The following is a 72,089-nucleotide window of genomic DNA, read 5'->3' as shown; positions in this document are numbered from 1 at the left end:
ATAACAAGAGAGTTATCATCAATTTTTTAAAGAATTTCCAAAATTCTCATAAACTATTATATGCGTAATATTTCTCATGATAATGAATTTCAAATAAAATATTAGAAATGCTACATTTTATTTTTTAAAAAACAATACCCAAAAATATTTTTAAAAATTATATACTAGACATAAAAGTCTCATATTGTCAAATTCACTTTCTCACATATAACTTTGCAAAATCTTAAAATAATCACATCCTTAATAAAAATAGTTGTTTATCGCATATAAGTTTATATAATTTTAGAAGGTCGAAAAAGTATATTTAAAAGGACTAATTTGGTATATATTTAGTGCAATTAATTTTATTAAAAAATATTTTCTTCACAAAAATAATCTATTTCTAAATAAATACTAAAATAATGTCAATTTTTAATAAAATAAAAATACATTTAAGACTCGATTGGTAAATATAATAAAAAATAAATAAAATATATATTTTATCCTATCCAATAAAAAGCCTTAAGTTAATAAAATAATATGGGAGGTGTAGAATCTACATTATTTTTTCTATGCCTGTTTGTTTTAAATTTGAGTATAATTAATTTTAATAAAATCAATTTAATGTTTTTAAATATAATTAAAATATGTGTTTAAATTAATTTTAATTATAAATTATATGCTAAAACATATGTCAGAATAAGAAAAATTAATCATGGCCCCTTTTGTCTTATTGTCATAGAATCAATTGTTATATTTTGATGCTTTTTTTTTTCAACATTTTCATAATTAATTCAATTTAACTCTATTCTAATACCAGACCAAATGAGTGCATTGATTGTTTGTAAATAGTAATTATATTTATATATCAAATTTATACCTTTTATTTTTCGTCTTTTTATTCAATTATATTATTTATCACATCTTCTTTATTATTATTATTATTATTATTTATATTAGGCTTTTTTTTTGGAGTAGATGACTGACATTGTTGTTACTAGAACATAGTTGTCATTTTTAATATATATTTAATAAATTTTATTCAATAATATTAAAAATATTGAAAATAATATATTAAAAAATGTGTTCGGAACGTTTGTGTTATTTCTATCTAACTTACCAACCAAAAGAAAGAGTAATCCTAAACTTCTCCCCCTCCGTTTTCTTCCAAATCGCCCATCCAAACAAGCCCTTGTCCAAAAAGGCTGTTTGCCGACCCAATTTATAAATCCCAGAAAACCACCTGAAAGACAACCACCTCATCAGTGCTTTCTCTAACCATCAATTATTTATTTTTATATTATACAAGGATACCTTAAAAGTAATTTTTTATTATTTAATTTTATAATATAATATAATTTCAATCCATCATATATATGTTTTTTTAAATAAAGGATATTTTTATAATTTTATTCCCCCTATTTAAAACTCTCACTGTATTTGGATTTTTTCCCTGTTACAGTAACGCACAGCAACGTCCCTTCTTCCCTCTACGTTTCCCTTCTTCTCTTGCATTCTCTTCTCTTCTCTCTTCAGTTCCTACTCCTACAACACAACACAACAACTACACCAAACACAAACACACTTTCTCGTTTTTCTCCATATCTTAAGCTTCGCCACCATGAACCAATAGCTACCTCGTATATTGTTCTCTCTGACACACACATACACACTTTCTCTGTCTTTGTTCTCTGTGTTTGTTACATGGCTTACCACAACCAACACCTCTCCCAACAAGACAACCCACTTCACTATTTCCCACACCACTCCCTCCGTTCCGTATTACCAGACCAACAACAGCTACCCTCCTCACCCGACCCTACCTCCAAACCTCCCTCCGATCCACACCCTCTCCAAACCGCACCCAATTGGCTCAACGACGCGCTCCTTCGCCCTCACTACACTGACAACACCACCAACAACAACGACAACGACAACAACAACAACGTTAACAACAACGGCTCCAATTTCCTAAACCTCCACTCCACCTCCTCGGCCCAATGGCTGGCCCGCCCAATCCTCCCCCGCAACCGTAGCGAGGTCATCGACGACGTCGCTGCCACCGCCGGCGACTCCCTTATCGCCGGCGGCGAATCCTCGGATTTGAAGGAAGGGAAAGGAGAGGGTGACGGGGTGAACTTGCAGATAGGGAGGTGGAAGGCGGAGATTCTGGCGCATCCGATGTACGAACAGTTGCTGTCGGCACACGTGGCGTGCTTGCGGATCGCCACGCCAGTGGACCAGTTGCCGAGGATCGATGCTCAGTTAGCACAGTCTCAGAATGTGGTCGCTAAGTATTCCGCGTTCGGACACGCTGCTCAGAACATGCTCGGAGATGACAAAGACCTTGACCATTTCATGGTATCTTCACTTTCCCCCAATTTTCTTCGTCATTTCTCTATTTGTTTCTTAATTCGCATTATAAATAAATAAATTTCCCAATATTTATTTTTTTAATTAATTATAATACCAATAAAATGTTATCTCGTTAAGAGAGGTCGGCGCTATTAAAAACCGGTTTTGGATTAATTAATTAATTATATTTTTGTTCTATATTTTATTTTTATTTTCAATTTCTGCGTGTCTAGTATGGAAATGGCGTGGATTTTATATTGCAGCTGATGAAAGACAAAATTCGCTTTATATTGCAAATAGAAATCTTAACTGACTTGTTTTATGGCCTTCGATACCAATGCTTTTTTGGGTGATTAACGAGAAATGAAACTGAAGGAGAACGAAAATTGTCTTATAAGAAGTAAAATAGTGATAATGAAATAAATGAAAGATGGTTTTTGAGCTTGATTCTGTGCTGAATTAGGTATTTTGATTCTAATCTGTAATTAGGATATTTTATATTTTGCATTGCGTTTATGAGGGGGTATTTGTCAGTTATTGAGTTTTCTCTACATTTTCTTCTTCCAATTGCATCCTTATTTACGTTATGGTTATATATTTTTTCAGTCATCACTTATTGGGCAAAAGCAGTGGTTAATTTTTCTTCTGCAAGCTTTTAACACTTTCTCTTTCGATCTTCTGTCAAGACATCTTGGTGACTGTAGTGTGATTAAACATGTTTTGAGTAATATTGTGAAGAAATTTCTTTCGATATGTTGGATCAGCATAATTCGTGGAGCTTGATTGTAATATGATTTTTGTCCCCTATATTTTATATGGGAGACTAAGCTGGCTGGCGGTAGATAAGTTTATTAGCTATTATTGTGTTATCATCTTTGATATTTTCCTGCTTGATGATGCAGTCGCACTATGTTTTGTTGCTTTGTTCCTTCAAAGAACAATTGCAGCAACATGTACGGGTCCATGCAATGGAAGCAGTAATGGCTTGTTGGGAGATAGAGCAATCCTTACAAAGTCTAACAGGTACACAAAAAATCTCTTCTTTTAGTCCCTTTTACATCTTAGAATAATATAAATTAAGGTTTGTTGCCTGATAGAATGGAAATAACTTCACATTATTTTCTAACCAGCTTTTTGTCTATTGTATGTTCCATTGATTATGTTGCTGCTGGCAATTGAAAATTGTCGAAAATTGGTAGCTACTAGTGGTGTGGTCTCTTGTAAGACTATGTACTTCTTTATCAGTCCAAAATTCCTGTTATCAAGGAACCGGCAAGTGATTCCCTCACCTAAGAATATACAGTGACAAGTTTTTATTATTTATGAGGAACGTTTCAGAAAAGTAAGAACCTGATGGATTTAAAGATAAGACTTTCTATTTTCATTTCATTATATAAAGATTTATAAAAATGTCACTTTTTTTTGTTTTTAAAAATTTAAATGAAGACTTGTGAAATCAACCAAAAAAACCCTGTTTTCAGTGTTTCTTCCAAATCTTTGAAAGTAAAAAGGTGTTCTTTTTAATATTTATGCAAACAGGATTGCCAGTGAGTTGTGCTCGCATGTTTTAATTACCTGACTAGGCTAAAATTCAGTTGATGGTATTCTGAATTTTAGAGATGGCTGCTGCATTCTAAGAGGAAACAGGAAGTACATGGCTGCATGAATTAAGTTTCTTTTTCTCTACTCATAAATGGTATATGAATTTGGAAAAACCTTAATCTTACTAACCCTTATTAACACTGAAATATATGTAAACAAATAGTGAAGATTTACCAAACCACATGCATTGGAGCTTTGCAAAAGGTAGAATGATGATAAGTTCCACTGTTTGAAGAAAATATTGAAGAATTCATACTGCTTTGGCTTGTTATCCATATACTTACTGTGTTCTTTGATTCCTAACTATTGTGTTCTCTGAACAAAGTCTTCAACCTTTGGGTTCAGTTAGCCAACATCTCAAGCACAAATTAAACATTGAAAGCCAAATCTTTTTTTAGATGACGAGTACTAAACCGGTAAATGCTCTCACGTGCTGCGTGATGAACAGGAGTTTCACCTGGAGAAGGTACTGGAGCAACTATGTCTGAAGATGAAGATGACCAAGTAGATAGTGATGCCAATCTCTTTGATAATAGTTTGGACGGGCCAGATAGCATGGGATTTGGCCCTCTTGTTCCTACAGAGAACGAAAGGTCCCTTATGGAGCGTGTAAGACTAGAATTAAAGCATGAATTAAAACAGGTAAAGAATGTTGAATTGTTGATGGATTTTCATTTTCCCATCTTTTTAAATCTCTTACCGTATGACTTACCTCTTCATTTTTACAATTTTATCTTACAGGGTTATAAGGAGAAAATTGTGGACATCCGAGAGGAAATTTTACGCAAGAGACGGGCTGGGAAACTTCCTGGTGACACAACCTCTGTTCTTAAAGCTTGGTGGCAATCACATTCCAAGTGGCCTTACCCTACGGTATCTTTGATCAACAATAACTCATATTGGCATTGCATAATTTTTTAGTTGACACAAGTATTGGATTCCTAACTAACAACAAAGTCATTATAAGTTTATATGGAGAAGTTATATGAGGGATATTTTGACAAAAGTTGAGAAACAAGTTGATTTTAACTTATGAGAGAAATTTGATTCTTTTTATACAAACTTCATAGTATTTTCTACAAGTTTATCCAAATGCTCACGTTCCAAAATGTTATTTTTCATACATTAAATTCTGCAATGTTATTGCTAAACTTCTCAGAATGACGCTTTAATTGAATGAATTTATAGAACAAGCGAAGGTTCCAAATTTATCCTAGAATTCAAAGAACATGAGGAAGGATTTTCCATATTTGTTTAGTATTAGCACAACATTAAGCTTAGTATTTGCTGTCTAAACTCTACATTGAAGTTACTCCATAAGATTTATCAGGCGGCTTTGTTTTGAAATTATCTGCTATATCCTCACAGATCGCATATTTTACTCAACCTAATTATGTGTTTTTTAGGAGGAAGATAAGGCAAGGTTGGTTCAGGAAACTGGATTGCAATTGAAGCAGATTAATAATTGGTTTATCAATCAACGGAAGAGGAATTGGCACAGCAATCCTTCAACTTCTACTGTCTTGAAGAGCAAGCGCAAAAGGTATTCCTATCAAAACTAATCTTTATATTGCCTCAAGGTTATTGCTTATTATACTCACATCCTTTAGTTTAGGGAAGTACACTCCTTTGCTCTGTTATTTTTGAAGGGACTTTGTGTAAGGTTCATAGACAAACTAAGGAGGAATGTGTGATTCTTTGAACAAAGAAAGATGTTGGGTGTTGGAGCAATGCATAAAGAATGATAATAAGATCTAACTTAAAATGGAAGTTAGTGTAATTTCTTTTTGGTCTTTTTGTTAAAGTATCTTTTATTGAATTATACAAATTAGTAATAATAGTCAAAACTAATTTTTTTTTTTAAATCCTATAACACGTCATTTTTATCCTCATTTAGTCTCACTGCTTAAACATTTACTCATATTAGTGTTAATTTAAGTTCGCAACAATTCTATTAAGAAAAATAAATAAATTCTTCTTAAAAATTATAACATATCTTATAATAAGAACCACTAAAATCTTTTGGATGATGATTTGTAAAAGGAATGAAAAAAATATCTTTTATTGTATTATTTGGTAGGAGATGAAATGTAGGAATCTTCATGGCACTTACCGGGAAAAAAAACAAAAATCAAGCGGCGAGAGAAAAGGGGGGAAGAATTGAAATCACAAATTTTCATCTTACCCCTTAGCAATATTGTTTATTAATTGATTCATAATTGATTGAACTTTGCACCAATCATGATTTGAAAAGAAGTAATGCAGGTGATAACATGTGATGATGGGTACATGTAAATGGAGCAAAAGTCAAAAAACCAATTCCTGAAGGTACTCTGTCAGCTCTTTCTCGTTGTTCAATCATGTTGCGGGAGAAGGGACTCATGGAGAGACAACGAGAAAGAACCACATTTTGTTTCTGTTTGATGGGCCATGGTTGAAACAGATAAGGAGCAAATATTGGTGAACCATTTTACTTGTGCTTAGAAGGCCTGCAGATATAGTTTTAGTGCTTGTGATGCTACATAATTAGAAGTTAAATTAGGAATTATATACCGAAACCAAATTGGGTCACTCAATAGAATTATGATTTTGTTTATGCTATATTGCTTTGTGAAATATATAAATATATAGTAGCGAGGTGTTATGGGTGTAAAGTAATAATTTGTGCATTTTTCCTTACAATTATACTAATCTTGTTCTTGTTCTTTCATTTGGTGTTTGGGATGCGGAGATCAATTTGTTGTAGAATTATCAATTATGGTATAATGTAATCTTTTACTACTTACAATTTAAATATTCGTTGTCACATGCTCCTTGTCATAAACTCTATCTTAGACGAGGTTGGAAGATAAATAATATCAATGTGGTGGGTTCTTGTGATTTGACTTGTAGATGGATTTTCAGTGTGAATTTTTGAGTGGAATAGACACCAAATGGAAATAAAGTGGATATTTTCTATTTAACAGGATTTGTGATAATATCTGTCTTTTAGTGATCTTTGTCTGATTCAGAAATTTGATGAGTGTAGGTAATAAACACTAATATAATATACACATTGCACACGAGAAGGGAACTAGTTCGAAGCACACAATCATTGGACATTGAATTTGTGTTTATAAACATTTTCTTACACTTCAATACTATGTCGCTAATTATTGCTTTCAACAAAATGATAACGCCGGCACAAGATTGTTGACATTTCAAATGATGTAATCATAATTTATACATTGCATTGAATTTAACTACTGTTTGTGCTGGTCTCGTTTTGACACCATGCAAGCACTTTATGAATGGATTCTTCGCTATTATAATTGGATTGGACTAAATAAATAATTTTAAAGAATGTAAAATTCTGAAGTGAATCTTGGTTAAATCAACACACCAAAAAAATGCCGTAGGATTTCCAATCCCCTCCATTCTTCTTCGTTGCATGCAGTGTGCTTGTGTTTTTCTCCCACCTTCACGTAACTTCAGCTAATGTCCCCTGCATTCATCTGTGCATGGTAGCTTGAGAGAAAATTTGTACTATTGATAATGTAAATTTTTTGTATCTTCATTTAATCATGTGTTGCTATATCAATAAAGATTATTAACTTTTATAATAATTAATTCATAAGTTATTTATGGTGTATTTTTATTAGTTGGCAGTAAAAAAATATTTAGACAGATAATTTACCAAAAGTAATCTCTATTTATAAATACACTGTACTTCGAAAAATTATTTTCTTGAGAAATAAAATAGGTGATTTATTGGAGAATATAGTTTTGACTTTTTTTCTACAAAAAACTTAAATAAAGATAAATTTGAAAAATTAAATTAAATTAAAAGTGGTAAACAACCATAGACATATTAAATGTTAATAAACAATAACTTCACTCATATTTGAAGGACAAAAATTAAATGATTTTAATTCTTGTTCAAAAGTAGATATATCCAAGCATTAATAACTCCAATCTTGAAATTAAACTTAGTATCTTTGTCACCAAGTCACCCTTATTCACTTATAAAAAGAAATGAAAATAATATAATATTTGATTAGAGAGCATTCTTTAATCAATTTTAGAGTAATGCACCGTTTACTTTAAAGAAAGAAATTTTGGTAAAAAAAAAAAGTATACCTTGTTTAATTTGAAAAAGGATTAAAATAAATAAATCTATTAAATCAAGAATAATCTTATTTAAATAATCTAAAAAGTTCTGCTTTCTCCAAATCTTTTTCCATCACTTTTATTTTTCTTGAAAATTTCATTATAAAAATAAAACACATAACTAATTGGTTGATATTGAAACTATATATATATATATATATATCATTCTAATTCAATTTAGATTTGACTCAGATCGCGTATCTGTATGTGGTGTAAGTAAGTTTATTATTAAAGATCTTTTATATATATAGAACTCAAAACTTTCCTTAAGTAATATCGAATTGCTTGTTACGTAGACTAATCTCTATTCAACATTGTTGTCCTTTTGTTGTTGGTGCCAAATGTCAATGCATGTTCACAACCTAGGTATGAATGGCTTCCACATTGGTGACACTGCATTTTTCTTGTTTGGTTGTCTTTGATGTAATGGTGGGTGTGGCATTCTAATTTACACGTTCTTTTATCGTTTATGGTTTTTGAGTAGCCACCAGATATCAGTGAAGTACCAAACCAAACTCAAAGCTAGGATTCTGAATTCTAAAATATTTCTCGCGCAAACTCTGTGCACAAATTTAAATATAATCTATAAATTTAAATTTTTGACTTTGCTAGCATTATCTCGATATAGTCAATCAAAATATGATAAAACAAATTCAAATCCAAAACAAAAATTTTACGGACAAAAAAAATTTTTAGACTTGATAAAATTCAAATTTTTTAGTATTGTATTATATGGATTTTATTATATTTAGATTAATTTTTGAATAAAAAATTAAAAGTATATTACATTACTATTTTTAAAATTAATAAATTTATGAAATAAAAATATTAAATATTTTATTATATTAAATATGATAAAAATAAAGACAAATTTTAAAATTAAGAAATAAATAATGAAAATATACTAATTTAAATTAAATTAAAAATATTTAATTTAAAAAATTGTGTGATATAAAAATAAATATTTTATTATATTAAATATGCTTAAAATAAAAAATAAATTATAGAAATTTATAAATATAAATTAAATTAAAAATATTTATCATGGAAAAATCATAATATAAATTTATATTAAAAATATTAATATAAAAAATATAATTTTAAAATACTCCTATTTAAGAATATTCTTAAAAATTTTATCGTGTAAAAATTAATACTCATATTTATATAAAAAATTATTATCTTAATAATTAAGATTGTATTTTGATGAAATATTTTAAATAATTTATTTTTTGAAATAATTTAAAATTGTGTAAGTTAAATTTTTTTGTTTTGATACAAAATTTAGAAATTTATGTATGTACTTTTAATAAACTAAAATTAAATGATTTGAAATTATAATAAAAGAGTAAAAATTTAAAATTACTTTTTAAATTTTTTAAGTGTTTTATTTTTTTGCTCTTTTATGTTTAAGTTTCTCTCTAATTTTCTCGTTTGCTCTCGCTTGTTTTTTATATTTTGTGTATTTTTTAGTCATTAAAATTTCATTACTTTATTTAAATAAAATATTTGAAATAAAAAAGATTCAATTATTCTGTCCAAATAGTGTATTTTAAAATAATAATAAATAAATAGTATAACTTTTCTATCCAAATACACTTAAAAGTAATCATTTCAATAATTAATTAAAAATTATTATATCTTAAAAACTTAAATAATTGTGTTCCAGTTTTATAGAAATATGAACTAACTAACTTAAATCAATATATAAATTTTGAATACTAACCTACGAATAGAGTGTTTCAATGAAAATTTTTAAATGGAAGGTTTGTAGGAATATTTTCAAAGAAAATGTTGTTAGAAATTAGTTCCTTTCTATCCTATCAAACGCTTCTTTTATATTATATATTTATTTTTAATTTAATATTAAATTTAAACTTTTATATTTATTTTATATAATAAAAAATTTATTAATATTTATTAAATTAAAAAATTATATAAAATATTTTTAATTAATTATTTAAATAATTTAATAATACTTGTAAAGTGTCAAATTATTTTATTAACTTAAATATTAAAGTGATTTTGCAGATATCCCATGATTCCTTGATCAATATTCAAGAAGAGCAACATAGTCACTCAAAAACTAAATGCTCAATTAAGTCTAATATAAATGCTTATCCCTAATTTGCTTGAAATTTTGAGGAACTTGAGTTCATTTGTACGGCGTGTCATATCATGTTTGGTCAGAAGCATTCTTTTGGAAGATGGTGTCATCGTTGGGAGATCTTGTTGTACATGGATGATGATACGACTTTCCAAAGATGTATGAATTTTGCAAGAGTTTGCCTACGGACACAAACACATGTGCTGATTAATGAAGATCTAAGGATTCATGTTAATGATCTTGTATTCTCAGTCTGAATGGTCGAAGAACATGGGAGAGAATTCTTTCAAGGAGGGTGGTGGAATCATGATTCAAATATTTCATTGTCAGAGAGTTATGACAATACTTCATTGAATTTGGATGCTTTGGAGGATGAAAGTTCAGATGATAGTAAGAAGGACCATGATCTAATGGCAGGAAGCGCAGTAAAAAAAAATAGTAAAAAAAACTTGTGTGGAGAACAAGGAGGAGGAGGAATAGGGGGTGGATTATCGGAGACAAAATTTACGTGATTCCATACCAGAAATGCACAATATTAGGAGGAGTTTGAAAGTACAAAATCAAATTTCATGGAGAATGTAGTAGATGTTGTGTGATTGGGTGAGAATGCATTTAAAAAGGAGGTTGATTAAGGTGAGCCTTTGTTGGTCAAAATCTATGAGGAAGAGAATTGGTGGGACATGGGAGTTCATGATGGATTATAGTAACTGAATTTTATTGATAAGAGACCAATAAGAGGCAAGGATGCAGTACAAAAAATTTTATTGGCGAATTTAATGGCCTAATTATTGGGCCTTCTCATGGTTTAGACAAGGCTAATCAAATATTAAGCCAAGGACTAGATTTCCTTCAATCCAATGTTACTGTTAAGGCGGTAATGCAAGAAAGAATTAATGTTAGGAGTGCATTTTGTAAGGCAAGGAGGAAGAAGCACGGGTCAAATGTTTGGGATATGTTGCAACATCAGCGTCAAAATGAGTTTATTTCTATTTCTCAGTTGTGGTCTGTTTCTAGTAAGGAGGATAGAGAATTGGCAAAAATAAATATTACAAATTGGAGAATATGTGAGTTTGGTGGTCAATGAGAATTCTACGGAGGTGCTCAATAAATTAGTTGAGATAGAGGCAAGGGATAGGCAAGAGGTGGGTGTCATTGGTCATCAATGAAAGTTCTAACATTTAATATTTGGGTTTGGCGAGTCGTTTGAAGGAGAAAATTAGAGAAATTATTAGAAAATAAGGTATTGATATCTTAACACTTCAAGAAACTAACCTTAAGGCTTGTTCAAGAGAGCTATGTGGACAAGTATGGAATGATAATGACTTTGAGTGGTGTGACTGGCTGACGGTTGGAAGTAATGACAATTTACTTACTATTTAGAATTCAACAAAAGGTAAGCTAATTTTCACCTTTTGTGGATTGGGTTTTGTCGGTGTGTGCCCAAAGTGGAGACTAAACAAGAAGCAAGTGAGAATCATAAATGTTTATTCTCCATGTCGATTGAGCAACAAAAGAAGGTTGTGGGGGAACTTGTGTATGTCTAGATGTGGATTAGGAAAGGAGTTATGGCATATTTTGGGTGATTTTAATGCAATACGAGGTTATGAGAAAAGAAAAAGAGGGAGAGGTTTAGTGGATGTTAATGATATGATGAAATTTAATCAATTTATTGTCGATATGCAATTGGTTGACCTGCCGCTTGTGGGAAGGAAATTACTTGGATGCGTTGGAAACAACGAGGTAATGAGCAGAATAGATAGAGTGATGGTTTCGGAGGATTGGTGTGACGTGTAGAGAAATGCAGTAGTTTAAGTTTTACCGAGAGACTTATCTAATCATTGTCCTTTGTTGTCAATACACAGGGTAGATGACTAGGAACCAAAGCCTTTTAAGTTCAACAATTACTGGACGGAGCATGTCAGTGTGCGCAAGGTGGTTAATAAGGCATGAAATGACAATGTTAGTAAGTCATGGGCAGCAAAAAGCATTAAGAGAAGGATGACTAATGGCAAAATTGCTCTTAAGTGATAAAATCAAAAAGTGTTTGGAGATGTGGATAAGAAAATTGGTGACATGACATTAGAGCTTGCAGAGTTGGATGCAAAAAATGAAACTCAAGACTTGGTAGGTGAGGAGACAATTCGACAAAAAGACTTGGTTGAGGGTATTTGACGAGTCAAAAGACATAGGGATATTCTTTTAGCATAAAAGGCAAGGAAGAAGTGTCTGTTGAAGGTGATATGAATTCCAAATACTTCTATGTTTATATTAAAGGAAGACGGCGATGTAATCAGGTATTAGCACTAGAAGTGGGGGTTAGGTGGCTTAAGGATGTAAATGATGTAAAACCTTATATTCTAATTTTTCTTTTTTGTGATCACTTTGCCGCTCGTGAATGGAATAGACCAATAATCGACAACATTAATATGTCATGCATATATGGAAAACATAGGGAGGAATTAGAGAAGGCCTTTACTATAGAAGAAGTGTTAAGTATGATTAGGGAGTATGAGAGAGATAAGAGCCTGGGTCCTAACGGATTCAATTTCATGTTTGTAAAATTGTTTTGGGACTTAATGAGGGGTGAGGCAATGTAGATGCTTATGGAATTTCATATGAATGCCACAATTCCCAAAGGATTGCTTTCTTATTTTGTAGCACTCATTCCAAAGATAAAGAATCCCCAAGAAGTAAGCGAGTATACACCTATTTCTTTATTGGGTGTCTTTATAAAATTATTTCAAAAGTGCTTGCAAATATAATATGGGGTGTGCTAATACGCATAATAAATGAGCAACAATCGACATTCATACCAAGAAGAAATACGTTAGATAGTGTGATAGATTATGTTAAGAAAAGGAAAAAAAATATTTTGTGTTAAAAGTAGATTATGAGAAAGTATACGATTTAGCGGATTGAAAATATATACTATATATGTTACGAAAGTTTGGCTTTGGGAAAAAAGTGGGTAAGGTGGATGGAGGCTTGTGTTTGTGGTAGCCATTTATCGTTCCTTATTAATAGGAGCCCAACAGAAGAAGTAACAATTGGTAAAGGTCCCAAACAAGACGATCCTTTATCTCTTTTCTTATTTTTACTAGCAGCGAAAGGTCTGGGGGATTGATGAGAAGTGTTGTCTCATAGAGTCTTTTTTTCGGGGTAAAAGTTAGTGATGGATCCAAAATTTCATTGTTATGATTTGCAAATGATACTTTGATTATAGGCGAAACTACTAAGCAGAATTTGTGAACGGTAAAGACTATTTTAAGAAGCTTTGAGCTTATATCTGGGCTTAAAATTAATTTTCACAAGAGTTGTATTGTGGGGATAATTGTGACAGGTGATATTCTAGACACAACATCTTGATTTCTAAATTGTAAGGTGGGATCATTGCCTTTTCAATATTTAGGCATCTATATTAGAGATAAACCAAGAAGAAAAAGTGATTGGCAAAAGTTTATTAAGGTGCTTAATCGCAAACTAGCATCTTGGAAGCACAAATACATTTCTATTGGGGGTAGAGTAACATTTTTTAATGTTGTTTTAAATAGTTTTTGTCGCAACCAAGGTCACGACGGGATGACGACCAGGTAAAGAAAAGGAAATATATAGAAACAGTTGTAATCAGTTTAAAAAAACTGATGATAGGGAGTCGCCACCAAAGTTTATTAAAGAAAACGTGGGAGAATGGATAATTTATAAAATATTTTTTTGTTGTATTTTTTGTATAAAAGAGATGTATTTTAAAAAATTTTATCTTGAAATTTTATTTATTTACTTTTTTTTAAATAAACATTACAATCTCATTTTTTTAAAAAAATAATTTAGAACTGAAAAAAATTTTAAAAAATTTTGGACTTAATAAGTCAGGTTCTCACTCCTATGTATCCTCCGTGTGCAACGGAGGAAGCAAAGCCACGTAGTTCTCTTTTTTTTAAAATCAAGTTTAGATAAGTTTTGAAGATTTTTATTTTTATTTTTATTGGAAAACTTGATTTTTGCTTTTTATTATTTTTTAAAATAAATTCACTCCTGCAACGTTGAAGGTGGATCCACCACTTTATCAAAATCGCTTGGCCGTTGCATGGATTTAAAAGATCTATTTTTTTTAGATAACAAAAAATTAATGTGCCTATTAATATGAGATTTTTGCATGCAAAAAAGGAACAAATGAGAAACATATAGAATAAATAAATAAACAAATAGAAGAGCAAACAAAAATGATAAGGAAATAACTCTTATTTGATTTAGGAATTAAGTTTTTTAAATATAATTTGTAAAATTGTTAAGGTTAAAAAATTTGTTTTTTTAGAGCTTGCAAAAAATCGAATGATTTTGAGGTTAGAAGGAAAAAAAATTATTTTTAGGGCTTGCAAAAAACATTTAGAGTTGGAAAAAATTAATTTATTTTTAGAGTTTGTAAAAAAAGGAATACTTAGGATTAGAAAAAAAAAAATTATGTTTGAGGGTTTGCAAAAAAAGGGGAATATTTAGGGTTAGAAGAAAAGAAAATTTCATGGATTTGGATTTTATTTTTAGGGTTTGACAAAGGGAGAAGAAATTTAGGGTTAGAAAAATTATTAGAATTTATGAAATAAAAAGTAAAAAAAAAATTATTGAATTTTCCTTATTTATATATTTATTACAGTTGCAAAAAGTGTTAGATCATGAAGAAGAAGATAAAAATGTACAAAATAAATAAACAAAGAATATAATGCAAACAAATAAGTAAGAACAAGAACTCTTACTAGATAAAGGAAGGATGAGAGACCAATAAAGAAAGAGAATCTTGATGAAAGTTTTTTTGGTTACCCTCTCACGGTTGGATCTCTCTTTCAATTTATTCTTTATAATCGACATCGAGATATGATTTAGGATTCTTGGTGTTGTCAGATAGCTTTCTCTGATTCCCTCTCTCCTTTTACCCCCAGACTCTCTCTGAAATTCTCTCTCAAAGAGGTTTCAATTCTCTATTTTTTTCCTCTTTTAAAGAAGTCTCGATTCTCTCTTTTTTGTTTTTGTATTCAAAAGTCTCTTTCTTTGAGAACCTAAGCTTCATATTTATAGGCATTTTCTGAAATCTTAGATCCCATTTAATATACAATTATTTATTTATTTATTTTTATTTTTATAAAGGCTCTAACATCCCATAACCACTTCTTATTTCTTGATGACCAATAATCTACTCTCCTAAAAATCTACAAACTATTTTGACCATTTCTAAATATGATTTTAAATTTAAAAATTGAATATTTGAATTTTGACTTTTAAATTAGTTTTTATCTATTTTCTTAACCTTCTACAAAATTAAATCATTATATTTAATTTTTAATTTTGAAAGTTATTTTTAAGAAGGACTAGATAAAATTGGGTATTCATAATTTTTCAGTACATTATTTATCTTTTTGGAAAATGCCACTGGGTGTAATTAAGGAGGTGCTGAAGATTCAACGTTGGTTTCTTTGGAATGACGTAAAGGAATTATTAAAAATATCTTGGGTTAAATGGGAAAGGGTATGCATGCCAAAGAATGAGGGCGATCTAGGAGTTAGAAATGTGGAATGATTTAATTGCAGCTTGTTAGGTAAATGGGTTTGAAGATGTTTAAGGTCTCCAAACTCATTATGTTTTGATGTGTTATAGGTGTGATATGGCTCATGTGCTGATATATTAATTCTTTGGAGGTAGTTCATTATGGTATGGGTCTATAAGCAAGCTAATGGATGAATAGATTCTAATGTCACACTAATGTCACATGAGTACTTGACAATAGTTGTTCCTTTAGTTTTTGGAAGGATAAGTGGGCGAGAAATATTGTATTGGCAAATTTATACCCAAGACTATTTTTAGCAACAACTAATAAAAAGGCGCGAGTGATGTATAACAAATAATTTGAGATGGATCAATGGGTGTAAAAAATTCCTTGGAGAATGCAATTGTTTTCATAGGAGAAGAATTTACAATAGCAGTTGTGGAAAACTGTGAAGGGTAAGAGGCTGAAAGAAAATGTGAATGACATGTTATGGAAGTGTGATGGTGACAAAAAATATAGTGTGCAATCCGCTTATCACTACATTCATCATTTCTTTACTACAAGTAGTGGTTTGGAGCTAGTGGTATTCGTTTGGCATCTACTGCTTAATGTAATCCCGGTGTAGAAGAACTTGACTAAACGTGAATTGACAATTCCCTCAGAAGCTTGTGAGTTGTGCGATACTGAAGATGAGGACATATTGCATCTTTTTTTGCATTGCGGTGTCTCCTTGAAACTGTGTTACATGATGTTTGAATGGTTTGGTGTCAGTTTATACTTACCTAAAAATTTGCACAAGACGTTACTAAGTGTTCCTGATATGGATACAATTGTTCACTTTTCTACTTCCAAGGTCTCTAGCTCTACCTTTTCCTGTCTTCACGTCCAGCTAGGGTATTCTTGATAAAGTTCTAAGTCTTCTTCTATCCAGGATAAGAGCGGGTACCTGCAATGACACTCTGACGATCAAGTAAGTATTCGGTATAGAACAATAAATGTTATTTAATACTCTTTTTTATCCTCCTTTTACCTATCCCCCTTATTTTTCTTTTATAGATAATATATTGGGCTGATGAGTCTGGTGGACTTGATAGGTCAACCCTAGATTAACTATATGATAATTCAAATAATTAATTCTTTCATTATTGCTTACTTAATTTAATCATAATAATTTATTTTAAATTGACCGAAGGGGTGGTTGATACCTTTTGTCCTAGGATGAGGCTGCAAGGGTTGTTGGCACCCTTCATCCCAGGGTGAGACAGAAGGGGTAGTTGATACCCTTCGTTCTAGAATGAGGCAGAAGGGATGGTTGGCACCCTTCGTCCAAGGATGAGGTCAAAAGGGTTGTTGGCACCCTTCGTCTTAGGGTGAGGCCGAAGGGGTGATTGATACCCTTCGTCCTAGAATGAGGCAGAAGGAATGGTTGGCACCCTTCGTCCAAGGGTCAGGGGGTATTCAGCTCTTTTCAACTTTAGGAGTGACTAAATATGGCTTTATCTGCTACACTAAGCATATGTAGAATCCAATGTGGAAAAAAAAAATAGAGGGGAGTTGTAATGGCATGATTTGTAATAGTATAGACAATTTGGCTTTAGCAAAATAATATTCTGTGTTAAATGTTAGTGAAATGTTTGATTCTATTAAGTATCGTTCTTGGAAGTAACTTGTACTAGAACCTTTAGAAAGATTGATTGTATATGTGAATTGGATTAATAATTTCTTAACATGTATTGTTAATTTTCTTTAGAGTTGTAACGAGTTAGAATACCCCTTCTATTCTAAATTTATTCTTAATAAAATAATGTTTAAAAAAAATTAAATGCTCAAAATTAATTTTAAATAAGAACATATTTTATTAATATTATGTTATAAAAGAAAAATATAATAATAATATATGAATTTCTATTGATTTAATGAAATAATATTATGCTATAAAAAAATGTAATAATAATATATGAATTTTATTGATTTAAATTTAATTAAGATATTTAAAATGAAATTTGTTTTTATTATCTTATTTCTATAAAACAGAACACCACCCATGTTGTACCGATACATATTTATTATTTTTTAAGCTTACATTTCTTATACATCTTTATTGTTAGATTTAATTTATGAATAATAAATTTTAAACAATAACATTTTAAAAATTTGTAAAACAAATTATTTTTAGTGATTTTTTATTAGAGAAATAATTTTATCTTTCATCATTTCAATTGATTTTACAAGCATTAAACATTCTTTATTTAATATTAATTAAATTTTGAGTTTTTTTATGATTGCTTTAACTTAAAAAATAATTTCTTGATTTAATATTATAATTAATAATTAAAATATTTACCTATTTTTAATTTATAAAATTTATTGTTTTTATATATAATTTATAAATGTTAATTCTTAAACAATAATATTTTTTTAGAGTTTTTTCAAATATGGTTATGTTTAGTGGTTAGTTATCTTTTTCATCATTTGTGACTTTTGTACTTTAATATTTATTTTTAATTTAGGAATAATTTAAATTTATGTTTTTATACTTTATTTTTTCATTTAAAAATGTATCCCTTTATTTTATTTAATGTAAGTTAATATAATAAAATATTTATTATTAATAATTATAATATTTAATATTTTTAATTTTATAAAATTTATTAACATTTTATATATAATTTGAAGAATAATATTTTTAGAAATTTGTTTCAACTTTTATGGGTTACATCTCTCTTTCATTGTTAGGTAAGTGATTTTTTCTACATTGACATTTATTTTTAATTTAATGTTACTTTAACTTTATATATATTTCTTTTTAAATCAATTTCTTTATTTATAGTTTTAAAAATTAAAAATTTAATTTAAATTTTTATCTCTTTATTTAATTCCACTTAATAATTAAAATATTTATCATTTATAATTATAATAATATTTAGAATTTTCAAAAAATTAAAAAAAATATTAAATTTAAAATTAATTGTATGATATATTTTTATTTAACTATTTTAATTTTAATTTAATGATATTCACACATTTTTATAATTTAATTATTATAACCAATGTGTTGTCCTTTTTTATTGTTTCATCTTAAGTTAGATTATCTTATTTGGTATTAGATTTTTTAGATTTTATAATAATTCATTGCATTGTTTTTGGGTGTTGGTTAATCAATAAAAAATTAAAATATATTAATATTAATTTGATTTAATTTGGTCTTATCTTCTAATTTGTTATTATAACACAAAGATATGTCGTAGACCAATTATTATATTTAGTGTCTAAACTCTTAGATACTTTACTTTATCAAACACTGTGTAAGAGTTGTGCAAATTAGAAAAAAAAAATTGTCTTGTGATGTTTGTCAAATATTTTATAAAAATATTTTAGCTATAATTTTTATGCCTTAATTAAGAGTATTATAATAGCTTAATTTTGTTGTTCTTTCATTATCTTTATAAATTAAACAAAGTAAACATAAATTAATTAAATTTCTCTCCTCTACTAGTTATATAAGAATTATAAACTATTTTTTATAAACACATTATAAATTTATTTTCATCATTTCTTACTTTTATAATAACCTTGCAACATTTATAATATAGACTCATAAACCATATCACTATTTTAATAAAAATTAAAAGAAAAATAACAAATAAAAAAATACTAATAATTCCTAAAGTATAAGATTTCTAATAATTAACAATTTCACTATTATTGAATAGGAGTTCACCTTACACTCTAACCTGTAATATATTTTATTTCTTTGTTGACTCATTTTCCACTCTTATGTTCACAAGGATTTGCAAATTGATTAGAGAAACTAGAAAAATTTGTATCATTATTCTTATTTACTCCATCTTCAAAATTAAGAGCATAACTAGTAGAGTCATAATGAAATTGTGCTTTGTTGTTATTGTTGGAGCCATGACATGTCTTTAACCTTTCACTCATATGAGTGTTGGATTTTGGAGGAAAGCTACACAAAGTTTTTACAACACTTTGTGCATTTTGTTCCTTTGAATTTGATGACTTTTTAGCATTTTGATTCTTTGGCTTTGATGACTTTCCACCGTGACCAGAGAGAGTTTTCCCAAATTGTTATATTTTTGTACATTTGACGAATATTTTAAATTTAAATAAAAATTATAATAAAAAATTAAAAAGAGTATTTTTATTAATTTTAATTAATATTTATTATATTTAATTGTAATTAATTATTTTTGTTAGTGTGATATATTAATAATGAATATTTATTATATTCAATTGTAATATTTAATAAAAAATTACTGAAATAACTACTAAATAACTGAATTAACTGACTGACGTTTAAAAAATTATTGCATTAATTTTATTTATATAATATTTATAAAATTTAATTTTTTATTAAATTTAAATTACTCAAATTCTAAAAAAAACAGATGATTTAAAATCAATAAAAGCAATGCAACACATGAATTTGTATTTTAATTATTTATTTTAATTTAATAATAATTTAAATTTATGTTTTTTAAATTTTATTTTTTTAATTTAAAAATTTATCCCTTAATTTAATTTGATATAATATTTACTATTAATAATTATAATATTTATTATTTTAATTTATAAAATTTATTAACCTTTTATATATAATTTGTGATTACTAGTTTTTGAATGAGAATATTCTTAAATTTTTTTTTTAACTTGTATGGTTAGATCTCTCTTTCATTAGATAAGTAATTTTTCCAGGTTAACATTTATTTTAAGTTAATATTAATTTAAATTTTATATTTTCGTATTAAAATTTATATTTTTTATAGTTTTAAAATTTAAAATTTTAATTTTTCATAATATTTAATTAAAATTTTTATATCTTTATTTGATTCTATTAATAATTTTTTTAAAAATTAGAAATTATATTAAATTTAAAAGTAATTATATAGTAGTATATTTTTATTTAATTATTTTTATTTTAATTTAATAATATTCATACAATTTTGTAATCATATACTATTTATAATTAATTTAATAATTTCAACACTCTGTATTTTGTTTCTTTGAGTTTGACGACTTTTTATCATTTTGATTTTTTGGCTTTGATGACTTCCCACCCATGACAATAAGAGATTTTTTTTTCTCAATAATGTTTTTGTGCATTTGATGAATGTTTTAAATTTAAATAAATTTATAGTAAAAAAAAAAAAAAGTGATAATATTTTTGTTAATTTTAATGAATATTTATTCTATTTAACGTAATAAATTATTTTTTATGTGCCATATTAATAATGAATATTTATTATATTCAATTATAATATTTAATAAAAAATTATTGAAATAACTGAATCAAGATACGTTTAAAAAAGTTATTAAGATAAAAACACATTATTTTTTATTTATATAATATATAAGAAATTAATTTTTAATTAAATTTAAATTACTCAAACTCTACCCTATGCAAACAAATTTTACTAACTGTTAGTTCTCTTTTTATTCCTTAATTTAATTTAATATAATATAATAGTTATTATTAATTTAAACTTTTATAGTTTTATTTTAAAATATATCTTTTCATTTATAGTTTTAAAATTTAAATTTTGAATATTTCATAATATTTATTTAAAATTTTATCTCTTTATTTAATTTACTTAATAATTAAAATATTTAAAAAATTATAAAATATATTAAATTTAAAATTAATTATATAATGATATTTTTATTTAATTATTTTAATTTTAATTTAATAATATCCATACAGTTTTGTAATAATATATTATTTATAATCAGGTATTTTTTAAAGTATAAATTATGTTTATTGTAATTATATCTTAAAATATTGTGTAAATATATTATTTCATATAAAGTTTGAAGATTGTAATATTTGAAATATTGTCTTTTTTTTTATTGTTTCATCTTAAATAAGACGTATTAGGTATTAGACTTTTTTAATTTTATAATTGATTATTTCATTAATTAAAAAAATATTAATATTAATTTAATCATCAATTCATCACTAGGTCTTCTCTTCTATGTTGTTATTATAACACAAGGATAGGGTAGACTAATTATTGTAAGTGTGAAAACTCTTGACTACTTTACGTTATCAAACAATGTGGGAGAGCTGTGGATTATAAAAGAAATTTTTGTCTCCTAATGTTTGTCAAATAATTTATAAAAATATTTTAGCTTTAATTTTTAAGCTTCAATTAAGAGTATTATAATAGCTTAATTTTGCTGTTCTTTCGTTCTTCTTATAAATCAAACAAAGGAAACACAAATTAATTAAATTTCTCTCCTCTACTAGTTATATAAGAATTATAAACTATTTTTTATAAATTCATAGTAAATTTCTTTTCATCATTTCTTAATAACCTTGCAACATTTACACTATGTACTCAAACCATATCACTATTTTAATAAAAATTAAAAGAAAAATAACAAATAAAAAAATGCTAACAATGGTATAAGATTTCTAACAATTAACAATTTCACAATAATTGAATAGGAGTTAACCTTAAGTTTCAATCTATAACATATTTTATCTCTTTGTTGACTCATTTTCTACTTCATGACCACGAGGGTTTGCAAATCGTTTAGAGAAATTTGGAAAATTTACATCATTATTCTTATCTACTCCATCATCAAAATTTAGAGCATAACTAGTAGAATCATAATGAAATTGTTCTTTGTTTTTATTGTTGGAGTCATGGCATGTCTTCAACCCTTCATTGGTTTCTGACAACTCATTTCCCTTCACTTTTTGTTCTTGTCTATGATGTGACCGGTTCCTATGAGTGTCGGGTCTTGAGAGAAAGCTACATTCAACATTCTCTGCTTTTTGTTCTTTTGAGTTTGATGACTTTTTAGTATTTTGATTCTTTGGCTTTGATGACTTCCCACCCATAACAAGAGAGAGTTTTTACCAATTGTTATGTTTTTTGCATTAGATGAATATTTTAAATTTATATAAAATTTATAGTAAAAAAAATTAAAATGAGTGATAATATTTTTATTATTTTTAATGAATATTTATTATATTTAATTGTAATAAATTATTTTTGTTGGTGTGCCATATTAATAATGGATATTTATTATATTCAATTGTAACATTTAATAAAAAAATATTGAAATAACTGCCAAATAACTAATTAACTGAAGTTTTAAAAAATTATTAAGATAAAAACACATTATTTTTATTTATATAATATATAAAATTTAAATTTTTAAATTAAATTTAAATTACTCAAATTCTAACACCTGCAAAATTTCCTTACTAGCTATTATAACTAACTATTGTCACTAACTAAGAATTAGTTATAGACCCTTTTAACTTGAAAACTTTCTAGAGTCTTTTGGCTTAAAAAAAACACACATGATTCAAATTCAATAAAAGCAATGCAATGCATAAATATATGAAATTTAAACATCAATGAAGACCGTAGTGTAGTTATTAAATAAATCTCTCTCAAAATAGTTATGGAGTTGGGATGTCATAACTATCCATAAGTTATACAAATTGGTGAATCAATTTATGTATCTTAACTACACAGATCATTGAGAGAGCCTGAGTGTTTCTCCACTATGGACAGATACAAAGTAATTGGCATAAGGAAAGGTGATCATAAGCACAAGAAATGGACACAAATCTGGAACAAGGGAAAACTGATAATTCAAACAGTGACAATATGAGAAATGGGCCAAACATTGTTGAGAAAATGAGTGAGAGTAGGCTGAGACCTAAAGAGGGCAATGATACTATTTTCACAATGTCTTGAGAACTGTTAATTGTGGGATATAGGTTTCACTTGGACAGAGTTATGACTAATGGAGCCTGGATTAATTTGATTAATCATTTTTCAAAATTCTCAACTAGAAGTTGAAGTTAAACCTATTGATTCGTTAATATGAAAAGCTATATGTAAAATGTGGAGTGTAATTTCTAAAGAAATCTGTTGGATTTTAGGGAATAGACACAATGCTAGGTTCTGGACTTCTGGTTGGACACTTTCATTCCAAAGATTGGTCCCCTATTTGACCAGACCATTGGAATTGTTTTTGAGAGTCAGTCAAGTATTGAATTCAATTTAAAGGTCAATTTGTACAGTTTTGTTAATCTAATCATGGTGTCTATTTCAAAAGAAGTGGATCCCATTATTGGATTTAGTCTCCATTTTGTCCAAGCTGGTTATAGTGTAACCTAGTTCTAGTTTCTGAATGAACTTCAATCTAGAATTTTTTTTTTTTCTGAATTACCTTCTAATTAATGCGTTGAATTACAACTCTAATGAGTCAGAAGAAATCAGGAGGCAAATTGATTATGCAGCAGTGAATCAGAACTGAGTTTTGTATGATATGTTTGAATGAGATGATTTCATTATGCTTATGTAATTTGTTTTTTGTTTTATTATTATTTTACTGAAATATTTAACTTATTTGCATTATTACTTTATCTATTATTTAATTATTTGATAGTAAATTTATCCTTTAATTGACATATGGCTTATTTTACGGCTGAGGACTAAATTACAAATAAATTAGCGTATTAACGCGATATAATCAGTAATTATCATCCTCAACGAAACATCTTGATTGTTTACTAAGTTAAGTTTAACGCAATGATGCTTATGATCAACTGGTGGATCGCATAATCTAGTAATTAATAGTAAAAGCTATAATCTATTTTTCACTCTCTTGTTTTGTTTTTCTTCAATTTTTTCTTTCTCTTCACCTCTCATAGACTGTGTGATAAGGTGAAGCTTGCATTCTCTGAGATCTCTCATTATAGAACAATAAGAAACGGTTATTGTTCTGGGTTAAGTCGTAAAGGTCCAAATCCAAACGTAATGGTTATCAAAGAAAAAACACATATTTTAAATAAAAACTTATCATGAGTAATTGCAGATTTACAATTTTTTTTACTCAAACACAACCATATATCGTCACTTACATCAGGGATCCAAATTCATGAGGCCGAGTCTTGGACTCAATTCAATCCACAACTTTGGTACATGAGAGGAGGGAGGGGGGATAGCCCATAGCAATACAAATGATATTGGAATCATAGTTCCAATAACTACCAATTTTTGTTTTTATTTTTTTTCTAAATGCTGCTAACAACACTTTTTTTTTAAAATAGTTCTTTCAACGTGCTTTTTATAATTGATTTATTTGTTAAAAATTTAAAAGTAATTAATTAATAAAATAAATATTTTAACATTTAAAAAAATAAACGAATTACAAAGAATGTAATAATAATTAAGTTCATAGAAGTGTGTTAGCTGGCATTTCTGTTTAATTTCATTGTTAATTCCACCCACCTTGCACCAACAAATTGAACGACGACAACAAATTACGAACCTCAAGTACACCCAACAATCTCATCGGAATACTTGATCAGCGGCGGGGGCACCGGCAACCGGGGACGCCGGCAACCGAGAACTGAAGTTTCTGAATGGAAACTGTTCAGGGCACTCACTTTCAAAGTTGAGTGCATAGCTGGAAGGATCATAGCTAAAATCAGCAGATTGTGATTGGCGATTATTGTTCCTACGATTCATTCGAGACCTAAGGCTTCGACCACTCACACGTGGTGCCTCGAATTCGTGGCTCGTAGGTGACTTAACACTATTGATTTTGAACCATGAAGATGCCGTGGACCCTGCTGGTGAAGTCGGTGTTCTGGGTATGTGTAATTTGCTATAGAACCCTTCTCCATGATCCAATGGATCGTGGTGAACCGTTCCCGTGAAACAACATATTGAAGATTTCAACTTCTCCCTCAAGGATGTTTGTCTTTGCATTGTAACTAGTTAATATCAAAAGCAAAAATGATGTTTTTTTTTCTCTTTTGTTTTTTTAAGGATTGTTTGTTCCACCCTCTTGAGATGGAGTTTTTTTTGAGGGAGAGAGAAAGTGGTGGTGAGAGAGAAGAACTGTGAGGTATATATAAGTTGTGGGGGAGAGGGAGAGGGAGAGAGAGAGAGAGAGAGAGAGGGTAGAGGGTAGAGGGTAGAGGGTGTGATTGAATGATGAGTTGGATAAGGATGAAAATTGAGTTCGGAAATTAAGTCCTAAGAATCCGTGGAATTAACGTGGTTGCGATTTTTGTGTGAAAACCGTGTTGTCTCTTCTGGTATATTTATGTTATGACAACCTTGCCTACCCATGTGGCCATTGTTGTCTTTTTTCTGCCTTTTGTTTTATTTTTTGGCTAATATGTCATGGGGTGGCAATTTCTACTGTACAAGTCCAATCTTTTGCTGTAAAAAGAAAACTGTTGTATTAGTTTGTTAATTAGCGGGTGTCTGGATTAATTAAAAAATATATTAGTTTAATAATTGATTGTTTATATAATTGATTATATAAAACAAGTTTTGTGTTCAGATATGTTATGTAAAAAATGGTTTTAACATAATTTACTGTGTTTACTGTTTAGATTGTATAAATAATTAATTATAAAGAATAAAATGGAAAATTAAAATTATTTAGAAAATAATGATATTTTGTCTATTTTAAATGAGTTATTTTCTTTATAAAAAATTAATTAAAGATTATAAGTTTATCAAACAAAAGTAAATAATATTCTTTTAAACCTTTTTCATATAATTAACAAAAATAATATCCAAACACACTTAATTTCTTAATATGCGAGAGAGATGGGATTCCCATTCTTCTGAATGATTCGTCTTCATCTCATCTATTTTTGGAATAAATATTAGTAGCTTTTAGTTTGTTGACCATTCTTAAGGCCATAATACCCAGTGCTTGTCAAGAACATTCTACTGGGTCAGACCAAAACACTTCTATTCATGTTTGTTAATTGTTAATCTAACCCACTTATTTAGCCTTAATTTGTCCCACCTCAATCTAAAAAACTAGCCATTTTTCTTTCTTTGCTGTCTCCTTTGTGTCTGATTTTACTTTCCGTTTTTGTTGGATGATTTGGCTTCCCTATCTCTGGTTTTATTATTTGATCGTGTGTTCAAAATATGCTGAAAACTTTATAAACATTAATCCTACATAAAAACAATAACTAGCAACATAGTTTATGCCATTCAAATATAAATCTAATCAGTATTATTAATATTTTTATCTTTCTCATATAAATGGAACCAAACAAAACTATCCTTGACACAATATTTTATTATTTTTTCTCTTCTTATTTAAATTGAGTTGTAAAAAAAATTGTTCATTGTACAATTTTCATTTCTCTAGTGACTTTATTTTCCTTCCTTTCTTGCATTGATCCTTTGTTTGCACTGGGAGAAAGAAAATTGAAGGTAAAAAATAAAAAACAAATTAAAGAAAAATGAGACAAACCATTTTACTCAAGCCCAATTCATTAATAGGAAGATCAACCACTCTATCTTATGATGTATGTCTTGAATTGGACCTGTTTGTAAAAGTTCAACACCGAATGAGGTTAAAATTTCATAATCGATCATTGACCAAAAATCATCTATTAAGATTTAGATCAAAATCAAAATGTTTTAGCTACGATAGAAAAATGGAATCATAATTAAAAGAGAAACATGGACTCCAAATTTTGAAACAAGGAAATCGATTATTTTTCCATATTTTGACTACGATAGAATGTGTGTTTGGAAGTTATGGTAGCATTGAAACGTAAATGCATGACAATTTAAAAAGTGAATCTAAATATACTAAGAATTAATTATGCTATCACGTCTACGATTATCTTCTTCCTTACTCGAGAAAAGCATTCTTCTTTCATCACTTTAACTTCTTCTAAACATAATCTTAGACAAAAATAAAAAATTAAAAAAATTAATAATAATAATAATAATAAATAAAAAATAGACTCCTCGTACCTTTCAATGATGATAGGAAACCTCCAATATCTTCCATGACATTCCATCATCTTAATTACCTGTCCTATCTTAAAATCAAATCGCTACTAATATTTAGAACATTTTAACTTAGTAAAATCTCTAATTTTCATGTTAACTAGTTGGCCTAAAGCTCCATCGTAAGGTTGAAGAGTTCCATGAATAGCATCAACTTCTGTATGGTTAGCATGGGCAAACAATAAACTATCATATTCAATAAAATAATTTTTAACCTGTATTTAAAAGTATATGTTAAGAAATCAAGAAGTAGTTTTTCTTTTTTAAATATAGCATTTTATGTTATTAATATATTGAATTTTGTAATATTTTTTTATTTTTAATAAAAATTATTATACATAAATTCTTATTGTGTGCCTTTGAACACATTTAAAAGTTGATACTTCTAGATTTCCTTTAGCAAAACAAAAATGACACTAAAAAAGAAAACTCCAATAAGGTAAACTACTGGTTAGTTATACATGCATCATGGGAGTTCAAGTACAAGTAGAAATATGATAGTCTATATTGAACTTAAATTTAGTTAAACTTATTATTTTAATAAGTCAGACCAAACTTATTACTAAATAAGTCAAGTTAAGAATTTTTAAAAAATTATTTATTTAAAAAGATTATAGTTTGAAAAAAAACATTTTGGACCTAACAAGGCAAGCAAATAATAATAATAATATATTTATTTAATTTAATTTAAAGACTTAAGTTTTTTTTCATATAAATTTAGCTCATTAGTTTATTTGGAGATAATTTTTTACCTATTTAAAACTTTTTATTACAAAATAAGTTTGCAAATTAAGTCAAACTTTTAAAAAAATTATGTTATACTTTTAAAATGGATCATATTAAGTAAATAAATTAGGCTTGAGCCTTAACTTTAAGAGTTAGGCCAAGCTCAAACCATATAAGTCTAACTTTATTTGATCCATTTTTAATTCTACTTCTAAACAACATAAATATACACCAACAATCCACCTTGAGCACCAAATTTGGATAAAAAAATTAGGATTATTTAGGGTTTCGTTTGGATTAATTTTGAAGAAAAAAAAAATTCCAAATCAGTTATAAATAATTGTAGTTTAATTTGAATCGGTTTAATTAAGAGTGTTTTCGATTCAATATGAATTAATTTTGGAAGAAAAAAATATTCAAACTAATTATAAATAAAATTTTTGATTTAATTTTAATCAATTATTTTTAAAAAAAATATATCAAAATTGAACCAATTTGAATGGTATTTTGTGGTTTTGATTAACAAATTTTTTCATATTTTAAAATTTTTTAGACACGTAGTTTGATTAGTAAATAAATAAAATCATTAATTAAACATTTTTTTAATAAATAATTTTTTATTTAAGAAACAATGCTTATTAAAAAAAATTAAATATATATATTAATTATAAAAAAATAATTAAAATATTAAATCTCATGAATCACAACATAATGTAAATTAGATGGATATGATAAATTAAGTATTTATAAGGATATGAACACAAGTTGATATATTTTGAACATCTCTAGTAAAAATATCCCCCCCAAAATCTCTGTTGTCTTTATGAAAGTAATCGTTTACCAATTCGACACATTGAATACATTGTTGGACAGTGATGCTTCGACTTTCAATATCTTGGTTTAAATTTTGACATTTTGTAGTGATGCAATATTCATGTCAAATGTACATTTAATTATCATAGCGAAAAAATTTTAAGAGTCATTTTTTTTCTTTTTAAGTTATAAATTTTTCATATTAAATATCTAATTTTATTTATTTTAAATGCTATCATTTAAATTTAATTAATCTTAATTTAAGTTTGATACAAATTTTCAATATTATCGACATACTATATCAAAATAAATAATATTTTTCATGATAAGCAAAAATTTATAAATATTATAATTTTAGTTTCAATTTATTTTTTTTAAAAATGGAGCTTTTATACACTATATCAATCAGAAATATGTGTCTTGGTTGATAATTTATTTGTATTCCCTCTTCAATTTTAGAAGCACTATTTCTTAATTTTTTTTATGTAGTAAAAGAAATTCTACATCATCAATAATAAAATTATTAACGTCATTTAACTTATTTTTACTGACAAAACTTACTTAAATTTTAAAGAATTTATATAATACACCAAAAATATTAATTATGACTACATAAATATGCTTGAATTTTTCTTAGAAGTGTACGTGGCACTATACCTAAATCAAAAGAACTTCTTGTTGAAAAATAAGAAAGCTAATAAATGATGATAGTAAAGTCGCTTCTTCTATTTTTTTAAAAGGTTAATGCCATTACGTTACCGTAAGTTTCTCTTCTATTTTCCTAAATATGCATTAGACCACCCTTGTTTAAATGATTTTTTATGTTTTGCAAAAATGTTTTAAATGCCCTTCTATTAATGCGTTAACTTTCCTTAAGCTACCTCGTCAAAACATGCAAAAATATTAATAAATATTAAATTATAAAAACTAATTAACTAGTTTATATAGTTTGAAAATTTTGTTAAAGCATTTAAAGTTTGGTATATAATTAATTAATGCAAGTGAAACACATTTGAAAGAGATCTTGCCATCAACGGGCGATAGCTGTCCTTCTATATCCACTTGCCCAACATAAAATAATCTAAAAATAACTAATAAAAAGATGAGAGAGAAATAGAAATCAAACTAGACAATGACATTATTATTATTATTGAGTGTTTGTTGTTAAAAATTATAGAATTTTTTAATACATCACGTCAGTTAGAAAGATTTAAAAATAATAATTTGTGAAAAATAAATGTATTTTTAAATAATTATAAAAACTAATAACAAATTAGGCAATGTTTTTAGAAAATAAACACTTAGTTTAGTTATTATTATTATTATTATTATTGTTGATAAAATAAATAAATAGGAGACGACTTTTGGAGTTTCAACAACCGGACACAGAAGAGAAGTAGTAGAAGTGAGCCGCCGGGTTGTAAAAAATCCAACAACTCTGAATAATTATTTCTCTATTTATTCTTCCAATTTCTACGAATGATAACCTTCTCAGTGCAAATTTGAAAGAAGGAAGAAATGGGGTGTGGCAATTTGTTCTTCACAATTTTGATAACTTTCTCAGTGGCTCTCATAACATACAACATTATCATCTCTGCCAATGCCCCTCTCAAGCAAGATTTTCCAGGCCCTTCTCGTCCTTCAATTTCTGTGGATCCCCTTATCAAGATGCCACTTCACAGATCCTCTTCTTCTTCTGCTTCTAAGAGGCTTTTTCACACTGCAGTTACTGCTTCTGACTCGGTCTACAACACTTGGCAGTGCAGAATAATGTACTATTGGTTCAACAAGTTCAAGGATGACCCTCAATCTGGCATGGGTGGATTCACTAGGATCCTTCACTCTGGCAAACCTGACAAGTTCATGGATGAGATCCCCACTTTTATTGCTCAGCCTTTACCTGCCGGAATGGATCAGGTTTCCCTTCTCTTTCCTGTTATTTCTTTTTTTCATTTTTTCTGTTGGGTTGTGTCATGTTTCTCTAACATTGTGATTTTGATTATTAATAAACAAAAAATAAATAAATTTTTCATTTGGGTGTCCTCCAATTTTTGAATAAGTTGTTTAAATGCACTTATTCTTGGATAAAAATGGAATTTTTTATCATTGGGATTTGTGGGTTGGATTGTGACTTTTGAGTATATTAGTTCCTGAGTTAAATTATGAAATGCTAGTTCCTACCATAAATGGGGTTTGAATTATTTAAGGACTATAAATCGTGTTAATTTAGATCAATGATGGTTTTTAAACTAAGGTACATTTTCTGGGATGAAATTACTAGTTACTCTTTATTCTGTGTAGTCTTTCGCTTACTTATATCTGCTCTATGGCAGGGTTACATAGTCCTTAATAGACCATGGGCATTTGTACAATGGCTTCAACAAGCAGATATTAAAGAAGAGTATGAGACGTGTCACTTTAAATTTTGAGATTCAAAACTGAGAATCATTTTTGTTTTGGTTAATTTTGGTTTTGACTTATGTTAGTGCTGTGTATCAGTTACATATTGATGGCTGAACCAGATCATATAATTGTCAAACCTATACCAAACTTAGCCAGAGATGGACTAGGAGCTGCATTCCCTTTCTTTTATATTGAGCCTAAGAAGTATGAGACAGTGCTAAGAAAGTATTTTCCTGAGGAAAATGGATCAATAACCAATATAGATCCAATTGGAAATTCTCCTGTTATTGTTGGAAAGGTATTTGTCAATTAGTTTTTGGCAATAATTTTGGATTTTCTTGATTTTGGGCATTTTTTAATTTTGTGTGGAAGAATGTTAGGAACCCCTTAAAAAGATTGCTCCTACTTGGATGAATATCTCCCTGGCAATGAAGAAGGATCCTGAAACTGATAAAGCTTTTGGATGGGTGCTTGAAATGTAATTTTCCTTTTTCTTTTTCCTTCTCTTATCCATACTTTCCTTTAACCTCACTACAAGTTGACTTTTTTTTGTTATTTTGCATCATTGATATAGGTATGCTTATGCTGTTGCATCTGCTCTCCACGGTGTTCGTAACATATTATACAAAGAATTCATGATTCAGGTTTAAGAAGTCTCTCTCTCTCTTTCTGCTATCCTCTATTAGGATATCCTTTTCTATCCTATCTTATTTCTAACATTTATTGAACAAACAAGATATTAGAAGTCTATCCTTTTGTCCTAATCATATCCTTCTTTCTAGAGTAAATTTTATCTTATGGAAGAAGCTGGGTTAGAAATAGGCAGAATATGATAACATGATGTATCTAGTTGGTTATTTTAGTATGCATCAAATGTAAAATAAAATAAAATAAAATAAAAAATCTATCCTATTATTATCCTATCATGTTCTTATCCAGCTCTTATATCCTATTCTTTCATATTTGATCATGTTCACAAAACAGGCCCTAATAGATACTATATTTTTTTATAACGTTAGCCGTTCTTGGAATAGGTTCAGCTTATTTTAGCTTATCTACTGCAATAAGTGCTTATCAAGCATACAAAACCAACTGCTATTTGACATAGTTTAGACTGCACTCATGAGTGTAGAGCTTATTCATCAAGATCTGCTCTACTTAGCTCCAATTTGGATAAATTTATGAACAAACTTTTGTAGTAGAAGAAAATAAAGTGACTCAAACTTATTGAATAAATCAAAATCAGTTTATGCATTTCAACTTTTGTAGAAACTCCCTCGTCTAACTTTTACATAATAGAGCTTGGTATTCTTGCATTAGAAAAGTGTTTACAAATTTTGTTCTTGTTGATGTCTTTAACATATTATCGAAATCACATAGAATAGTGCAAGAACAATGTTGTATTCATTTTTTATTTTCTACCTGGACTTTTTCGTAGTATTACAATATCAAGGCTTTTGGTCAATATTTCATTCTTCTTTGCCTTTTATTTTCTAACATTATACTAAAAGACATAATTTCATAGTCTGTATACACTGGATTTATCCCAAACACTCCTAATTTTTAAATTTACTAACATTTGTTTGTTTATAATGCGTGCCAGCCTCCATGGGACAAAGAAATCGGCAAGTCATACATAATTCACTACACTTATGGTTGTGACTATACAATGAAGGTACTGTGTAATTCAATTACCACTCAAGTAGCTGTACATCTACATATCTCTTGTTTTGTTGCATAGACTTGTTACTCAATGTATGATGTTAAATATTTAGGGTGAGCTGACCTACGGAAAGATTGGGGAATGGAGGTTTGATAAAAGATCTTATGATCATGTTGCTCCACCCAAAAATCTGACATTGCCGCCACCCGGTGTTCCAGAAAGTGTGGTATGTTTTCACCTCCCTTTTTTTCTTGATAGTGTGGTTATTTTGGGGGGTGGGGTATTCTGGTACAGTGTGACACGTTAGTCAGCTGGTTTAGTTTATTTACTTCATTCTCTATTTACTGCTTACGGCCAATGAAGTTCATATTTGGTGTGTTGATTGGATGATGTGTGATTGACTAACCATTGCCAATCTGACAAAAAAAAAAAAAAAAAATTATTCTAATTGATCATTAATAATCTCCATAGGTAGAATCTATGAAAGCTGTTCTGGTTAATTCTTTAATCACATCTGTAGTTCTAAAGATATAGTGCGCCATTCATTTCTATTACAAGATTTGGGTGATGATACTTCGATTTTTAAGGTACATGCACCTTGTGAAGGTTGTCATTTATTTGTTTATATTCAAAATTAACATTTGCAACATCATATTTAAGAGTAAATTATGCTTCTTTCTCCTAAAATATGCTTAAATAATCACAACATATCCCCCAAAATGTTGTGATTAAAAGAAACTGAGGAATATCACATAATTTGTGGATGATAATTGATTGCTGAACCCCTTGTTAACTTGTTATTATCTTTGGGTATATATTTTGGCATGGGTTGACACATTAAACGCAAGCATGTCCTTTCGAGTTTTTTCGTATTTAAATGCATGGGTGAGAATTAGAACCATCCGGCAGACTTTTACAATTAGTTATTAACCTTGACAGGTGACTCTTGTAAAGATGGTAAACGAAGCTACAGCAAGTATTCCAAATTGGTGGACATGAAGAGCTCTAAAGGTGGTTAGTCACTGGAGACTGCTTTGGACCTATGGCCATTAGACACGGATGAGCAATGTACATACTGCTGCTTATGTACTTGTGTTGTAGAACCAAAAGTGTGATTTTCTTATATAGCTGAGGGTTACACGTGATAAAAACATGTGGATTTGTCACTGGTGCCTGATAGAATGCTTACGTTCAGCTGCAGCTCTAATATTTGGATTTTTAATTGAAATTTGCTTAACTTTATTCCATTAAGCCTGAAGGTCTACTAATTGAGCAAGGTTAAAACCAATTCAAGACGCCGGAGCTCGTTTACAAAAACCAGCGTGCAATTGCAAGCAAATTATATACATCGATTATCCTTTAAAATTTCAAATGTGCCTAGTTCACATCGCAGTAACATGAATCCACGCCTTTTCCCAGGATTTGAATTGAAGAGGCATTTTGCTAGCGTCATGAACACAACAAGATGGCCCACAGTTAATACTCATGGGTATCGAACATGCAACAAAACATTCAAGTTATTTACAATTGCCAATCAGTTCATATAACGCCTGCAATTTTTCGAATTGCAGTAACATGGAATCTTCTTTCCTTCATCTTCGTTGTTAAAATGGTAATCATACGTAATTTCTTCACCAGGGAATATGTCCCTCTCTGCAAAGAAGACAACCTTCAAAACCAAAAGCGAAGTTGTCTCATCAGTGTGCAGTCAAAATGGAAGATGCAAGCTGATGCCATATATGCTGTTGAATCTTAATTTCATCTCGGGGTAGGGATTTTCGATATTGCTTATAGAAGGGGTGTAGCTAGATTTTCATAGAAACTATCAACACATCTGAAAAACATTTAATTCTCAATGTCTTAATACGTTCTACTTTAAGAAAACATTTGCCAACAAATCCTACGTCAGTAGCCTTGTGATAATCATGAATTAAACAGCTCTAATGTAGCACGGTAATAAAGTGGTCCCACTTTTTCTAACAATCATAACCTATATATGGAAATGTTCCAATAAATTTCAGTAAATTGAATAAAATGTGAACAGCTTACCTTCTTTTTGTGCCTTACAGTAATCACCTTTGCCACACAATTTGGCTGCCCAAGTAAATAACCGTTAGTTAAAAGGCTGAATTGAAGTACAAATGAAAACAGAAGCTACTGTTGACACTTCACATCATTGATGCAAAGAGTAGGGTTCAAATATTTCGCAGCGGGTACGTGCAAATTAGTTTTTAGGACAAAATCACCAACACCCAACATTCTTAAATAATTTGACGGCACCCCGCCAAACTACTACACAAGCCATTGGTCTTATAATGCAACAACCATAAGCATAGACAAGGCATTAATGGATATATACTAAAGTTGACAAAAATTACATAAGTCAAACGTTGAAGTAAATATACCAGGCATGAGTGGTTTACAAATCGAGCAATCCCCCCTTTCCTTGTGGCATCAATAATATGCTCTTTGTCTATCCTGAAGAAGTAGCAGGCACTCTTGTACTGAAGTTTCCTTCCAGATTGATATTCATTTTCTCTTTTATCAGCCACACGCAGCCCCACAATTTCACCAACATACTCGACAACCTATAGAAGCATGAGAAACATCATATTTGCAATCATATCAGAGACACACATTCAGGCCAGTACTGTACCATTTCACCCCGGGAAATGAACCGAGAAGTGTAAAGACCAAGGGCATGTATCCTGGATTTGTATACAACAAGATGTTTCCATCCCTTTGCTTGCTTGTACCGAGCGTATTCCTTCTGCAGACAGGACAGTAGATACTCAGGAAATAGGCTGAAGCTTATCCAAAAAACTAGTATACCAACTAAGAATACAAATGTAACTTTCCATTTAAAGATTACTTGTTTTCAAAGGCCTAAGTTTCAGCTCAGTTAAAGAAGTTGAAAATACAATTACTTTTTGGAAAACTAAAATTGATCTTCATGACTTGAATGCTATTCAAATTATGGGATTTTAGGTATAGAGGGAGGAAGAGACAAAAAGAATGTAATATAAAAAACTGGGTGTGAAAAAAAAAAAAAAAAAAAAAAAAAACCCTATTGCAAATATGACAAAAGTATAAAAAAAATTAAAGCTATCTTCACCTTAGCAATTAGCTTTAATATTGCGTTAGCCTGAGATTTAAATTCGATACTAACAAATACAATATCATATATTAGCCACCCATCTTAGGAAAAGAAATTCACCTAAAATATTATTAAATTAAAACATTTTTATATTTAATAATTTTTGTAAATTAAAATAATAATAATTTTATCATATTAAATAAAACTATATTAGAGAGATGCAATTTTATAATTAAGATATAAATTATGAAAGTTTAAAATGCTATATATACAACTTGAACATACTCGACAATCATGCTCAATGTCTAAATCTGGAAATTTTGGGAGTCCATGTGAGCACAATTTCTGCCCATTAATGTGAATCCAAGCATTTAGCTGCTCCACAGGAACAAGGCATCCACTCTGGGCTTTTAAGGCTCTGTAACGATTGGTCTGAAAACCATCCCATCTCCGGCCTTTGTAAACCTACGATAATCCAGAAGGCATTTAATATCATTACCAAACCATAGGAAAATTAAAATACTAATATAGTCCTCCACTACACTCTAGATAAGTTTCAAAAATGTTAAAACCTCTGCTCTGGCACAGGTGAATTCCCTTTCTTCTTGACTGCCCATTTCATCAATAGGATTATATGCAGACTGACATCTAGAGTCAACAGCATGAAGCATGCATCTTCCATAAAATCCAATTTTCTCACCCTCAATACCTTCAGTCTCACTTTGCAACAGGTTCTGCAAAAGAAGTTGGAAAGCAATTGTCATTGGAGTTATGGTACCCTAATGGTATAGTACTAATGTAAGTTGTCAAACATTTATTAACACAAGATATCATAATAAATGTTCAAATCAAAATTCAATAAAACATGGCTAGCAGATAACAAATTTCTTAACTCATCCTAGGTACCAAACTAGTGCGAAAAAAATGCATACCAGAGTAATGCCTAATTGCCACTTTGTGAGTACAAGTTCTTTCAGGTGAAATCACAACTTCGTCAATTCCAATGATCAGCTAGCACAAGTATTTACTAAGTCTCTTAAGACCTAGAGTTAAATATATTTGTAAAACATACCACAGTACCATGCTTGGCACACACATATACACACTCTAAACTTAAAGGGAACTTGAGAAAATAAATTACTTGGTTGTATTGTTGGAGCATTGAATAATAATAAGCATCAATTAACAAATTCTTGTTATACAAAGTTACAAATCCAAAAGGCATTCTTCACTTCTTCAACTTGCATTAAAACGTGAGCACTGAAATTCCCTTTACATATAGTTTGTTTAACAAGATATAACAGAATATCATTCAATTTGACATACCCAATACACTAGCAGAAAACTAAACATGTCACCACTGACCACATAATGATAAGGTTTGATTTTATCTACGAAAATTACAATTAAAGTATGTCAAATGAACACTTCATGTTTCAACAGTCTTATTTCAAACATTCAATATAGTTTATAAATCCTCATTTTAAAGTGCCACTGAGAGACCAACAGTGCGTGAATGACTTTATATCTCTTTCTGCATGCCTCATAGACAAGCTCTTTGAAACATTAACTTCAGTGCTTACTGGTGAACTTGAGTTGAAAAAATTGTGTCTTAACTATATAGAGTATAGCTTTTGGCCTAGCAGTATATACTTGATCCAACCAACAGTTTATGTTGATAAATATGGTTATCAATCCAACAAAAACCATGCCTTATCCCACTAGGTAGAAGTTGACTATATGAATTACACGAAACTATTGACTTGGTCAAAAACCAAATTTTTAAAAGTCTAATTAAATCAAAAGGCATTTTGTAATAATTCATCTAAGGTTCTCCTTCAACCCCTTTTTACCAGACTAGAAATCGTGAAATCCACTCTCCTCACTGGTGCTTCCAAAAGTCTTCTCTACATGTGACTAAATCACTTTAAACAGTTTTCAGTCATCTTTTATATACATAAAAGGTGGATAACAATAGTAGCGTTAAATATATAATTGACAAATGTAATACAGTACTGTTATCTATTACTCCAAACTATTTGTAAAAATACCAATAATAATTAGATCAAGTCTAGTACTAGTACAAACCCAAGCAAATGTCCTAGTATTACACTGGTACTTGGCAGTATTACTGGTACTACTTTGATACAGTTCCCTAACCTAGTACTAGTATTACTGGCACAAACCCAAAACCACTAACAAGACCACAAACCCAAAGCCACTAACAATAAGATTAGTAATAGTAACATATAATACATTCCCACTCAAATCATAAGTCTACTAAGCTTTAAGATCACAAGCAGGAAGCCCAATAATACAAATAAAATAGCCCATCTCATAAAAGAACCCCAAGCAACTAGTACTCCAGAAAAACAAAACCCTGGCAACATCCCTAGGCACATCTAGTGCTTGGGATCATTTTTCTTCATGGTATGTTTGGTAAGAAAGATACATGCACATTTACCCAGATAATAGACATCATTAGCAAACCAGCTTTATAAAAAGAATATATATAGCTTCTGACAGTTTAATTAATTAAAGCCACCACATCAATGTTAAGAAGTTGTATGATATAAACTCACAAATAGGAAAATAAAGTACCTTCTGATGTGCACACCAAGGATGAAATTTGACAGAGCAATCAGCAATCCTGCACCCTATACAGGAACCACCCCATCGATTGCAAATGGAACAAACCTGAGAAGTAATGTGGTGAAAACTAGAGCAAACCAAACGCTACAAAATAATGATAAACTGCAAAATAAGTTTGACCTTGCATGTATTTGTTAAGTCAAGCTTGTAGGCACAATATATTTTTCTTCATTCTCATATTTTAACACCATTTCCTTTATTTCAACTCTAAATCGTTTTCTAAAATCTTGTGTTAGTTACTAAGCCCACATATAAGACCCAACAATCAGTCCAAGGCATACCCATATACCCCAGAATGTGAAAATGAGTGGTAAATACTAAATTAAACCTGAACCTGAATACCAAAAGGCACAAATTTGTGAAGTTATAGGGAAGAGGGATGGTTAACTTTATTAATCATTGCTTGAATTGTAACAAAACAGGTAAATGAATAAATAAAAAAGTCTGCAAGTAATTATCTATTTAATAAAAGGTCTATACCATGAGTATTCATTTTAAGAATTTGTTTGTGTGTCGTTGACAAACAGCAACACTAAAAAACAGTACAGATAGATACCATGTAAACAGAAGACGGTAATCCCACAAAGTTACCAATAATGTCCAAAGGATCAAAAAACATTTGAGAGCAATAATGCCACCATACTGCAGAAATTGGTTGGTACAACCAGCTGAGCAACATAAAGCTCCATCTAAAGTTTCTGTTAGGTACTCACCATATCTGCTTTTGGACGTGAAACACCAGATACATCAAAAGCACTCATGGTGTTAACATTGGGGCATCTTGTTCCGGGAGTCCAAAGCCCACAAACCATGTGAACCCACTGTTTAACAGTTGGATCAAGAACTCCTGCTGTAATGCTGTTATGCACCTTAAAATTAGAAGCAGAGGACAGGGTGTGTTGTTGTATGTGACTTGGTGACATTTGAAATTTCAACTGACTTTTTGATGTATCAACATTTTCAGGCCTTGAGACACATTCTTGGTTCACTTCTAGTCCAGATTTAGAGGATTGAAATGCATGTACTTCCTTTTCAAAAACTTCACATGAAGTAGTATGCTTAGGCATGCCATCTTTCTCAACATTCCACACTTTAAGAAGGCTCTTAACTATTGCCCGACTCAGTATTGCTTGAGTCATAGCTCCACCTCCATAACCACATAGGACACAGGCCTTGATGTTGGACCCACCCAAAACAAAAAGCATGAAAGTGTTAAATTAATTCCAAAATAGACTCTGATATAATGGCTATCGAAACAGAGTAGCAGAGAAAAGAAAATAGTAAGGAATAATTGGTCAACGGTTGATATCAGAATGCTTATCGGAGTGAACAGTAATAAATATACAATATTTTGTGAGTTTGTTCGGCATGGTCTGCAACACCAACGTCCATTTTTAGGCAATGTAGAAACGCCATAGCAAGCCTGATGCACCTAAAAAACAAGATATTGGAGACAGTTTCAAACTCTTAGTTCATAGGAAAATACAAACAGTTCAATAGTTGAATATAATTTTATCACTGACGTACTCTAATTAAACATTGACTACACTCCAACAAACAGTTGATTTCATCATTGCCTGAGCTTTTACACACACAGCAGAAAACATCTGAATTTATGATGGATATGCTCGTGTAATCTTGAATAGAGCTGTAACAGCAATGAGACACATACGGTAAGATTAATAACACACCCACAATAAAATCATAAGCAAATAAGACAACTTTTGATTTGCTCACTTTCTACATTTTTTGTTACACAAATCACCCTCTCTATCTTCAGCACAATTCAACATATCTTTCACCTTGGTTTCTGGCATGCATTTGAAAACCATTGTGAGCAGTCATTTCTCAGGAAAACTATTAATTACACATACAAATAGCTATATTATTAAGAAAATATGGATAAAAGAGAACAAGGTAAGAAAAGCATGGAACCATATTTCAAATGAAAAGGACATGCATGTGTATAAATAACAATATATACCATTTTGCAACAAAATAAATACTATGCTGTAAATATAACAAAGCATCACTGATATAACACCACCATCAGACTCCTGATGAATTCACACAGCACAAGTAACAAGGTTTGGTAGAATAATGACAGCCAATAAAACAAATTAGGTCACCTCATTAGTAGTTATTTAATTATGCTAATTAGTAACCCATTATTCAGTTATTTACATATATAGTTATGTTTAGTAGTTGCAGAAATAAGGCATGTTGCTTATAAATAACAGTAGAGGTCTAGAGAGAGATATATTTTCATTTTGAGAGAATCAGACCCTTGGGCATTATGAAGCATACACCCTCATAATTCTGCAGTGTTCTATCTTTGCAACTAGAGTTTATCCTTATATCTTCTTAAATAAGATACCAGGTTTCTATCCCAAAGCATATAAGCCAGCACGTTAGTCAAGGAATGAATAATAAACTAATTACTTCAAATAATCCATACCTCATCATTCTTCTAGTTTTATCAACTAATTCTACAACTTTATTTAGAAAAATAATTATGTTACTCTGCTCAAATTTACCTATAGCTGTGAGCTCATTAATGCTACGCTGTTTCCGAATTTCCTTGTTCTTCACCTTCGATGGAGCATCAGCTCTATTTACAATAATATCCCCCTGCTTAGCTTTGGTAGCTTTCTTCCCTGTGTAAATAACAGGTGGCTTGCCACCCCTCTCCAAATCCTCCATAGGGAGATCAACATCTGCTCCATCACAAATTATTGTATTTTGGGTTTCTTTATGTTCCGTAGTTTTCAAACCAGGGTTCCCACAGCATTGCCCAATACTTGCTCCAATGCTTAATGTCTTCCATTTCTTTTTCGAAGTTAGTCTAGCAATGTCATTTGTAGGGACCATACATCTTTTGGAGGTTTCAAGAACCATGCTGAGAGAGACAATTTTTGCTGGTTTCGGTACCTCTGTAGCCAATTGTCCGCTAGATATTTCACCATATTTTCCACACACTATTGGCCTAGTGATTCTAGGAGCATTTTCCTTACTGCAAGAGAATGACCTCAGCTTAGCATTTTCAGGTTCCAGTTCCTCATGGGCTGGTTTTTGCATTTGACATTGCTCAAAACAACCAGAACTGAAATCCTTTCTTAATTTCTTTGTTCCAGAAACTTCAGGACATGTGTGAAACTCAGCATCAGAATTTAGTTCTGACTCATAGCTAACTTTTGCACTGCCATGCCTGTTCAGATGATTCTCACCAGAGAGAGATTTGGATGAAAATGCAATTTGTCTTTGTTTGTTACCAGTTTCAACATAGGAAGACTTGTTAGATGATCTTTTCAGGCTAGATAAACAGCGCATCTGCATTTCTTTTGCTAAACTGGAAGATGAATTAAAAATTCCAGCACCTTCACCACCCTTTTTATGCAATAAGGAAGAAATTCTGGATGAAAATGAAGCATCTACAATCCTCAATTCATTTCTCTTTCGTTTTTTTCCTTTGAGGCCCTTCTTGACTCTCTGAGATTGATGGGTTTTACAATTAGCAGAAAAATGGTTTTGATCCTGGCCTTTCTTCCATATCAAAGAATCTAACAGTTTAAGCTCATCAAGGAGACTGCGACATGGTTGATCATTTAAGATTCTCATATAACCATTTTTCAAGTAATTCCCACAAGTTGAGCCAAGAAATTCATCACTTTGTTCACTTTCAACTACATCTGAGGACCTACCTTGATCAATTCCTGACCCTTCATCAACTAAAAGGTTGTTGACAAAACCAGTGTCTACAGGATCAACGGTACAAGAATCAACATTATTGACCTCCACAGATGCCTGACTAACAACTCGAGCAGAAGATCCAGAAGAGACATTAGAATTTTCTTGAGCTTTCCATGCATCCTCCATATCAATAGTTCTTTTCAAGCGTTTCACAGAAATGTTTCCAAGTTGAACACTGTCTTGTCCTTCCCAATCCAAACCAGTAGCCATCTGATCTAAAGACGTTGCATCACAAACTGTTTTCCTGACCTCACCTGGCACATCTCCCCATTGAGGCGTATGAGAGCCAATTTTGCTTGAGTCTTGGCCATCTAACTTCCCACTTTGCTCAAAGTGATCCTTTGAAGTATTCAAATCTCTACTGAAGGATTCAATTCCCGAGAAAAAATTGCCTCTGCAATAGTTTACCTGAGCCGCACCTGTGTACTTGCCACCCAAATGATTATCTGATGGTTGCTCAGAGCATTTTTCACACGCACTAGATCTGGCATTCTCTTTGTTTTTTCCAAGGCTGAAACATCGAATTGGGGGAGAATAAAAGGAAGAAAAATTGTTAGAGGTGTGGCTCCCAGTGGAAGGAAAAATTTGCAAATGTTAGTATAAAATCAGGCTTCTGATCTGACAAGACAGAACAAAAAATGGAAAAGCAATCATGTCCATGAATCAATCTCAACTGACATGCACATATTTGACAAGATTCCTCTGTCCCACCAATTAGCCTCATTTCTTATTATCTGTCCCACCACACAGCCTGTTTCATTTGGGATTTAAGTTTGGGTAAATAGCTTAATTATGTGCTTATTCAATAAGTTCTTATAACAAGAGCTTATGTCTTAAATCAGCCCATGGAACTTATCAAAACAGAGTAAAAATTTAATTTTCATAAGCTTCACTAGGAACTAGGAAGCCTGTTGAAATAAGCTAAAAATAACTAAAAGAACTCGTAAGCTACTTTCATAAGCCTAAATGCTCTATAAAACCAAATGCACCCCTTAGTATCTTCTTCCATGACCTTGTACGGCCAAATAAAATATAACCCTTATCCAAAACCTAATTATAGAATTAGGGGGAAAATACTCCTTATGATCCCAGAAAGATAAGCTGTGACTGAACATACTGCCTGGTTTAAAATCAAAGCCACAAAAAGATTACTTTCCAGTAAGATGCAACACAAGTATACTTATGACATAAACATGATAGTTGTCTGCAATCACCTCAAAGATGGCTCTTCATTTCGAAGATTATAGGGATGTGTACATTGTGATTCCTTCTCTTTAGAATGTAAAGGTATTGGTGCCAAGCCAGACAAGCGACAATATCTGTTCAAACCTATAAGAAATACAATAACCATTAAACAAGCATACTACAAAATATAAAATTTACAAAAATTCCACAATGCATGCAAAATCAAACTCTTAAAGTGGGGGAAAATAAAAATGCATTGTGCTTGCCTGTGAAGGAAGCCAGATTCTCAAAACTATCTGTACTCTCAGCATTCCCACTAGTCCCTCTATTTTGGTGCAACTTCAGTGATGCCCCAATAGTACCTTGTTTAGATGTTGACGACTCACACATATAATGCTGAACTTTTGAAAAATTGCAGGATCTCCCTTGCTTTTGATTCATATCATGAAAATACAGAGTATTTTGTTGCTTAGATAATTCCAGTATCTGTGTCAATGCAAGCAACCTCATGTTTTCATCAAGGAAATATGCATCCATATTATTATCCTGCTGCTGCAGCAAAGTAGGAAGATGATTTGATGAAGAGCTTGAAACCAGAGAGGGAAGGCCCTTGAAAATTCCTCCAAATGGAATGGCTGTCTCTGGAGTCATGTGATTATCTTGTCCAAGAGCTGATACATTGCTTGTACCATGCAAAAAATTTGCAGCCACAGATGCTTCTGAAGGCAAGCTTGATTCATAATTTGATTCGTATATCTTTGTATTAACAGCTGAAATACAGTTATTACTACCACCAACAGCTCTTGTCATGCAGTTTGGATATTCCACTAACCGACAAATTCCAAATCCAGAATTTATTTTGGCAAAAGTGTCTTCAGCAAATCTCACCCCTTTATCACTATCCAAATATTTATTCATCCCTGGGAAAGAATTATTTGATTGTCTTCCAGTATGATCATTACTACTACAGGGAGCATTAGTAAAACCAAACTGCATGGTACTAAAATCAGATGGCAGATTCTTTGGCATGATAGGCACGCCAACTTTCATCATATTTTCACTAGCTTTTATCTTTTCCTTGGGTTGATTATCAAATTGTGAAAACGGTAAACCCTTGGCCATACTGTTGGTTTCTGATCTAGCTTTAGGAGCATCTGAAGCACTACTGATTGCAGACATATAGTTCTTGGGTTTAAGCTGGGGCTGTTCCTCAACCATTTTGAATGCACCAGCAGCATTTCTAAAATTATTCTGTAATCCCTCCTCCCTGCTGAGGTCTGCATCCAATTTAAAAAATACATTGTTAAGTAGTTTCCTTCAAAATAAAACAAAAGAAGTAAGTACTTAATAAATAATAGAAATATATAACACCAAACAATCAGCTAAGACAAAACATTGATTCAACGCACTGCTAATCTTCTGCTTCAGAGGGTCCAATTTGGGAGGATTGGCAAGGACATTAAGCAGTGATGGTTCTATAAATGGAACTGGATTTCCTGTCTGAGGTGGTTGACCAAGCCTAAGCTCTACGTTAGAGGAAGCTCCATCTCTGCCCACAAGACCAACTTTTGCATTCTTCTTTATGATGCATTCATGGTCTTTCAGAAGGCTTGTTGGAGTTTGTGAAGGAGAGTGGACAGTTGGCATGTTTCCTTTCCTTTTTAGAGAATCAAGGAAAGGAGGTATAGGCTGACAACCATCATCCAGTTGAGTTCCAAGAAAGTTTGGTGCATTTGTATACATATTAGAATCCATTAATTGGCTTTTCACCCGATCATACAAGCTGTTTCGTGGAATACCAGAAAAACCTTTGAGTGGAATGTTGCAACCATCCTGGATTGTTGTCGGTTGTTTTCTGGACAATGCACCAATAAATAAATTGTGGTCCATATGAGCATTTTTTGGAAACATAACATAGTCAGAAACTCAGAATGCTTTCCAGACCTTAATATGACTGCAGATGAACTCAAAATATGAGACAAATCAGTCTTGGACATATCAGATGCAGATCCATTGGATTTCATCAGACTGCCTGTTGTTGACATTACTTCTGGCCAGTCCCATTCACTCTCATTCCCTGGAGACCTAATCTAAAGCATCATAAAAGTATCACCATCCAGTGTTCTCGTTGCTTCAAACACATGCAAATAAGAAATTCAACTCTCAATGCCAAGAATGATTTTAAAAGACAGGTAAAATGAATGTACAAAAATATCACGATTTACACATAAAGTTTATATTATGATTTTTTCCTAATAACCTAGCTAGAGTTCTTTCACTGCCTAAGCAATATTTACTAAGATGCCTAATAAATGAATAACTATTCCTCTGTAATGAGATTAGCATTTTCAGGTTGTCCAAAGTCTATATCTTAAGTTATTATTGTTGCTTGGTAGTTGCTATTTTAACACAAGAAACAAATACACTGACCTCAACTGATCAATGTCTTGAAAACAGCACTCGACAGAATCAGAATGAAGTTCATGGTTTGGTGGTACTATGAATGGTGTCCAAATGAGTAAAACAGGACCTTTAAAAAATGAATTTGAATATTTGATAGCAAATATATATATATGCAAGTATAAGTAACTTTTTTAAAAATTTTAAATCTAACTTGTTTGCATCATCATGTGACAATTTCCTAAGTATGTTAAATTTTAAACTTCCATTTTATTGTTTATCAAATGATATTTTGCTAATTCATGTTTACAACAGTTCATTCAAAATTTCAAATAAATACTATATATGCACAAAACTTTGGGTTTTCTTCTACATTCATGTTCATGAGCATGTATCCATCAGTATGTTTAGTGCAACATATAATAGTTTGCTTAATGATTTCCTTCCTTACCCGTCAGTGTCAAATAATGCATGCATGGTATAACATGCTACTTTCATTTTCACGTGATTCATTGGTAATTTAGCATCCTACAAGAACATGTACACATACATTTCAGATATGACCATTGACAAATTGTGGCTAGATCTACTCAATAATGTGTCAGCCTCATACTGCCACATCAATACACAGAACCACCTGAGCAACCAGTTCACTAACTTTTACCAAAAATCTGCTCATTTAACCCTGCTCAGCGTAGGAATTTATAGCATTCACACTCAAAAGATGCATCTTTTATTTCATTATTCAGTCATTTGTGGAAGAAACAGCAAAAGAAAACAGAGAGATTCTTTTCCTAGAAGTAGATAAATTCTAAATAAGTAAAACATAAAGCACACACATTAATTTCTAAGAGCCCTCAGCCTTACATATACATTATGTATCATGCCACACCAACCATTAAATAGCATGAAAGCTACATCATACCCCAAACTTCGAGAAGTATAGCTTCTGCCATTGTGAAATGGTCTCACCACTTTCCATACAAACAGCATCCCCTGGGTTGACACCATGTAACCCTGAATGCTGCAATAGCAGAACAGATGAACCATTCAGCTTTAATTATGCAGAACATGTGAAGTTAACTGTTCAAGAAGGATGTGGCTAATCATGCTAATTTGTTACATAGCAGAAATAATTTTGAAGGAATTTACCTCACAAAACTTAAGGACGGACATGTGGCAACAATGGCATGAGCAAACAATACCAAGAAGCCCAATATTGCTAAGAAGAAGATAGCCACCTTTAAATTGACAATAGAAAAGTGAGTTCTCAATATATATACAAAAGATATACCTTAAACAATCAGAACATATGTTCTTCTAGCACTCACTTTTTCCCATGCAGAACACACGAGGACACCCACTCATAAAAGAAGTTGCATACGTAGATGTGTACCGTTCCAAAGCCATGTGTTGTGTATTTTGAATATCTGAGCAGCAAACATTTAGACTAGATGCAGGGCTAGCACCTCCGCATTGCCCAGAAGAAGAAAAAAACTCCCTAGCTTTCTCACCCTGAGAAACTGTGGGCTGAGTAGAAGTTTTGCCACTCTGAATATTATGGAAGGCAAAATTATGGTCACTACTCAGACCAACCATTGCACGGGAAGAAATCTCAGGAGAAGTGTTTGCATAGCTTTGCAGCTTACAATTAATTAAATTTTCTGTTATCAGCCCCCCACTGGATGATGGGACGGTTCCACTTTCTATTGAATCAACGACAGAATTCCCAATAGCAGGAGTACAATCACCAGATGAGGTGTAAAGCTTGCGATCAGATAACTCCCGGAAATCACCCTGTAACAAAGATGGAGGACCATAAAGGAGAGATAGAAATGAATTTCCAGCATTGGCATGGCTTGATCCATGGGTGGTTGAATGGGGAAAGCTTGGGTAAAAGAGGCCTTGCTTCCCGCCAACAAATTTTGATTCTAAACCATGGGCAACTTGCGGATAAAGACAATGGCTTGCATTCATCCCCTTCTAAAAAAACACAGGAAGGAGAGTTATAAAAATAGTACAATTACTAATAAAACACATTAATCTTCAGATAAACTTCTAATTCCAAAAGACAAAGGGATCATTTGAGTAAACAGCTTAATTAAGCAATTTTTGAATAAGCTCTTTCTATATGAAGATCTATGCTATAAATTTAACCATGAAACTTATTGGAATCAGCTGAAATCAGCTTATTTTGATAAGATATATCAAGAATCTTGTTAAAATATGCTAAAAGAGCTTATGGGAATTATAAGCTATTTCCATATAGTGTCCTCCATAAGCTCTTCCAAACACTCCCACAGTGTTATATAAAAAAGGTGGACTTCGCACATACAAATCTGGAGACCATATAATGCACATGACATGTAACACAGATGCAATAACAACATGGATGCAGAAATACTGTAAATTTTAAAATAATAGGACATGACATGTCTATAATACAACATATGAAATAGGAATAAAATAAACATAAAACACAAACCTTAAAACAAAACAGAAAATCTAACTATTACTGCATTAGTTACTGCAGACATAATAAAATGCTATAACTTATCCAACTGTCTAGTAGCCTCATTTGTATTCTTATAAAAGTTCAAAAATAAAAGTAATAAAATGCTAAACAGCATCTAGGATTATTTTAAGTGTCCAACACAGGCATACTACTATTTCAAGTGTTTTTACACCTTGGATCATAGAAGCAGCTGAGAACGCTAACCCCAAAGACCAATACTATAAAAATTCCCCCATCATGCTCAAAAGAGTCTTGAAGCTACAATTACCTGATCACTGGGCCATTTATTACATTTACTAGTTAGCAGCAGCCTCCACATAAAACAAATTAAAATATATGCAGCATAAATCATTTACACAATTACTGAGATAAAGGAGCAGTGATGAACCAACAGGAAAAGAATATAATAATAAAATTTCCCTAAGTCGAATGAGAACCAAACTCTCTAAAAGGTTATAAAAACTACAAATTTCAAACTAATCGCAAACCCCTTGTGGTCATTAGTGCTTAACCAATGTCATAGAAAATTTCCCCAAGTAGATTGCCAATATCATTTCTCCATTGTCAGCAAGGATATTATTCACAAAACAATAAAGGATTTCTGGATGTTGGAGAATTCCGAACATCTTAGTTCTTATAATTTACTTTTAAACTTGAAACCAGAAAATCTACAGCAGCAGAGCCTAGCCAGATACATAATTTCCGAAGAAAAAAGGCTTTACCTCTTGCATTGTAGAAGACTGTTCAGGGACGGTAAATTTTTATTACAATTAGTATAAGGTATACACCTGATCAAACTACTGCAATACCTAAACTTAAATTTCATTACCAGTTACTAATTCAAATAATGCATATAATGTAAGCTTACACGCATTCCAAGTAGATTCCATTTCCACCGCTGGAATTCAATAAACATGAGAAAAAAGAATTCCACTATACTTGTCACATGACGTAATACATTATTCCCATTGGTTCATATAAAAAATAAACAGATATAATCACTCATCCAACATCATGAAAGCGATAAAAATCAAATACAGACATTTTACACTGTCATCGCCGTTGAACAATGCAACAGTTAATCGCATCGGAACAAGAATGCAATTCATATTTTAAAAAATACATACAACGCTTTTACCCGAGAACATTCACAAAACGCACGTCCAACATCACATTAAACCGTAATCACCGAAACGTACACAATGAGGAAGTAATCACAGTCACTGACAGAGATATAGCCCTGACAAACAAAGAAAACTCAAAATAAGTGTGCACTCGAGTTACCTGACCCCTAGGCTCCGGCGACGGTGCAGACGAAACCGTCGCAGACGTCGACGACTCAAACACCGAATCACATTGCATCTGCCACGCGCTATCCATCTCTCAAAAACCCTAACATTCCTCAAAACAACCGAAGAAGAATCACAACACTCGCACCGAACAGAGTTGCAAACAAACCACAACACAGAACCGTAAACAGAGATAACGGAGCCTGACCAACAATGGAGGAAGAACAGAGAGGAGAGAGAGAAACCCTAGAAAAGAGGGGGAGAGAGAGAGAGAGAGTGATGAAGTGAGTGAGAGCAGTGGAAACAGCACTTGAGGGGTGTGTAAGTAAAAGAGTGAGAGCGGAGTAATCCGAGGCAACGAGACTGACACAAAAGTTGGGAGTTGAAGATTTTGGAGCGTCGATTTATCTTGTCTTTGGACAGGATCGATTTTGGACCGTTGATTGTGAACACAGCTGGTTGGGTCAGTTTGGGAAAGTGAAAGCCCTGTCTCGTCATGCTGCATCAGAGTTCACAAGGCAACCACAGTGCGTGGGAATGCCTCAGTGGAGGAGCAGTTGGGTTTCACCAATTATATGCTATTTCGTGGTATACTATTTTTTACATCTGTAATTTAAATTCATTCTAAATGGTTTTTATATTTTTATTTAATTATAATTTATCATATTAGTAAATATTATAACTTATATAATAATTAATATAAAATTTATATTGATACTTTAATTCGTTAATAGTATAAAATACTTACACTAATAATATATTAAAAATAAATTATATTTTTACTAACTCTTGAGTCTTGACATTTTCTTTTTTTTATTTTATAAAAATATTAAATAATAAAAATATACGATTTGTTAAGTAAATCTTATTATTAAATACTAAATATTTTCTCTAATAACGGTACGTTTTTTTTTAAAATAACTTATAATTTTTTAAGTTTTTTATTTAATAATATTTTAAATTTGTTTAGAAATAGAATAGTCCTCTTAAAATTATTAACTTTTTTTATAAAATAATTAATAGCAAATTACTAACTAATGAGAAAAGATTTATGAGACACATATTTAACTTCTCTCTTTGTCCTAAATATTATACTAGTCTAAAGTTTATAATTTATGTTCTTAGAGATTGTTGGCTTGTTAAATAAGTTTGGAATTTTTTCATATTGCCTTGTAATTAGGCCTTTTTTTAGCAGAAACTTATCTAATTGGTTTTTTAGTAATTTATTCAATTTTTAGGTGAATAACTTTTCTAGTTGAATCAGGTTATATGATTTGGTAATATGGTATATTTGAAAAGAAATGAATTGTGCCATTTTTCAAAATTCAACAATTACCTATAGTTTCATATACCATGAAATTTGCTATGAATTTGAGTATCTGAATTGTTATAACAAGAGTAAGGCAAAAACCATGAAAAAAATGAGACATCTATATTTAGAATAGATGGTATCCTCCTCTTCGGGGTCACATTAAACTTAATGTTAATAATGTCCCCAACTATAAAAAGTATTGGATATGGTGATCTAATTAAAGATAGCAATAAGAATTTTTCTGCTGACTGGTTTCTATAAGGGTCTTGTATATTATTCTCCAAAAGAAGCTGAATTGTGGGGCCTATTCTATAGTTTTTAGCTAGTAGTTTAGAAGAATATCAAAGTAATTTGGATTAAAATTCACTCTAAAAATGCTTTACAATTGGTATTGAACATTCAAAGTTGTAACAATCTTTGTTCTAATTTGATTGTTGCTATTAAATTTTTTTAAAATGTATTACTTTTATTAGAATTAGACACATTTTAAGAGAAGGTAACAAGTATATTGATATGCTGGCCAAATTAGGCATTGAGGCTCCCTTAGATATTTCTTATTTAGATAAGTGTCATTCTTATTTGGTTTCCTTTCTTAACCTGAACTTTTTAGGTGTTTGTAACCTCATACTAGGTTGTTAGTTGTACCTGCGACTTTAAGTTGAGCCCTTATGAATAAAAAAAAAATAGAAATGCTTTATCAATAAATAATTTTATCAAATTAAAAAAATTTTAAATGATTTTTTTTTTGGAAATACTTTCTGAATTTATTTTCCTTTTCAGATTGTTTTTATTAATTTGTATATCAAATTTTTTCAATAAATTACTTAAAAAAATAAATTTTTTATAATAATTTTATTCAGTTATATTTTATTTTAAAATTTTAATTGTAAAAAAATTAAAAAATTATTCAAATTTTAATATCAAAATTTAAATACTATGTATGCACATAGTTATTTTTTCATTTTATTTTTATTGAAAAGTCAAATTGTTAAATTATTATTTTTTAAATAATATATATTATATTTTATAAAAGTGTAATTTTACTAATTAAATATAATTTATATAATACTCAAAAAATTTTAAGAAATTATTATAATTTAATATCAAAAATTCAGTATTAGTTATAAAGAAAATTATTTTCGATTTTAATATTTTTATTAAAAATCAAAATGTTAAACTGATTTTTTAAGAAAATTATATTAAAATTTATTTCTATATTATTATTTTAAATTTTATAAAAAATATCATTTAAATATAATTTATATTTAATTATATTTTTTATTTATATCAAATATTGAACAAAATAACGTAATATTATCTATATTTTACTGTTTTAATGTTCATGAAACATAAAATAGAATAACAGCCGATCTTATATTGAATGCTCAATCCTATCATCTTTTATCTTATTATTTTTATCAAATAGTATTTTTTTCATTTATTAATTATTATTTTAACGTGTAACCAATAAAATATATTAAAAATATAAAATTATTAAAATATGTATATATATATATATATATTTTAAATGATAACAAGAACTTTATACATACTTGTTATGGTAGATTAAAATATTTAATAGAGTTATTTAATGCTTAAAAAATTGTAATAATTAATGTGAACTTGACAAGTTTTGCATACATATTTTCAGTCCAAGATTCGGTAATAAGGCATTGTCTGTTTGTTTGTTTGGAGAAAGGAAACAGGTTCTGTGTCTTTTTGTTGGCAATGACCATTATTAATTCAATTTCGGGTGTCGTTCTTATTATGGTAATGCAATATTGATAACGATTTTGCTGTTTGTATCAAAAGCAGACTTTTAGAATCCCACTTTCCTACCATATGCCCAATGTCCAATGACCTCAATAATTAGAGATACACATACATGCTTGTCTCTTCTTTATAGGTAAAACAAAAGGAAAATGCCACTAGTGTTTATTAGTTAATTTTAAGATTAGGGGCATCATCTCTTAGTATTTCAAATACCAAATAGAGTTCACATTCTAAAATCATTTCTATTTCTCATGCATAATAAAAATATATTTTTCATGAATTCATTTAGTTCATTGTAATTTCAGTTGCAACTAGCTCTATCAACTAGATACAGAGTTCCGTGGAATACTTTTAATTAAAAGCTCATACTAAAAGATAAGCGTTCAAAATTAGTGCAGGGTCTCAAACTTCAAAAATCTCTTAAATTATTGTAATGTTCTTTCATATTATTCATTTCGCATTATAACAATAACACATTTACTTTTTTAATTCCAGGATATAAAATAGAATTTTATCTTCTATAGAAAGAAAACGTGGGGCAAAATAATTGAATTTATCAAAGAGGGAATATTAAAGTATACGTACTTGTGTAAGGGAGTTCGTATCTTTAATCGATTTGTAACGTATCAAGCTGTCTGACGTTGACAACTAAGCGTATTGGGTTATTTTCTGCCTACAAATCTGTATTGTATTTACATGTAAAATGCTTATTGTTGTTAAAATCAATGCTTAATTACTTTAATTAACTTAGAAATTGTCATGCTGATAATAATAACGTGGTAGAGTTTAATCATACGGACAAAGCCAAACAGATCCAGTCAAAGCATTGCTCGTTCAGCCGAAAAGAATGACCTTGACAGAAAAATTTGTCTACCACAAATAATAAGATCTTAAAGTTCAATATTCAGGTATAAAATTCTTGCCTTTTCTTGGGAGAATATTTAAAAATAGGTGAACTAGCCTTAGAAGAAATGAGCAACACATTTATCAAGAAAAAAAAAACGTGGATCTCTTTATCGTTCTCTCACAGTACTACCATCTTCACTTCCTTCGCATATCTCTGAAGTTTCTTTGTATTTTCTACTCAAATAGGCGTTTCCTTCAAAGCTCTGTGTTGGCTAAAAATCATAGGCCATGCTTCTTAATCATGTTCTCTTTTGTTAATTCCTAATTATATGTTAGTTAGAAAGTTTAATTGTTTGATATTTGACCCGGTGATATTCAAAGTTCCAGCTGCATGTACATTTCCACGTTTACTATTTACCATCCTTTTCATTCCTATAAGTTATATTTATGAAGAAGCATATCTTTTCAGAATTATAATTTTTGAAAATCGTCATAAACATGTTTAATAAATCTAAAATATTCTTAAAAATCTTACCTATCTTTATAATAATCTTGAACTGCATCCCCTTCCATAAAATTAATTTACTAAGAAACTTAATTAAACTAACATTCTTGAAATATTTAACATCCTAAAAATATTGTTTGAAAATTTTGCATTTTTTTGCTATTGATTGCAGTTTTATGTGTTGATATAATTATGTTAAAGCCATTAGCTCTTACCTATCCTAGAAATGGCTAACTATCCTTCTTGGCCAGTTTTAATTTCGTAGACTTTGAAATATCCTCTCGTGTATGCTAAGATTTTTTTCTTTATAACTTTATTTTCACAATTTTAATATCACTAAAAATGCATATATTATGCAATATTTCTTTCCTTTTCTTCTTTCATCTTGGCCCAAATTAATTTATTTTTTACTACTTTCCATTTTCTATATATTCCATAACTAGAATTGGACTCATAAAAAAAGATTAACCCAAAAAGAATACTATTAAATTAAAAAACCAGTCGGAGAAATCTAGGAAGTGTTACATTACGTTACATAAATTTATCAAAGAAACATTAAATTGTCAGTACACTACGCTGTTAGTATAAAACTCATAAAATTTGTTGTACAATAATTTGAATGGTTAGATGAGAAAATGGACAAAGAAATGGACATAATTTGAATCTCTATGACGTAGGTGGTGACCAATTAGAATGCATTGCAATCGTTGACTTTTTTTTTAACGTAATTACTTGTTTTAATTAACTTTTTTTTATAAATGTCAGTAGTTTAATTCTTGATAAACATCGATTTGATGTCCAAGATTATTGAGTTAAGAAATGATTAGGTTTTAAAATATTGATCAGTTTAATTTTATACCTTTTATATAAAAATATTTTATTAAAAGAATTAACACTATTTTAGCAATATTTATGCTTCAAAAAGAAATAATATTTGATTCTGACTAAAATATATTTGGAGTAAATAAAAGAATTAATATTTATACTTCATTTATTTCCAATTAAGCGACGATTTAGCGAAAAATATTATATTAAGTGACGTTTAAATTTCAATAAAATATTAATTTCATCCAAAATAAATATTAAAAATATATAATAGTTTTGAGTAATAAGTTAGTTAATAATTAAACAGAATAAACAGTAAGAATAATTTAGTAAATTAATCTATTAATTAAAGATATTTATTGCTTTCTTTAATCTTTGTATAAATTCCAGACATCATGAATGAATGACTAACAATAATTTTAGAAAACGAAAAATAGACATCAAACTAAAGAAGGCTTCTATGTAATAGCACACGTATATGAATGATTGAAAGTCAAATTAATATTGCATATGTATCACATTAACCTTTTGGGTGATTACCATAACTAACACATAATTATAAGCACGGATGTAGAAAATTCAATTATTCAAATATATTTCGGCACATGTCCAATGTGGTGAAATCTATTCTAATAATTGGATTCTATTATTAGAATAATTGCATTATATATTTACATTCTTTTTATATTTATTTATATATTTTTCTCATTTTACCGTCAAATCAAATGTCTAAAAAAGAAGACGTCATACGGTGCATGAAAATTGTCGTCAATACAAAATTGTAAAATATATTTATCATTGATTTCATTATTGAAACCTTTGATCATTGCCGTGGTATATAATGCTACATATTATTGATTTAGTTTCTTATTTATTTTGTTAAATATATGTATGTTTCTTAAAAATATATTTTAAATATAAAATATTATATAAAATAATTTTAAATTAATTAAGATAGATATATACATATTATGTTTGGCTAGCATCTCACTAAAAAAAAATAGAGACACATAAAAATATTAAAAACATAAATTCGAAAGATATCAGTTTTATCTTAGAATAAGAGATATACTTAGTATTTCTATCCTAAAAATATGAATGTTATATTTTTGAAGTCTAAAATATTTTTGATAATTATATAAAATTACATATGTTATTCTTAACTTTCATTTTTTTTATTTTATCTTTTATATTTAAACATAACACAAAATATAATACATAATATTTTATTTATTTTTTAAATATAATATACAAAAATAAATATTAGTATCTGTATTTCTGTCACAGTATTTCTGTCGTTGAACCAAACGACTACCTTATTCTATAAAAGGAAGTCTAAACAGCTAGCTATTCCAATTCATTCTAGTCGCAATTGTTAGTTTTCTTCGTCTAACACCTGATCACAGCAAACCCTTAATTCCCATTGAAACCAATATCATGGAACCTACCCATAACCAAACCCAATCTCATGATCATGAATGGGTCATAAACATTAGTCGCTTCCTTGAAGAGGACACTGAAGACACCGAAGAGCTCACTTCAATGAGAATCTTCAACGTACCGAAAGCCTTGTTATCCACCAAAAAAGAAGCATACACTCCACAAGTCATAGCCCTTGGCCCTTACCATCACCGAAGGCTCGAACTATTTGAAATGGAGCGTCACAAACTAGCCACAGCCAAAAAGGTTCGAAACAAAATGAGACCCATCAAATTCTTCGATTTTGTGACCCAAATCGTCGCACAGAATGACACACACATAAGATCATTTTACCACCGTTACTTAGACTTTGATCAAGAAACGCTTGCTTGGATGCTAGCCATTGATGCGAGCTTCTTGTTCCTTTACCTTAAAACCTTCCCTTTTGATAGGAGGTGGCAACGGTCAATGTCTTTGGGCAGAAGAAGCTCGTTGAAGATAGGTCACTTGATGGAACATTCTAGAAGGAACACATGGAACCATGCGGTTCTTAGGGACATAATCATGTTGGAAAATCAAATACCTCTTTTTTTACTTAAAGAGATTCATTTTTCCTGTAACCCTGAAGACAACAAATATGAGGCTTTGGCCTCTATGCTAATTGGTTTCTGCAAAGATCTTGCACCAATCAAACACATAGATGAACAACGTTTCAAACAAGAGTGTTTCACAAGGGCACATTTGCTTGAGCTCTTGTATTACACCATCTTTGCACACTGCGAGTTATTATTGCCTTTTGGAGATGAAATTGATAGAGAGAAGGAGAAGAAAAATATGGATGATGATGATGAGATTCCCATTGGTCCCCTTAAAGCCATAATTAACTTCATGTGTTTTCTCATTTGTGCACCAATTCAAGTCTTCTCGAAAATCTTCAAGTCCAAACTCATGTTGCAATTGGTTACCGTGCCATGGAATATCATAGCTTCTATTTTAAGGTTCCGTGGCACAGGTGTCATAAATGACATTGTTTTGTCAGCACATGATGTTATTGAAGAAGCAGAGAGTGTCGCGGCTCAACACAAAGATGCAACTGAAGGCCTTTTGGTGGAAGAGATTGCAATTCCAAGCGTTGAAGAGCTTTCAAAAATTGGGGTCAAGTTTTGTCCCACAAGAGGAGGGTTAAACACTATCAAATTTGACATGTCATCAGCTATGTTTCACCTCCCAGTTATTCATCTAAACCACAACTCTGAAGTCGTTTTGAGGAACCTTGTGGCTTACGAGGCATGCATTGCACCTGAGGGAATGGTGTTCACGCGCTACACGGAGTTGATGAATGGTATAATAGACACAGAAGAGGATGTGAGGATTTTAAGAGAAAGTGGGGTTTTGGTGAATAGGCTTAAGAGTGATAAAGAGGTAGCGTCCATGTGGAATGGAATGACAACGTCGGTGACAGTGACTAAGGTTCCATTTTTGGATAAGGCCATTGATAATGTGAATGCTTACTATGATGCGAGTTGGAAGGTGAAGGTGAAAGGGGGAATGAAGAAGTATGTGTATGGTTCTTGGCCGTGTCTTACGTTTTTGGCAGCAAACCTTATTATATGTTTGACTGCTTTGGAGACTCTCTGCTCTGTATACAGTTGTTCCAAATGGTTCGGTGCTTCGTGACTGTGTGGTATAGAAATGCTGGCAACAATATTATTTTTTAATATATTATTTATTATTAAGTGAAATTTATTAAAAATGCATAATTACGGAGATGTCATTCATAATTTAATGAGCTCAATTCATAATTCTGTAATTTTTAAAAAAAATTAATAAATAATAGAGAATATATAAGAACGGGTGTGTTGAAAAATGTGTTATAAGTCACGTTGTGTTGTTATGACTGTGAGTGAATAAATTGGTTTGTGATACTTGTTAATTTAAGTTCAGTTAAGAGACCAAATTCTAATAAATTGTTCGTTGGATGTTGTGATCGCATGTTGATCAATATATGTATATTTTGAATTATTTGAGTGTACTCCATTTTGTTCTTTCTTTTCAAGATATTAATGAATGGATATTTCTTTCTTTATATTGAAGAAAAATACTGGTCAATATACTCAGATATGAATCAATTAAATTAAAAAAAATTTAAATAAAAATATTTATTATATAAAATACAAAAATACTTAGATATGCATACTTACTAATTAGTTTACCCGTGCTATGCACGAAATATTTGTTTTATTATATGCAAGGAATTATTTGTGGATAATTAACCTCGTGGATGGAACAAATGCAAACTCTAATTTCTTAGAGCAAAATTACCAAAATCGCAAAAAGAAATGCTGCCTTATTAACTTTTTGTAAGTTACATTCATCTTAACTTTTTTTTTAAATAATTTAATTATAAAATAAAAAATTAGACATGTTATATATAGAAAATTTTATATTAATTCAAGATTATTTGATACTTTATTTATATATATTAAAATTAATATAATATATACTTTTGAAAGTTATAAAAATAAAAATTCTTTGATAACAATCGTAGTTCAATTTTCATAAAATTTAACATAAATAATATAGGTAATATTATAATTATAATTGAATAGTTAAATTGATAAAAAAATGTTTTCTATTTTAAATTATTAGTGATGTGAAAGTAAGTGTAATTTATATAAGTGTAATATTATTATTATTATATAAAAGAAATACCTAAAAGCATTTATGTAGTGATACAAAAAGTATAACTCATGTGCAAACTCATTTGAGTAGAATTGATTTTGATGAGATAAATATTGAATCGTCTAATATAATTTAAATACATGTTTCAATTAATCTAAACTGCATATTTTACTATATTTTGAAAAAAAGGACATCAGTTACAGTAAAAGTAATTCTTTTTTTCAAATTAAGTAGAGATTAAGGTATAATAAACAATAAATAGTATGATAATAAATTTCTAAATCGATAAATAAATAAATTATATTCAAAAAGACAGACTAAAGTGATAATTTAAAGGAAGAAGATTCAAAATAAGGTAAAAACTTGAGCTATATTTTATTTTTCTCTGTGAAGTAATATACATAAACAAATCTGTTGACAATTTTTTTAATTTAGGCACAACTACGATTCTTGAATTTACTTTTGATCCTATAATTACAAATATACTAATTTCTATAATTATAGATATAATAACACAGTTACAGGCACAATTATATACATCACTTAAGAGGTGTTTTAAAAGTTTGGGCAAATAAGCTTTGGAGTTCATTTTTGGGATTGGGTTTGGATTTTGTGTCAAAACAGCCTGAGAAAGAGTGAATCACAAATGGACCAAAAATGAAAAGTGTGAATCATATGGTTTATATTACTTTTATATATTTTTTAGATCTTAAGTGAATATTATTGGCTCAATTCAGTCTAACAATAATAATACTTTACCAAAAACAAAGAGGTGATGCTGACGGACGTGGACTTGGTGTCTTATAAGGTAGGCTCACACCAATTATCCAGAACAATAAGCAACTCATTTGATTCACTCCTCCCATAAAAACTCGTTCTGAGGTAGATTTGCATTAAGCTCTTGCAAAGTCAATTATAATCTAAAGGCATGCAGAAACATGAAGAGCAATGAAGACACTGATTCTTTTCTGTACCATCCCTTTATGATAATCAGAGATGACCTATCTATTCACGGATCAGAGCTTCTCCACTCCTCCATTATTATGCACCTCCTAAGCTTATGAAGTCATTATCTCTTTCTTCAAGATTCATTTTATTGCAGAATCCGTTACCACCGATGGAAAATGAATGTTTTTAGGTATTTGCAAACGTGTCGCTATATTTTTTCGAAGTTGTCCATATAGCAAAATGCAAGGCTAATAATCATATGATAATGTTGAGGAAATCAAGTGAGTAAAAGCGTTGTGCTCTAAGCTACACGCTGCTTTGACATGCAGATGGAAATGTTGTAGAAATCAAGTGTATCGCTCAGTCGATAACTATTTCACATCTTAACCATATGGTATGTGATTTAGTTAATATCAAGTTGGTGAGACAAGTAAAAATTAATTTTAGCATATGATTTAAGGTATATAGATACTATGTAATTTTGGCGACTGCAAATTGTTCCTAATACTCTACAAATTTTGAGCGGTTACAACCCCAAAAAATTTAGGTTCCACTTTTACAATCTGAAGAAAAGATTGTGGCGGTGTTAATCCTCAGAACAAGAAGCAATTTTTGGCGGTTTTAAGCTGTCAGGAACTTTGATCACTTTCTTGCACTTCATTTGTGGCACCCGTTAAAGTGGCACTTATTTTAAACGCTAGAAAATTAAGTTGCAGTGATTTTAAACAACCAAAAACAGTTTTTCAATTTTTTGTAGTGTCTGTGTATGAAATTTGTATACACATTCACACCAGCCTCCCTGAAGAAGACAAGGATAAATGGATGATTAACGAAATTAATTGATTTTATGAAACTTTTCTAGTGGTATTTGATTAAACATGTCTGAACTTAGAATATCTTTTCGAATTTTCCAGTGTTTGGTAAGTTATAATGTATCTAAAATCTTTGATGTGAAGCATGTTCCTTAAAAGACAAACAAATTCAAGCATTCCTAGGACATCAAAGTTATCGGGTCCCTGTGAAGATCCTTTCCATATATATACATATATGTTGTGTGTGTAAAAGCATTCCTCATTTGAGCACCTGGAGGAAAAGTTATTTAGTGCTCATTTGAGTAGAATTGATTTTGATGAGATAAATTTTGAATTGTTTAATATGATTTAAATACATGTTTCAATTAATCTAAACTGCATACTTTACTATGTTGAAAACATGTTTTGTGGACATAGTTCGGACAAGAGAAGGCCGAAAGGATATCATCAGTTTCTTATCTGTAAGTCGTTAAATCTATTTTTATCTTTAGAAAAAATTATGAGAAAAAAAAAATCAAGTGCAATATATTAATACATTAAGTATTTTTTGCGTTGTTATTTAATTAAAATTTTATTTTAATAATTTCACAATAAAAGTTGATATTAAAAAATAGTGTCAGTCACTAAGATAAAAATTTTAATCTTCATTAAAGAATAATGCAAAAAACATGCATATGACATATTGCATTTGTGATTATTGTTTAAATAACTTCTTTCATTTCTTTTTATCCAACCACTTGAGACGATAACAAACAATTAAACAATATAATATTTTTATCTTTAAATTACTTTTTTTTTTAACTTAATATCTTCCTTCACTAATATTTTTCTTTATGATAAGTGAGTAATGTATTTAAGAATTAGGTAAAAATTAAGATTAAATAATATGATCATAAATTTATAAATAAATAAAAATAAATCATTTTTAAAAATAGACAAATAAAAATAAAAGGAGAAAGTATAAATTCTCAAACAGTAGAGAGAATTGGGCCTAATTAAGTCCAGTGCATCATGATATTAAAAAAATGATTTCTTACTATTAAAGTAGAATTATTTTTGTTGTCCTCATTAATTTTTAAAATGCATATATGTAAAAAATAATAAATAAAAACAACTACATCTAATATTAAATACAGTACCAAATGTTTTTGTCTATTTCGATCCTCTAAAGTTATTCATTAATTTTAAATTTTATAAAATTTGTAGTTGGATTTGGAACTGCACACCATGCAGTTTTAGGACTGTAGAGAAAAACCTAAGCATTCTTCAACATTCTATTTCAATCATTCCATGAACCTTTTGAAATGACATTAATGATAGGATATATATTTTTATGCCCTGATTTTTTTCGCAATCATAATCATTTTCTCATTTAAAAAAAAATATTCACAACTTATAAAAAAAACTTACCATTTTCATAAATTTTTTAGACTTATAAAATATTTAATTAACTTATGTATTCAAGCATACTTTATATAAACATGCAAGTGGCTTATTTACAACCGATTTATATAACCCATAACTCAGTTTTTAGACAATTAAAAAAAGTTATTTTTCACAAAACATATTTCATTGATAAACGTGTAAATACAATTTGCATTTGTTTTTAAAAAACTATTAATTTTGAAACTTGTCTAAAAATATATTTAAAAAACTTATAAATAATTCATAAAAGTAAATTTTATTTTAATAATTATATAATTTATAGAACCCAAATCCACAACCATTATTACCCCATGAAACTTTGTTTTTCCTTCAATAAACTGATCCAACTACCATCCAAATGTTTTACCCTAATTGATAATTAATCTCCATCGTTATTGGTCACCCATCTTTATCTCATTAACTTTGGGTAGAAGAAATCGTATTCACCCATACCCTCCTCCAAAGAAAAACTGATGTCACCAAAGATATCTCATTGGTTTTACGTAAAAACTAAAAAACACAACAAAGATCAGTGAAGTACATGAAAACCAACAATCAATGTCAACAATGATAAGAAATTTCCGATATATAATAATGTCATCAAAATGGCCTTTGAATATGAGCAAAAGCTAAGCTAAAGGGCAAGACAAACAACCTTCTTTCATACTTTTGGTTGTTTCGGATAAGGTTGCTGATGGGTTATAAATAATTTATTAAAAAAAATTAAGATTCTTATATATTTTTTTAAAATTTATTTTAGTAAATTTATAACATAAATTATTACATAAAAATATTAAATAAATATTTATCTGAATCCACCCTATATCCTTTACATGGTCAAAGAAATGTTTATAAATTGACAAAATCAATCATTGCCAATTGTTATCCCTTCAAATATAAAACAACCAATTTTGTTATATATAAAAATTCAGTTTCTTTCATGAAAATGAAAACTGTCTTTATTGAACCATATTGGTGTTTCCCTCACTCTGGAACTTTGTGTTTATGATCAACATATCTATTTTTGGTTAAAATATAAACAATTTAATTTTTTTTTTTCGTTTGTGAACATTCCTTCCATTTCTAAATGTTAACGGCATTTTCATTTTTTGGAACCTTTACTCGTCTACTTTTTCTTTTCTTACAACTTAACGCATGTCATTTTTAAAACATAATACTAAACTAATTGAAATTTTACCAACAGATTTTAAACTATAATACTAAATTTATTGTAATTTTATTTACGAGCATTTTTTTTTAAATTATATACTTTGAAATTTTAATAAATTACCTATGAATATTTTTATTGACAATAATTTAAAATATGAATTATTTCGTATTATCTACCTTTTATATTTATTTATATAATAATTGAATAATCAATTAAAGTAATATTAAGTTAAAAACTTATGAAATAATAGTCAAATAATAAACGAATGTAATAAGTAAATAGTGTATCATAACAAGTTATATATAAAGTATAATAAATGTAAAAATATTCAAAATATAAAAATAAAAAATAGATAATGATTAGCTAAATTTATGGTCGTGGGAGGCCGTATCATCATCATTTGACCCATCAAAGTTATTGCATCATCAAAATGGGTTGGAGAGGCATCTTAAGAGAACTTCTTACTAGGATTTAAAGATTTTGAAGCTTGCATGTCTTTACTCTTTGTCACCCTCATGAAAAAGGATCTTTTATGCATATTATACAAGTAAATTTTTTTACAATACATGTTAATATTATATTTTAAAATTAAATATTAATATCTATTTAATGACTTTCTTTGATATTTATATGAGTAATGTTTATTATTAAGAAATTATACTAAAAATATGAAAATTTAAGATATTAACAAAAATATTTTAGTAGTATTTTATAAATATAAAATTATTCATATTCCAAAAAAAAAACAATAAAAGAAAGAAAACAAAACTTAACTCTGATGATTTATCTAATTCAATAGACATTCCTAATTTTGATAGTCGAAGTTAGAACATTTTAAAATTTTAATGTAATAATTGGAAGAGATATGTTAATTAGTAAGAATTAGTTAAAATATTTCCTTAAATAAAGTATTGTCACTAATGCTTTGTCTCAAAGATAACTGTTTTATTAAAATATATTCTTGTTAGTTCATAATTGTTACGCCTTATAAAACCATACCATAATTAACGAATTCAGTGATTTAAACCAAAAAACAATCTAAATTGACACTTAAAAGTCTAATCTGATCCAAATCGATTAAATCTGACATAGTTTAGTTCGAATAATAGGTTAACACTACACCAACTTGTACATCTAATATCATATTCGATTAATTTGTTCACTTTAAAAAATAAAAATATACCCTCACATGCTATAAAATGCATTTTGAATTGAAACTTATTTTGAATTTGTATAATTATGTTGAAATTACGTGTAAAGAAATATTTGAATGAAAAAAATAACAGTTTTTTTTTTGTTTTCTTATACGTTTTTTGTTTTAGATTATTTAATTAGACAATTTGATGATACAAATCAAACCAACCTATTTGTGTTTGGTTTGAATTTTAATTTTTTTTTATATAAATCTGAACCAAATTAAACCAATCCATTTTGATCATTCAGATTATTTGTTTTTCCAAATCTAAACCAAACTAGTCTGTGAACACCTCTAATTAAAATAAATCAAAAACTCTCACCAATAAAAATAACTTCTCACAAAAAAAAGCAATTAGTTTGAAATCTTGCATCAATAGAACACATATTTTAACAACGAAAATATTACATTCAATTTCAAAATTTTTATCAAAATTAGACGAGCAAAGCATACACTTGTCTATTTGTCTTTCTAAAAAATTAAAAGTTTTTTTATGCATATCTTTGCACCTTGAACATGACATTTCTATTAACAAGACCATTCAAGAGTTTCAATAAGAGAACTAAAATTTCTCACAAACTTTATATAAAAACTTGCTAAATAATAAAAATTTGTTATTTTATTTATATTTTTAGATGGAGAATGTTCTCTAAATGTCTATAACTTTTATTCATCAACAAAAATTTTGTTAAAAGTTACAACAAATCCAAAAGATACAAAAATTTCCTTACAAACAATTTTTTTAAAAATTAGCATACTACTTAAATTTTTTTTATCAAAACAACAAAATAACGTGCAAATGTTTAACATTGATCATTAAAAATTTGCTCTAACTAAAATATTATCAAAGTAGATTGCAACAAATTGTTTTTATGAACAATGCAAAACATCATTCATTAATCTAATAGCAATGGGTGTATTAATTAAACCACATGACATCATTAATTATTCATATAAACTATATATTTTTTTAAATAATTTTCAATTCATTGTATTAATCTAAGTATCAATTCTTTAAATCAATTTTAAAAAACACACTAGATTCAATTTATCAAGCAAATCATCCATCAAAAAAATAAGATATTTATACTATACGATAGTTTTATTAATGAGTGAAATACTTGTTATATTTTTATATCTATATTGTGATAACTACTTTTTTAATAAAAAATATTAAATATTTAAATTTAACTATAAAGGTTAAAGTTAAAAAAAATTATATTTTAAGTTGTAGAATGTTAAAAACTAAAATTATTAGTTTTCTTATTTTGGTTTAAATTTGTTATAGTTTTAATTTTTAATATCAAATTTTAAATTTCAAGCTATAAAAATCACTTATTATATATTTGAATTAATTTATTAGAGAATAAGAATGATTAGTAATAATAACAATGACAATTATGATTAAGTTTTGATGACTTTTGACAGTGTTATTGTAGTTAGTTAGGAGTAAAGTTATACTCAAGAGTTACACTCAACTAAGAGCGGCCATAATTTTTTATATGCAAGGTAAACAAAATTAATAATTTATTCAAATTTACTATGTCATTTATACATTTTTTACTTTGTTTAAGTTATCTTTTAACAAAATCTTACTATACAATAATAATGAAAAAATTTATTAATAAGATAATTTAATTACATTTATTTTAATATATGTTTACAATCTTACATGAGATTATATATATATATATATTTTATTTTTTTTCATATGCATCTTATAATATGAATTTGTATATAGGGATGAAAATAAAGTAAGTTATGATTTACATAAGTATGAACTATTTAATAATTTTTAAACTTCAGTTTAATCTATTATTTATTAAAGATTTTTTATTAAGTTTAGTTTTATTTTTTTAAAAACTTGATTTGGTCTATTAAACTTTTTCATAACTTACTTTATATTGAAATCTTTAATACTTTATTAAGCCTCTTATAAATAAGTTATTAAATAATTTAATAGATATGTCTCTGTAAAGGCTATAAAAACATATGTCTAAATAAGTTAAAAAATATTAACAATAAAATTATATCTTTTTATTTATCACTTTTAAATCATATATTTGATTTAAATAAATAAATTACGAATCATATAACAAACACAACTATAAATTAACATCTCTAACTCTTAAAAAGATGATCAGATTTTCTAAGTTAAGATTTTAATCATTTTAAAATTTAATTTATTTAATATAATATTACATGATAATATTTACATATAATTATTTAGTATATTATTATAAATTTTATGAGTTTTAAATAGGTTATTTTATTTGGTCTAATAAGTTTTTTTTAACATTTAAATTTAATATATTTAATTATTTAAAAAGTTTAAATTAAGTTTATTACTTAAATAAAATAAGTCAAGTTAAGTTGTAGGTCCTATCAGATACTTTAACATATTTTTTATTTTTATTTGTAAACTTTTTTTTTATTGTAGTAATATTAATTAAATCAAAATTATTTTCCCAACTTATTGTGCAAACATATTGCAATATATTATATACAAACTTATAATTTGTAAGCATCTAAAAAACTTTTAAACTTGATTTATTCTTTTCTTTTTCTAAACTAATACCTTATATGTAAAATAATTATTTATTATTTATATATTAAATTATATAATTGTAATAAATAAATTATTTTTCTGTTGATAGTGATACTTATTCGATTCAAATAAGATTGTATTTAATAAATGATACATATAATTAAAAAAATACTTTTTTATTTAATAATATACTTCTCTTACTTCAATGATCTAACTTTATTATTGATAACAATAATTATAGTAATAATCGTGATACTAATAATAATAGTAATAATTATAGACAATCATTTATAACTGATAATCATGATAGATAGTTGTAATAACAACAATGGTAAAAGCATTAACAATAACAATCAAAATAACTAAAAGATAACAATGATACTAGTTGTGTTAGCAACAATGATGAGAAAGAGAGTAATTGTGATAATAATAATTATAGTAGTAATGACATTAAAAATGATAGTAGCAATAATAATGATATGAAATGATGATAATGATAAAAAAAAGTAACATAAATATTTTGAAAAAAAAAAGATTGAATATGTTATTTTTATTGATAAAAATTAAAAATAAACAATTATTTTATTATGTTAAAAATTGAGTTAAGTTAATCTTAAAATTGAGTTAAAATTAATTTTACTAAAACACATTTTGTTTTGAAATTTTTGGAAAAAATATTACAAACTTTTAGTCGCTACAAATAAATATTAATTAATCCGATCTTATCTTTGAAATTGAGCTTTAATCCAATTCAGTTTGAGTTGTTGATGATGGTACATATTTATTTATTTATTTTAAAAAAAGTTATATTCATTGTAAAAATGTTCCTAACTAGGCCCATGAAGACGATTGTTGCTTTTGAACTCATATCTTCAAGTAAATCACTTATGAGCTACGAGTATATTCGTCTATTTTATGACTACTAATTAATGTGATCTTAATTGTTTAATATGAGCTTTAATCAAATTCATTTTTTTTTATTGTTATTAGTTTATACAATAAGGTTTGAACATAGAAGTTCCTGGTAAATAAACTAACCTTACACATATAAGTAAATAAAGTCTTATATTGTTGCATCTCTGAGCTTCAAATTCAGTATATATTGCTGAGACTTTATTACATATTTTTTCTTTTTTTAAAATGTTAAATTCATTATAAAAACGGCTCCGAACAATTTTTGTTCTTAGTCCCCACAAAGACAACTATTGTTTTTCAACTCATACCTTAGCACCCACTTACAATCTACGAGTTTGAACACGCCGCTGTACTTCTTCATTCTCTGTTCTTAAACGCTCTCATTCATGATTTTATTTTTTTAAGGGAATATCACTAGCTAAATTCAAATGTTCTCTAGAATAACGGTTTATTTTCAAAAATTTAAATTTAATACGATTTATATGAATGAAACTAAGAAAGAGTCATAAAAATGGGTGTAATTTTTTTTAATCTAATTTAATCTCAATTTGACCTAATCATGCACTTGAATATAATAAATGAGTTTATTATTAAAAATTTTCAAAATTTTACTTAAATAATATTTAATCACTTACCATTCAAATTAACGTTAGTTTTTAGATGCCAAGTAAATAGTTGTGTTAATTATATGAGTACACAATAATGCCATTTACCTAAGATAATAAAAATGTGAATAATAATAATACACGGAAATGGTCACCAAATAGTACAAATCACGAGAGATGTGTCACACTATTCATATTCCCAAACTTTGAGACATTTTAAAAGTTTGAAATATAATTTGGAATAATGAAAGAGGAAAGAAATTGTGATGTATGATATACGCATCTTGTTACAAAATTAGATGAAAGTAGTTAGCCCATTAAATTATGCGTAGCAACAAGGTCATGCATTAATGCCACCGCGTCGCGTGGAAGATTAATTTAGCGGTAGGGACACGGTGTTATTTCCCTCACCAAAAGTTACAAATGGCAAATTACGGGGACAAAGAAGTTGTTTTCTCGTACTTTAACATTCGACCATTTACCATAAATATCATACACGTGGCACCCACCGGAGCTGCCGAGGAAACCTGCAAGCGCTAGAAGAACGGTTCCGGTCTTTCGTCGTTTTCTGCAACCCAACGAGCCGTTAGATCAGAATCTAAACCATTCACACAAAGCCACACTCATTCTCTACGTCACTCTGAACCAACCTAACCTAACCTAACCATGGTTAGGTTTAACGCAATTATTAAAACACCCTTAACTTTCCCTTAATTACCACCATACCCTCTGTTAAGCCCCTATAAGACCAGCCTCCGAGACTCGCTAGGTTTGCCGAACTAGCTCCCCAAAGGGTACTTTGACGAAGAAAAGTACAAAAAGTCTCTTTTACCCTTTTTTTTCTCTTTCTCCTTTCCTCCTTCGTGTTCTTCTCTATCAATGGCCACTTCTTCAAGAACAAAATCAAGTGCACCTTCTAGTAGGTTCTGCTCGTATTCAACGTCTAACGCACCGTTTCATTCTTCTTCTTCATCCTTCTTCAACAAACCTCACTCTCACGCCCCTCACCGATCCACTTCCCCGACACGTGTCAACCTGTTCAACGCCTCGCCCCCTCCTTCTTCCGCGGTTCGGTTCTCAATCGACCGGTCCATATCTCCTAGCCGTACCGTTTCGAGCCACGTCATCGCCAGGAAGAATCACCACATCTCGGTCCAGAAGAAAACATGTATGTGTTCTCCTACGACGCATCCAGGTTCGTTCCGGTGCAGCCTCCACAAGAGTATCGGCGGGAACCACCACAGTTCCGGTTCGTTCCCGTCGAACCGGCTCAACATGCGTAGGTCCGCGATGAAGAACTCGCTGGTGAGAATCGGAGGAGTCGAAGGCGAGTGGGTGAAACGCGCCCTCACCGCGTTGATTCGTCCTTCTTCGCATCAGCAGAGGAGAAGAGCGGCGTTTGAACCGAGACCGAGTCGTCTTTGTACTGTGTCCAAGGCTGAGGAAGATCTGTGATTTTTTTTTTTTGTTCTTACAGGTTCGTTTTTTATCTGCCGGAAGTTTCTATTCTCCCCCGCCGGCCACAGAATCTGGCGAAATGGTTTTATCGTGATCGAGGTGTCTCCAGCTACGTTGCCGGAAAATTGGAATATTCCGGCGTAGATCTGAGAGACTGGACTCGGAGAATTGGTTTTTGTACATAACATTTGCTATGGAAGGAGAGTTTTGGACAATTTTACTTTTTAATTAAAAATCAAGTCAGAAAAAAAAACCTAAAAGGTTAATTAAAATGGAGATATAATATAATCTCAGGTTTAATTTAATTTAATTCGCATAATTTCGATCATCAGTATTCAAATTAATGAGTGGTGACTCCGTTGAGCTTGCCGTTAATGTCCATTTCAGTGTGCGTTGGGGGTTCCGTCGTTCGTTTGTTCGTCACGTCGTACGGTGCGTTTCCTTGCCGCCGTTGACTCTCCGTTATCTTTGGCCCAGTTGCTTTGCGTTTGGTGCAAGGTATTTTCTTTATTTTTGTTTCCTTTTATTTTTATGTATTTTTTATGTTTTATTTAATTTGTTTAATTGCGGTTTGGTTGTGCAGCTGTTAGGTACAAGGGCTATCTGAGACGAATGGATTCCAACTTTAAAATAAGGAAGGAGGAATTGACATATGACCCCTTGTTACGGCAGATAACCCTGGTTTTTAAAATAAAAGGAATTAAAAAAAATTGAACTTGAAAAATTGAATGAAACTGAGAAAACATAAAAAGATGAAAAGAAACACTTAATTATAAAGTGCCCCCTATTGCAAAATAAATTCCAAGTTGGAAACACCTAATTGGCTGAAAAATCTGAAAAGGACTGATATGATATATTGAATGTTATAATAGTAACTTGCCCTTTTCATGGGACAAAGACACCCAACTGCCCTATATGCTATTTGTGTGATTCCATGTAATTATAATTACATTTGGCAACTATTGAGAACACAAAAGAAGAAAAGGTGACGGGGAGATGGTCATGTACAGATTTCATTGCTTAACTAAAAAAATTCACGATGAAAAGGTAATTTTTATTTAAATTAAAAAATTATTTAAGCTAAAATCGTAACAAAAATTTAAAATTTTATATTTTATTTCTATAGACTAAAAAATTTGATAAATTTTTGGGAAATATTCTGGGGTTAAATTTTGTGATTGCTCATGTACACATGAATTTTTTTATGAACTTTTTAAAAGAAAAAATATAAGCAACATAAGACATAACAGTTAATAAAAATGAGAAGTTTCTTAATCCTTTCTAATTTCATTATATTTTTTTAAAAATAGACTCTTTAAGTAATGATTGTTATTTTATAAAGACCTAAAAATTTTAGATTATATAATACTGTAGCTGTTTTTTAATTTATTTTTTATGTAGTATTTATTATCATTTTCAATATTCTAATTCAATTTTAAATACTTAGCTCGAGTGATTTATTAAACAATATTTTTAAAATATTTAATAAAATGATATGTATAACAGTCTTTAATAATTAAATAGTTATTAATAAAAAAGAAAATTTTAAAATTTTTACGATTTTAGTTGACTTAAGTAAAAAATTATTTTTTTTATAAAAT

General features: G+C 29.4%; 7 protein-coding genes across 9 annotated transcripts; 4 read left to right on the top strand and 3 right to left on the bottom strand.

The window, feature by feature from the left end:
- Positions 1–1,440: 1,440 nt before the first annotated feature.
- LOC113845976 (homeobox protein knotted-1-like 3) lies at positions 1,441–6,895 on the top strand. Of its 3 annotated transcripts, none has more exons than XM_027473742.1 (6): positions 1,441–2,340; positions 3,237–3,357; positions 4,385–4,578; positions 4,678–4,809; positions 5,343–5,479; positions 6,202–6,895. In XM_027473742.1, the coding sequence occupies exons 1-6, from the start codon at positions 1,684–1,686 to the stop codon at positions 6,203–6,205; spliced, it is 1,245 nt and encodes a 414-aa protein (XP_027329543.1). In that variant the 5' UTR covers positions 1,441–1,683; the 3' UTR covers positions 6,206–6,895. The 3 variants fall into 3 exon arrangements, with proteins under 3 accessions (XP_027329543.1, XP_027329542.1, XP_027329541.1); XM_027473741.1 differs by having other exon boundaries at positions 1,444–2,340; positions 6,194–6,851; XM_027473740.1 differs by having other exon boundaries at positions 1,445–2,340; positions 6,191–6,600.
- Positions 6,896–25,066: 18,171 nt separating this feature from the next.
- Positions 25,067–25,489, bottom strand: LOC113848136. Its single transcript, XM_027477525.1, has one exon. It carries the CDS (start codon positions 25,487–25,489, stop codon positions 25,067–25,069), a length of 423 nt encoding a protein of 140 aa, XP_027333326.1.
- Positions 25,490–30,472: 4,983 nt separating this feature from the next.
- LOC113846642 (hydroxyproline O-arabinosyltransferase 1) lies at positions 30,473–34,409 on the top strand. Its single transcript, XM_027475132.1, has 8 exons — positions 30,473–31,012; positions 31,429–31,496; positions 31,595–31,796; positions 31,879–31,976; positions 32,073–32,142; positions 33,102–33,173; positions 33,274–33,387; positions 34,101–34,409. Exons 1-8 carry the CDS (start codon positions 30,614–30,616, stop codon positions 34,158–34,160), a joined length of 1,083 nt encoding a protein of 360 aa, XP_027330933.1. The 5' UTR covers positions 30,473–30,613; the 3' UTR covers positions 34,161–34,409.
- A 64-nt stretch (positions 34,410–34,473) lies between these two features.
- Positions 34,474–45,114, bottom strand: LOC113846680. Its single transcript, XM_027475204.1, has 14 exons — positions 44,112–45,114; positions 43,875–43,989; positions 41,448–43,171; positions 40,648–40,720; positions 40,438–40,558; positions 40,256–40,342; positions 39,624–40,082; positions 38,860–38,955; positions 36,831–36,992; positions 36,544–36,723; positions 35,818–35,931; positions 35,567–35,749; positions 35,211–35,255; positions 34,474–34,830 (listed from the first exon to the last, which is right to left on the bottom strand). Exons 1-14 carry the CDS (start codon positions 45,061–45,063, stop codon positions 34,696–34,698), a joined length of 4,446 nt encoding a protein of 1,481 aa, XP_027331005.1. The 5' UTR covers positions 45,064–45,114; the 3' UTR covers positions 34,474–34,695.
- Positions 45,115–45,865: 751 nt separating this feature from the next.
- LOC113848126 lies at positions 45,866–50,140 on the bottom strand. Its single transcript, XM_027477514.1, has 6 exons — positions 50,045–50,140; positions 49,941–50,000; positions 47,577–48,228; positions 47,398–47,486; positions 47,171–47,269; positions 45,866–45,976 (listed from the first exon to the last, which is right to left on the bottom strand). Exons 1-6 carry the CDS (start codon positions 50,138–50,140, stop codon positions 45,944–45,946), a joined length of 1,029 nt encoding a protein of 342 aa, XP_027333315.1. The 3' UTR covers positions 45,866–45,943.
- A 6,607-nt stretch (positions 50,141–56,747) lies between these two features.
- Positions 56,748–58,406, top strand: LOC113848117 (putative UPF0481 protein At3g02645). Its single transcript, XM_027477506.1, has one exon. It carries the CDS (start codon positions 56,748–56,750, stop codon positions 58,404–58,406), a length of 1,659 nt encoding a protein of 552 aa, XP_027333307.1.
- An 11,398-nt stretch (positions 58,407–69,804) lies between these two features.
- On the top strand, positions 69,805–71,222 carry LOC113847248. The gene is made up of 2 exons (XM_027476231.1): positions 69,805–70,986; positions 71,072–71,222. Exon 1 carries the CDS (start codon positions 69,910–69,912, stop codon positions 70,483–70,485), a length of 576 nt encoding a protein of 191 aa, XP_027332032.1. The 5' UTR covers positions 69,805–69,909; the 3' UTR covers positions 70,486–70,986; positions 71,072–71,222.
- The last annotated feature ends 867 nt before the right edge of the window (positions 71,223–72,089 follow it).

Source organism: Abrus precatorius, unplaced genomic scaffold, assembly GCF_003935025.1.
Source record: "Abrus precatorius isolate BTA unplaced genomic scaffold, Abrus_2018 Scaffold8, whole genome shotgun sequence".
Classification (NCBI taxonomy): Eukaryota; Viridiplantae; Streptophyta; class Magnoliopsida; order Fabales; family Fabaceae; genus Abrus; species Abrus precatorius.
This window is presented reverse-complemented; position numbering and strand designations above follow the sequence as displayed.

What these genes read in the sequence shown, in the direction of transcription:
- LOC113848136 (XM_027477525.1), bottom strand. Translation starts at nt 25,489, where the DNA reads ATGCAAAGACAAACATCCTTGAGGGAGAAGTTGAAATCTTCAATATGT.
- LOC113848126 (XM_027477514.1), bottom strand. Translation starts at nt 50,140, where the DNA reads ATGGATAGCGCGTGGCAGATGCAATGTGATTCGGTGTTTGAGTCGTCG. An exon ending in CGCCGGAGCCTAGGGGTCAG is followed by an intron (nt 50,001 to 50,044) that starts GTAACTCGAGTG and finishes TTTGTTTGTCAG; the next exon opens with GGCTATATCTCTGTCAGTGA. An exon ending in CCGTCCTTAAGTTTTGTGAG is followed by an intron (nt 47,270 to 47,397) that starts GTAAATTCCTTC and finishes CTGCTATTGCAG; the next exon opens with CATTCAGGGTTACATGGTGT.
- LOC113847248 (XM_027476231.1), top strand. Translation starts at nt 69,910, where the DNA reads ATGGCCACTTCTTCAAGAACAAAATCAAGTGCACCTTCTAGTAGGTTC.
- LOC113848117 (XM_027477506.1), top strand. Translation starts at nt 56,748, where the DNA reads ATGGAACCTACCCATAACCAAACCCAATCTCATGATCATGAATGGGTC.
- LOC113845976 (XM_027473740.1), top strand. Translation starts at nt 1,684, where the DNA reads ATGGCTTACCACAACCAACACCTCTCCCAACAAGACAACCCACTTCAC. An exon ending in ATCCTTACAAAGTCTAACAG is followed by an intron (nt 3,358 to 4,384) that starts GTACACAAAAAA and finishes CGTGATGAACAG; the next exon opens with GAGTTTCACCTGGAGAAGGT. An exon ending in TTGAAGAGCAAGCGCAAAAG is followed by an intron (nt 5,480 to 6,190) that starts GTATTCCTATCA and finishes TGATTTGAAAAG; the next exon opens with AAGTAATGCAGGTGATAACA.
- LOC113846642 (XM_027475132.1), top strand. Translation starts at nt 30,614, where the DNA reads ATGGGGTGTGGCAATTTGTTCTTCACAATTTTGATAACTTTCTCAGTG. An exon ending in TTTGGATGGGTGCTTGAAAT is followed by an intron (nt 31,977 to 32,072) that starts GTAATTTTCCTT and finishes TCATTGATATAG; the next exon opens with GTATGCTTATGCTGTTGCAT. An exon ending in GTTGTGACTATACAATGAAG is followed by an intron (nt 33,174 to 33,273) that starts GTACTGTGTAAT and finishes TTAAATATTTAG; the next exon opens with GGTGAGCTGACCTACGGAAA.
- LOC113846680 (XM_027475204.1), bottom strand. Translation starts at nt 45,063, where the DNA reads ATGGTTGAGGAACAGCCCCAGCTTAAACCCAAGAACTATATGTCTGCA. An exon ending in GTAGTCAATGTTTAATTAGA is followed by an intron (nt 40,343 to 40,437) that starts GTACGTCAGTGA and finishes CTTGTTTTTTAG; the next exon opens with GTGCATCAGGCTTGCTATGG. An exon ending in TTGTAAACCACTCATGCCTG is followed by an intron (nt 35,256 to 35,566) that starts GTATATTTACTT and finishes TTACTTGGGCAG; the next exon opens with CCAAATTGTGTGGCAAAGGT.